This window comes from Apium graveolens, chromosome 2 (genome assembly GCF_009905375.1).
Source record: "Apium graveolens cultivar Ventura chromosome 2, ASM990537v1, whole genome shotgun sequence".
Classification (NCBI taxonomy): Eukaryota; Viridiplantae; Streptophyta; class Magnoliopsida; order Apiales; family Apiaceae; genus Apium; species Apium graveolens.
The window spans coordinates 26,568,876-26,640,964 of NC_133648.1; the positions used below are offsets into that span (position 1 = coordinate 26,568,876).

Consider the following 72,089-nt stretch of genomic DNA (forward strand, 5'->3'; position numbering starts at 1 on the left):
TGGCTAGTTTCGGTTACTGCGCACATTTTTCTCAAACGCCTTGAAGATAACGGACATGCCACATGGATAAAATTTCTGATTTTTTAATTTGTGTCCAAAATCAAACAATAAGCACTAACTTACATGATTTTGGTATATTTTGATTGGTCCTCTAATCATAAATATTGATGGACCCCCTACATTTATAACAACTCCGTCAATAAAAATGCACCAAATTCATAAAATTTAGTGATTATTGTGTGGTCATTGGGCACACATTCGAAAGACAGATAAAACTGATATGACTCCGTTTTTTTAGTTTAGTTATTATAGTTTTACTATGAAATTTCAAAAATGTCATCATTTTGTTATTTAAGCAAAAAAATACACACACACGCACATACTTATGTGTATCTATATATATATCATTTATATATATATATGTGTATATTATTTTTATTTATATATTTGTATATCAATTATTTTGTTAATCGTTATGATTTATATTTTTATAATATTAAATATTTCGTTATAATTTATCAGGATTTATTATCTAAAATCACAATTCAGTTTAATTAAGTTTGACTTAATGAATTTACAGAGTCAGGAGTATTCAGTTTAATCCGGGAGTACTGAAAATTAGTACATGGATCAAAAATCAAATATATCATCAGTTTAATCCGGGAGTACTGAAAATTAGTACATGGATCAAAAATCAAATATATCAAAAAGTTAACTTTTAAAACTAATTTATAAGTACATATATGTATAATATAAAAATTACATGTTACTTTAAAGATGAAACCAACTGGAATAATATAAATTACTCTTATTCTTATAATTGTAGTATATATCTTCTAGATAATATTAAAAAAAATTATTATAATTTACTAGGAGGTGAAAATTATTAGTTTTGTAATATAGATCACACAGTAACGTAAGAGAGTAAATTGTGTAAGGCTATTGAATAATTAAGTAATGATATTGGCTCAATATTTTTGTACCATTTGTTCATTTTTAGACTTTTTAAAGTTTAATCCGAGTAGGACCCAATTTAACTCGAGTTAAACTTAACAGCGGGTTTAATTCGAAGTAATGAAAAATCAGCTTGTGATCGAATAAGTTCGAGTATGTGTACTTGATCGATATCTTGGTTAAAACGATCGAGTTTTAGAATAATGATTTGGATTAGTCTATCAATGATACGGAAAAATAAAATATTAAAATTTGATCTAATATAAATAATATATTAAATGTATTGCATTTCATTATTTATTATTAAGTACATTTCTGAAATAAGAAAATTATTGCTAAAAGATTTATTAGACAATAATTTACACCCTCATTTTGCCCAAAATTAATTTTTATTATGATACTTTTCTTAGTGTACTTCGTTTGTTATTATGTTTTAAGGGAACATCTCATTTTACATTAGTTTTATTATGTCTTATACTCTTATTAATTTACTCATTATGCGCGTGTGTGTATATAATATGATTTTAAATATTGTCATATTTTTAAAATAATATATAATTGCGTTGATCATTTTTTTTACAATTTAATATATTAAATATTTTTAATTTATCGTTTCTCTATATTATAAATCAATTTTAATATTATTTAATATTAAACAATGAGATATTATTAATGTTTTTATATAATGCGAATTAGTAGATTGTTTATATCAAAAAAAATATTAAAAATATAAAATTATTATTTGGAATTATTTCTCGAATCCTCGCGAGAATTCCCGTTCGGGGGGGTCAAAGAGGAAAAGAATCTCTGTTGGGGTTTCGGGTGAGTTCGTGGATCTGGGGCGGGGATAACATTTCCCGAACCCGAAGTGAGCCGATACATATCTCTATAAATAAGCTTCAAATATTTTATTCTAATAATATAATTTTGATTTTTTTATTAATTAGGCTTATATACTATACAAAAAGTATCTAATTTCAAAATTTTCTGGATGAGCGAGAATTGAATTCCGCGACAAAAAGTAAGTAAGCTCTCACCACTTAAGTTGTCTAATCTGACTTTAATGGTATGTATGAAAAGAAAAAAAGAAGTACGACAATCGAGTAATAAACTTTATATCATCACATTTTCATTTATTTAAATTTTACGAGACGTAATTAAATTTATATAATATATTATCATTGTTACATAATTGTTATACGAATATAAGATAAAATAAAAATAAACATTTTTAGTATTAAAAAATCATTTTTATATTGGTGCAAGTTGGTTCGAGATAATATTTCGATAAATATACAGGCCCACGGGCTTTAACGCTACCTATATAGAGTGCTATTATACTAGAAATATCCTTATAATAAAAATTAGAAATTAAAATATTTTTAAATCACGGCGAAATATAACACATATGCAAATCGATCATTAGAAGATGGAGAAAAATACAGTGAAGTCGGATTTAAAAAAATTATCGTTTGACTAAAAAAATCAAATTAAGAATGGAGGAAAAAAACCGAGATTATGTGTGAGAGGGTATAGTTTAATTATGTGTGTTATCTGTAAGGGGCCATTAGATTAGATTGATGTAAGGGTATAGATTAATTTATAGTCTTCATTTTAAACTTTATTTTTATTTGAACAAATATATATATATATATATATATACTATATTATTATAAGCGAAACATGATTTCGTTTGGTCGATTGGTTAACACCTTTCTAAAATATTTGTTTTCACCTTCCAAAATAAAGTTAAAACAAAAATAATTTATTTAAATATATTAAATCAGGTATATAATATAATTACAAACTCTTTGAAGTACAATTCACCTTAACTTCTAATTGCGCTCAACTTCATTCTTATCTTTTACACGGGAAACCAAATACTTTCAAACTTAATTTTAATAATTCATATTTTAATATTTGAAAATAATTCATATTTTTAATTCATTTTTTAAATCCATCAGTATCATCACATATACAAAAAATTAACTTTTTTAATTTCAATAATACCTAATTATTATCTTTTATAATTTATTTTTTATATAATAAACAAATTACAAATATTATAATAGACCGTGCATCGTACGGATTATAAGTTAGTATATATATATATATCCCAACCATGGAGGTTTAAGTGATAAACTTGTAATTTCATTATTAAAAATAAAAACCCTAGAACTGTGGTCTGCGGGAGTAATTTTAACTTCCCGATTCGGAAGGCGGTTCTGAGCTGCAGGTCAAGCTGTCAACTTCTTTAAATATATAAATTTGGTGTGTGCTCTTTTTTTTCTATTTTATTATTTATTTCAGTATCAAATAAAAACATGCACCCATATTTGAACGTTTTTTTTTTAAAAAAAAACAACCAAAAAATGCTTTCATTTCTCATTTAACTTATCTTACAAGTCAAATTAACATACAACTAGGCTTATGGGTTAAGGCCCAACAACTACTTCAAGAATTATGAATATTTTGTGATGATGTGTTTGGTGTTTCTTAATACTAATTTTATTACTCGTGCAAGACACGTGATAACTTTATTTATAAAAAATATTGCTATATTTTAATATATTTTTACGATATTTGTATTATTTCATACAATATTGTGTGGTTCATGTTATAAGGACTAATGTAACGACGAATATCCCTAAATTTATATTATGCCACAGATATAAAGTTTAGAATGCACTCTTACCATTGAAAATGGTTTTCCATCAAATTTCAATAATTTTTTCAATTGAAGATACCAAAAATATTATAATGTTTATGTATCACATTTATCAAAATATGGGGGCAAAATAGTAAATTTTTTTACATGGTCGAGCTCGAACTTCAAATTATTCGGCTCGTAAGGCTCACGAGTCTTATCGAACCGATATTTTTTTTAAATATAAATATATTTGTATGTATATATTTAATATTTCATTTATAATTTATATATTTAAAAGAAGCGATTTTGAGCATAACCTATCATATTTCGAGTTTTTGTCAATATTTGGGGAAATTGATTCAAGATTTCGAGCCGAACTTGTGGCGAACGGACTATTTACGACCCAAGTTTCAAACTTGATTTAAGATTCGGTTGAAACCGAGTTCGAGCCCGAATAATTTTAATCGAATTCGAGCCTAAAAGTTTTCGGCTCGGCTCGGCTTGATTATAGCCTTAATTGTTGTACACAACTATAAAGTTAGTATTTTGAAATGAGTTAATTACACAAGTCTCGATAATTAATAAATTATTATTATATGATAATATATTATCAACAAGTTAATATGGTAACATTATATTAACAAGTTATTTATTTAGTGGTTGTAAATTTTTTATAAATAAAAAAATTATAATCTCGTTGTTATACATGAGTATAAAGTTAGTATATTGTAGTGAGCTAATTACGCAAGTCTTAGAATAATTTTATTCTATAATAATATTAACTTCTACCTCAATTGATTGAAGGCACATGTTTGGACATATGTGTCACGTGTTCAATTCTACAAGCCAACAATATTTTTTCATATTTATTCAAGTACGAGCGCAAAATAGTAATTTCGAATTATATGCTTCTCCAAAAAAATTTGAGCCTATTGTTGCACATGAGTATAAAGTTATTATATTGTAACCAGCTAATTACCCAAGTCTTATAATAATTTTATTATGTATAAATATTGAATTATATAGGTTTAGTCACCCAAAATAATGAAAAAAGTATGTAACTCAATAGTTGATGTTATCAAAATATAATCAAATGAGCCTCTAGCTCAATTGGTTGAAATCATATGTTTCATATTCATTCAATTACGAGAGCAAAATAATAATTTCGAATTAAATGTTTCCCACGAAAGCAAGAAGTTATTTATTTAATGTATCATTTAAAAAAAAATTCATTTAAGGTATCAATCTAAAAAAATTATAAATAATTATAATCTCGATGTTACACATGAATATAAAATTATTATATTGTAATCAACTAATTATCCAGTCTTAACTCAATAGTTAATGTTATCAAAATATAAACAAATTAGTCTCTAGCTCAACTGGTTGAAGTCACATGCTTGTTATAAGTATGTCATGGGTTCAATTCTCCATTTTAACAATATTCTTCCATATTTATTCAAGTACGAGGGCAAATTAGTAATTTCGAATTAAATGTTTCCCCAAAAAGTAATGTTGCAGTATTATATATACTATATTATAATAGACGGGGGCAAATTAGTAATTTCGAATTAAATGTTTCCCAAAAAAGTAATATTGCAGTATTATCTATACTATATTATAATAGACAAAATATTAAAAGTTTGGTAGTCGGTCGGTACTTCCTGAAATTACTTAATTACCCTTAATTAATTATTCAAATTCTAATTATTAGGTTGATCAATTCTAATTTTAATTGATATTGTAGTCAACTTCCTCTATTACTTTACCAATTTCAATTCTGCTTTATATCAAACTCTATATCATTATAATTTATATTAAATTCAACTTCTTCTACCAATTTATATTTTAATTAATATCGAGTTCTATATTATTCTAATTTGTTACTTCGGACTAAATTAAATTTAAGCAAACTAAATATAGTTATTAAAGTTTAGTTGATATATCATGTGAATCAGGTTAAGATAAAATAATAATACTATCAATTCTCCTAAAAAAAATTATATAATGAATTTGGATAAACAAAATAATATATTTTATTTATTCTGGATAAAAAAATACATTATACAATTGATGCTAACTAACACAAAACTAAAATAAAAATACAATTCGACTAACAAAAATAAAATCATATATACTAATTATTCAGTCTAAAATAAAATTATCTTATTGGTCTAGACTTTAAAAAAAAATAAAATTAAACTAAAAATAATTATTTTGATTTGTTTGGTGTATTGTGCATCGGCCTAAAATAAAATAATGTAAACCACTGATCCGGGATAAATCAAATTAATATTAGAATAAATATAATTCGTATCTTATTGATGTGAAAAAAAATTAAATTTTAATTAAAACATGATTTTTTTTGAAATACACATTAAATTATCAATAAAATTATATCGTTCAATCAATAATATTATCTTTTTCAAATATCTTTTATAGAATTGTAGTTAATCGATTAAGTAATCAACATGCTAAAATAATATTTTTTTTAAGGTCATGACATAATGGAGACATTATATTTTTACCCTCAATAAAATAATAATTTCGTTATAATAACATTTCACCCAATCAATACTATCACTTTAAATAAGTTTAAATGTTCTAAAAAGTTATGAACATATATGTCTACCAATATAATTATTATGAAGTCATATTATTTAAAGTTTTAAATGAACAAAATTAAGAATTGAATTAAAAAAAAATTAAAAAAATATATATAATATTAAAAAAAATATGGGTGATTCGTGCATAGCAGGGGTTTTAAATTAGTATATATAATAGATAGATGAGAAATATGTAATTAATTTTTGAAAATAAAAATATTATATGAACTAAAAGATTATAGAGAACAGTGCTAAAATTATAAATTAGTAACAAATAATTTACATTGTTTACAATGATAAGTTGAATTAAGATGTTCGTGCAACAAGAAGGCTTGCACATCGCCATTTTATGTTTTATATTATGTATGTATGTATATTTACTTTTATGTACCTAAATGTGAAAGTTGGGCTTTTATTTTGGTACATTATTTCTAGTAGTTTTAAAATCGAAATATTATTAGCAAAAGAATTCGTGTATTGCCATTTTAAAATCGAGTGATAATTCGCCTTCTACGTTGGCATTCTTTCTTGTCGTTTTCGTGCAAAATTGTGTTGTCGCCTTGGCAACATCTCTAGTTTAACATCTCTAGTACTCACCTTTCATTCCGGCTTGTACAGCACAAGAACTCCAGTTAGTCAGATTTGCTTTTCTAAGAAATCAATATCTAGATTTTTAAAATGCAGTGCAATCAGATGATTTGGTAAATTTGTGTGTCCACTGAATGCAATATGCAATGCACACCCATTCCAGTTAATCAGCATAAACAGCTACACTAGTTTGGAAAAGAAAATCTAAATAATCAGGACAATATATATATAGGCTATCGAACTTCTATTATTGCATTAATACAAAATCAAATAAGCCAAATTTCATCTCAATCAGCAATGAAGTTATGAGGACACTGAATTTTCAGGCTTACAATTATAAATTGTTTGTTTATATAGATTAAAAATACAACATATCTTCACTGTAGGAAAAAGAATTAGAATAAATCACTATCTGTTCTTTTGGATTTGGCGTCAAATAAACAAAACATATTTAGGAATAAAATGACAATATATTATCATTGCTGCAAATTTGTAAAACTGCTTATTACTATATGTATCTTGGTATATAGCAGACGGTCGAAGTGATGAATCGGAATCCTCTATTCTATCAGTTTACCATAACCATGTCATCTCGCCCAGCCTGTGCAGCAACCCTTTCCAATCTCTGCCATATCAACTTCCGCTTCTCCTCCAATTCAGCTGCTCTGGATTCCTTCTCGTAATACTCCTTCTGGCATTCTTCAAATAGCTCAGAATCCATCTCGTGGAACATTCTTTGAACATTTGTAGTCAGCCCATGAATCGCCTGGTTCCAGTGACTACGTACATTCTTCTCTAATGCCTCAAAGATAACTGGCAAGACAACTTGCCGGTTCTGTGACATTAAGCTCACTATGTGATCATTGTTCCACAAAAAGAGTGCTCTTTCAGCAACCTACAATACATTCACATATTAAAACTCCTTAAAAGAAAATTTGACCTACATTTCAGTTTAAATGGTTAAGACTTTACTTTTATAGAATTTCATACATTACTTGCTGAACGTTAGCTCATAAGTTGTCTTGTGTTTACAGGTAAAGGTAAACAGAACCGGAAGAATGAAAGAACGAGCTTATGCAGTGCCTTGGCTGGTGATGTACATGTGGAGATTTCTGACCTTGTGGAATGGCCTAGTCATATGCTTTGGGATTACGCCACGTAGTAGGGTATGTGTTATTCTAGTTGTTACACCTTTTGTACTAGAAGAGTAAAGGTAATCACTTATGAGCGTGTGCGTAAATAGCTTTATGCACATATATGTGTGTCTGCAAGTCATTTATGCCACTACGGGACTTCAATATACAAGCTAAATGCATAGAACTAAGGAAAAATGACAAAGCATTAGCAACACAACAGCAGGCTTTGATAAATTTATAGTTTACTAGTAATAACTGAGAAATATGACTCACATCTTTCACCTCTTTTTAAAGTCTACTTCCTAAATGTCTAGCTAGGCTAATAGTCTTAGTTCCTTTCAATAAAATCAATAAGCTTCCTCTACCAAATTTCTGTCCATGTTTCATGTTTCATTAACAACGTTAATACAGTCAGATTCTAAAAAAATTGGTATGAGAGTAATGATTAATTAACCAAGCTTCCAGCTAAGCAGCTCAACAAGTATTTAACAAGTATCCACCAGAAATTGTTTTCTTCAATTTTAAATGTACATAATATTATTCAAAATAATTTTAGTGTAAATAGTTGATAGCATAGTAAATAGTAATCACTCCATCTCAATACTTCGTCTGTGGGAATTTGTTCTGTACTTTAAGATAGTAGTGAACTATTAACTACTCTTACAGCTTAGTAATTAAAGCTAGCTCAAGTGGTACTGTGAGAGCTATTTATTGTGCTTACTAAGAATTAAATTCACACTGAAAAACGAACTTCTAAGTAATTTAAATTTACAATTTTTATTGAGCATCTGAGCCGTAGAGAGTTTGAAGAACCTTCTTAAGGCAACTCTTAGAAGTAGATACAGCAGGATTTTATTCGCTGCAGTTCTAATGAGATCAAGGAATTAGAATTAAAGTATCAACATTCGTGGAGCAGTTGGCAAGAACAAGGAAGAGGGGAAGTATAATGAGAAATAATCAAATATGTAACAAAAGGAAAGAAGTTCCCATATCCAGAGCATGCGGAATGCATGAGTAGAGATAAACATCCAGTTATACGGGGTAAATTACTCTAGCCGACTAGGACTAACACTGAGTACGAGGAGTCAAGCCACCATGGCAAGAAATCTCAGCATAAGAAACACCTTAAACTTGAGTACTTTTCATCAAGGAGCTGATGCTTTGTACTACTGTACCATCTAATAAGTTCAGGACTTAGGAGCATAAAAAGGCAGCAGTTGCTGCCCATGCACGACTCTTGAGTCTTGTGTTCCCCCTTGTGGGGGAGGGGGAAGACAGACAAGCCACCTGAATAAATTTCATTCATGTCGTCCACACAACTAGTTTTCCAAGTTTTTGGACCAGTGTTTGAGAAGGGGGGGGGGGGAATTAATATAGTTTTCATTCATTACCTCCTTGATGACAAATTCAAACATACTAAACAGACATAGTAGATAACTAAAATGATGATTATGAGAAATGCAAAGGAATATTATTGGAACAATTGTCCAGCATGACAAGAATTTTAAACCAATACTTGGATGATTTTCATAGAGAGTACTGAAAAAAGGGGCGAGTAAATCAGAAAAATTACTTAAACTATGTTTGGATTTTGGAAAACCCTGCAGCTGGCTAGGTCCTGAGACTCTTGAGGTGGCCAGTAATTTAAAATTCAGATTAATATCTGCTATTAATCACATTGGAAATAGAGAGTATAACACATGTTGACCATTTGCTAGGAATTCAGTACTCACACAAGATAATGGATAGGTAATAGGTTGTAGTGCTGGGAATGAAACTCTAACCATTAGGACCTCTAACTTTCGAGAGGTTAGGGTACTGTCCTGATGCTACTAACTAGCCAAATAACATCATAATTCAATTTTCTTTCCTCCTCTCTATGCATTTTCCCCAATACTATTGTAAGGTTCCAGATATTTCCTTCAATTTCAAAGTGACCTAAATACCCTTTTCCATTCCTTGGTTTATGTGGCTTGTTTCCCGAATCTATGGTGTATGAAAATCTAATAGGATGATGGATCTCATTCCTCGCACATTTATGCTTAGAATCTTATGTGGCATTAACAAATATTATTTGACAATCTAGGCGCCTATTAACTACTTAAAATTGACTAATAAGATTTAATAAACACCCGCTAGAAAGTTAGTTGGCACAAAACCTTGAGAGATGTATGAATTGTGTGGAAGTGGAACTATGGATTGCCGAAGGACAACCAACAAGAAAGTCACAGGATGGTGCAGCTAAAACAATGAAGTGGCTGAATATAATCTATATCTGCTTTAGTTCCCTTGTAGGACGAAGAGATCCATGTTAATTATAAAGATCTAGATAGTTCTCAGGTTGTAATGGCCAAAATGAGGCCTAATATAATGATGACCTTTAGCTGGTGCTTATTAGCTACAAGGTGCAATGGATAACAGAATGAACAAGTGACGAGGGCAGCAAATTTTTGGGTTTTACAATAACAGAGTGGTCCAATGTTTGCTTACTTCTCTAGGAAAAAGGTTTCCAATAATTTCACGAGGAAACCTTACTAAGCCGTAAATTAAGTTCCAGCTTACCATATAATACAGGCTCCTGGACATCATTTTAAACAATTTAGTGCAAAGGATGCAGGGAAAAAAGTTGCAATAATAATTTACAGTACGCTAATAACAAATCAATTCAATGCTGAAAGAAGAGAATAAAAGAGGAGCTTCTAACCAAGGCATGCGCCTTCTTAAGAATCCAAATTCAGCCTCATTAATCGCCTAGAATTCATCACATAAAAGCATAGATGCCAAGTATCCCAGACCACCTTTTAGGTTCATCTTACAGTTGAAATGTTTAATGTAGACCACATACTCTGAGTGGAATAAGTCGTGAAGACAAGATGAAGGAGAACAAGTGATGATGTCCATAAGGGCTGATTGATGCTCCGATGCCCTAGTATTTGATGATTAGATATGTAAAACAAAGGGCCCACATTCAAAGCTTGTGCCTTGCGGATAGGCATGCCATTGATGACACTAGGTGGGACAAATTTCAGTTTGAACTTTATGAGGAACTACAGACATAGATGATTTCAGAAAGAAAAGGGGGAAGGACATGTGAAGTGAAGGGAAAAGAACAATGATGCACTCAGCTTAAGCATATTACCATACATGGTGCTAAATTTAACATCTCATTTTTAAAAATATGCTACTACTTTTTCTACGTGGGAGTTTTCTTTCTTTTAGACCTGAGTTCTTAGTTATAGATGAAGCATGACAGTATGGACACCCAAATAAATTATAATTAGTTAGGCAATGGGCATCACCTTTAATGTTAAAACACAAAATGAAATCCTAATTAAAAGATGAAGAGAAACAATAAGATGAAATCCAAAAATGTAGTTCCATGACATTGCAAACGTAAAGATATTCCATACCTGGAAATTTGGGCTAGTGAGGCAACGTGAAATCTGTCTAAAAAGTGGAATCATACAGCGCTGAAACTCAGAAGACTGTGTTACCTCCAAAACTTCTTCCAGTTCACCAAGGAAAAGAAGTTCTTTCCCACAATTAGTGACTGGCCAGTATCTCAATATACCACGAATAACAGTATCAGACAACTTGAAATCTTTCTCAACAAACTGGATGATGCAATAAGACAATTGTTGATGATATGACGAGACTGATTTAGGCTTGTGGAGTGGAATAAGAGCTCGGACAAGGAACAACTTATGTTCTTCTTTCATTGGAAGTGCAAATCCATTTATTATACTACCAAGAATCTCCAACAACTCACCAATCCCGCTGTGCCTCTCTGTTTCAAATATAAATCGATAAAAGATATTATTTATTGCCTTCCTTATACAGGGGCGATGAACCATGAACTTTCCATAAACACGATGGAGTACCGTTTTTAAATACTCGCGTTCTCGTGGATCCTCTGAATCAAATAAATCAAGTAACTTTAAAACAAACGAATGATCTAAATATCGCTTTGCAACTTTAGTATCTGTATCTGATGAAACCACATATCTGAGAAGTAACTCATACACCATCTGCAAATGAGGCCAAGAGGGCTCCAAGTACATATCATCGTCATCCCCGTCTCCAGCCGTACTGCCCGTATTCTCATGTGACGAAGGGGGCAAACACCTGAAAAGATTAACTGAGATCATCTTAATCATTTCCTCCTGTATAATCTCATTCATCTTCCAAGAACCAGATTGCACTAAATCAACAAGCTCGGAAAGTGTTTGCCTCTTAATCTCCTTCTCACGCGCATTCTTCATCGCTTCTGAGAAATCAAAACTGACACAACAAAGCTGAAGCTTCTTAATAAACAAAACATGACGATCTGCTACAGGGACTTCCTTTAACGCGGGTAAAATCTCAACGACACCCGAATTAGGTACAGTTATTTGATGTATGGCAGCTGGCGACCCAATTGAAGCTCGAGAAGCATGGTTCACAGTAACTGATGGCGCAACATCTGGATTTGCATTCGGGGGTTCGATAAGTTCCTGCTTCGAACCCTTCTTCTGTCCCCGTTTTATTATCTTATTAAACATAACTCAAACTTCTAATGTACCCAAATCATCAAACCTAATAATCTTCACCTGTTCATCTCATTTAGCCATTTTCATCGAACATTAGCTAACCCTACAAAACAAAAAAGCCTAATCACTTCACAAATCATCACTAAGCTCTAAAAAACACATCTTTAAGCCAACCACGCCAAAAATGTTGGAATAACTTTAGATTAGCTGATACCCCAAATCGAATCACACCCCGGAAAACATTATACTTAAATCAAGAACTTAATTTAAAACACTTTCCACACACACAACACACATATATACATATGTAAGAAACTCACATAAAGAAATGATACATAAAAATGAAATCTTGCAACCCAGAAATAAACAGTGACTAAATCAAGAACTTAATTTGAAACACTATACCCATAAACACACAAATATACATACATGAAAAACACTAAAATAAAGAGAATGATACAAAAGATGAAATCTTGCAACCAAGAAATGAATAGTGAGTGAATCAAGAACTTGATTTGGAACAGTATAAACACATATACATACAAATAAATTGTGAAATTAAAGGAAAGGTACCTGATTTATTTATATGATGGAAATGAGAGAAGGGCAGAGAGATCCATAGGCCCAAAATATTTGGTGGTTAATACAAGTGAAGAAGAATGATAAATGAAGAGAATAACATGAGAAAAAAGGGGGCTGATGATGAGGATATTTGTGATGCTTTTGTTTTGTGTAACTAATACTACTTTATCCAATCAAAAACAACCAAATGGCATGTGTTTCTTCTCCATATTTAAAGACTTAAAGCTCCACGTGTAATTGATTTTCTAAATTATCCAAAAAAAAACTTATATCATATGATAGATTTCTTTTTCTTTTGTTAAAAATTTTCTTTTCGAGGAAAATTATAAGAAAAAGAAAATTTTCAAACTCGACTAGATTCGGTTACACCATTAGACGAGTATTACGAAAGGTTTAAACAACCAGAATTCATAAAAAATGGTGAACTTGGTAGTTGCCCCGAGGCTGGTAAATTTTATTCATGGAGTATCAACTCCTTTTGATCAGTTTCAAAGCTTTATCTGCAGAACAGTGTCCTGACAAATGTTGAATTATAAGGTTACATCATATATATAATATATACCACATCAAAACATGACCTTGAAACATATTTACAAGAAGCTCAAGAGAGCTCATGACATTACATTATGAAGACATAAACAACACTGTTGTATATACATTGATAATATACAATATACAAGACTGTACATTTAATAAGAATTGCTTCATCAACTAAATATTGAAGAAGTTGGTAATGAACATGTGAAGTTATTCCGGAAGAAGGGGTAGCTGAGGAACCCCAGTTCCAACACCGTTATTAGGGACTGCTTGAATGCTAAAACCTTCTTGTAAACTTGCACTACGTTTAGAGTTATTCGCAGAAGCTTTTTTGTTCAACTTATGAGGAAGAATTTGCATTCTTGGATTCATCTCAGTACCTGTATTCTCCACTGCTAGCTGATAGCTTTCGACAAGCTCAAGTTGGAGCGCAAAAATCTCTGAGCGTCTAGGAAGAAGTTCTACGGGCTCACCTCCAGGAATCACTATATACTCTATCGCAAGACGTACCTCCTGTGCAAACAAGAAGCAAAAAAAATGACCAATCAATCCATTAATACCATTAGGAATAAATTCTTAGATGTGTAAATAATTCAACAGATGTTTGCTGCTAAATATGTCCAAACAGAAAACCATATATGTATGTATGTATCTATGTATGTTCTGGTCATTCAAAATGTTACGAGTTCCCTCTTTGAGGAAATATGACTACCAAATTGCCTCTTTTTTTAAAAAATAATTGAGTAGCTACATCTAATTATTATGGGGCATAGGGAGGTTTTTTTTTGGGGGGGGGGGGGAGGGGGCGCAACCAACTACTTCGGAGCCTTCTGAATAAAATTGTAGTGTCAGGTGTATTTACCTCGCATTTCATATACAACCTTTATGTTTTGTTAAATAGGAATATGGGCTGACTACATCTCATAGCATAGCATAGCAATTGTCGAGTGTCGATGTAAGTCAAGGTGTTTTGTACAATCACTTTATTGAACTATATTTATTTGAAAAAGCAAGTGTCACTTGGTCACTAAATCTAGTCTTGTTGGGAATCTGATATTCAGTAGTACCACTTCTAAAGGAGTAAAGCACTTAGTTATCCGACGATTGAATTATTTGAAGTACAGAGATGATGACACAAAAAATAGAATCAGATATATAACTTCCAACATGTAATAATTAGTGCAACCAAACACAGACTACAAAACATCAGAGTTGACTCCATGAAGTTGCACTGGTTCATGACTGCCTCCAGTTATACTTATTCTATGTTTTGTGTTACCTATACTTATCAAATTCACGCATCACAATGATTATACTAAATATGACGATTTTCAATAATATTACAAGAGAATATGAGCTGACCTCCAAGGCATCAATCTCCTCTAGTGATGGTTTTCTTTTTGGTGCATCGTCTTCAATTTCAATGTCTGATGAACTTTTAATAGGTTGCTTTGATTTGGCAACACAGGAAAACTTATCCAGAATCATGCGGATAGCCTTGACCAATTGTGACATGTTACTTGACTGCATATTTAGACAAACATGGATCAGGTTGAAAGTGAGATAAACAAAGTAATAGTTTGCATGTCAAGAGAATCTTAAATCAAACTGAGAGTGAGATAAACAAAATCATTGTTTAACCAACTAAAAAACTGTTTTGCCACTTGCCAGGATACCTTAATAACAAATACAGGCAACTTTTGAAATTTAGCTACACTGCGGATCCAAGGATTCTGTTTCAGTTCAGAACTAGTTGCTAGAAGGGCATCTGCCAGGCCAATGTCCTCTGTGACATATATTTCATCCTCTAGTCCCATCACTGCTGCTACCTGTTGTAGCTCAGCTTCCAGGATCTAAAAAACAAATACGAAATTTAGTCACTTTTTCATAGGGTTCAAATTTAAGTAAAAAGAAGCAGACTCCAGTATTTGACCTTTAGTCTTACTTATAACAATTGCTAGTTTACAGCCCGCGCAAAGCACGGGTTACTCAATGTTTTATTTTTTTAAAATAATTTTTAATAATTAATGTTTTTTAGTCTTTTATAAATATATAAAATAGAATGTAATAGTTGGTGGTTGATGGGATATTACATTTATTTATTATTTTAAAATTAATACGTTATTCACATTTCATGATTTCAACATCACATAAAATGTAAATAAATGTAAAATGCCATTAACCACCTACTATTACATTCTACATTAAATCTTTAAAAGACTTAAAAAGAAATTAATTATCTAAAATTATTAAAATAATAAAACATTTGAAAGTAACCAGTGTGATTTGTAACGGTTATTATAAGCTAGTATAATATTTGTTTGTGTATATAAAGATGTACGAGTATATAAGCAAACATATCTTTTCATCTGCTTTAAACTCTGAAGTACGAAAACAATAAATGTATTGGTTACTTACCTTATAAGTATACACATACACAGGGGAGCTCCTCTTGCGCACTGCCTTAGAGCTTGGTTCTACAAATCCAGAAAAATCTTCTTCCCCATCGGATTCTGTTTCCTGTCTTTTTACGTTGTTAACAAAGCCAGACTCTAGACGACTGAGTTCTGGTGTTGAAGTAAATTGCAAATACTTATTACTAGCTTCAGCATCCATGTGACGTATCTCAAACAGAGGGGATTTTCCTGGTGATGCACATTACAGTCAATAACTGTACGATAAATCTTCAATTTTAATCAAGTAAAACAAGCGAACAACCAAAATATATATTTTGGTAAATCAAACATACAGAACACCTTTAAGTAAGGCATCTACTGTTTCGTCTAATCTGTGATGAACACGACATTCAGTTCTAGATATCATTTCAACAGCACATGTAAATGTAGGAGGCCCTTTCCTCTCAAGAATTGTTTTCTGCACCTTCCTTTTTCTCGCCTCCTCGTCTCCAAGGGTGACACTCTGTATCCACATGTAATGAAACAGTAATAGCATTAAAAAAACGCAATATCTATCATCCAAGCTGGCTTGATTTAAGAAGGTTGTAGCCACACAAGAGAATGAGGAATAGCTTTCATATCTACTATACCGTTAACCCATGTATCTTTATATCTGCTTCTTCATCTTCAATTTTTTTTTCTTTCTAGTTATTCCTAAACAGACTAATAATAGACTCCAAAGTTTGTCAGAAAGGTATGGACCAACAAGAAGGAGCTACGCTATGCTCACCTCTATGCCTCCTACAAGAATCTGAAGAGAGGGATTTTTCATTATATTATCTATAGTCATTCCATGTGCAGTTCCAACAAGTTGAACTCCTCTCTGCGATATTGTACTAGCTGCCAATGCTTCAAGCTCGGTTCCAATTTCATCAATTATGATGGTTTGAGGGGTATGGTTTTCAACAGCCTCAATCATCACCTGCTCAGTAATTAAACAAGTGAACAGATCAGAATTACAAATCCATATCTCACCCATTGCAAAAATAAATCAAATGAGCTTCAACACTCACATTGTGTTGCATATTGACATTTGGAACTTGCATCCTTCTCGCACGGCCTATTCCAGAATGAGGAACATCTCCATCACCTCCAATCTCATTTGATGTGTCTATTATAACTACTCTTTTCTTCCGCTCATCTGCGAGCATTCTGGCGATTTCTCTGCAGAAACAAAATCTCATCAGATATACACATTGTTTTTTAAGGAAATGTAAATAGACCAAATATCCCCAAAATTACTTGGAAGATAAAAAAATTCACTTGTAGATCTGATTAAGTTCCTACTTCATATTTGAACATAGACACTTTCCAGAAGTCTTAATTTAAAAAAAGGAAAATATGAAAAGTATCTGAGATGATTAGGCATGTTTCTTTATATGCAACGACATAAATGCAAGTAAAAAACAAAATATGTTGAGTACGGAATCAGACCACCAGAAAGAAAAAACAAATATGATATTTTTACAATGTAACATGTACTTGGATTTTGGTAAATCTATATAACTAAAATACTTTTAAATTGTAAAATATTATATATTAAAAACTTTCATGTACACAAAAAGAACAAATTTTTCATTACTTTACAAATTTGCTTATATGTACTATCTATACTATATACTATATGATTAAACCCGAAATATTAAAAGTTTGGTAGTCGGTCGGTTCCGTACCTCTTTTTGGTACTTGTGCTTCAATACTTATTTTACTACCTTGGCAAAATATAATTAAAAAAAAAATCTTTAGGCCCTTGTTTAAACCTATTGCAACAAGTCTAACTCTAATTAAAAACCTACAGTAATTAACTATTTAAACACATCTTTAAGGCTTAATGGGGTTAGTTATTATAGAAAATCCATTATAATTGAAATTATAATATATATATATATATTTGATATAAAGAAATGAAAAAATCAAATATTTACAAAAGTAACAGGTGTATCGCAAGGGATATGAGCTAGTATTATATTGCATGTGTTACTAACTAATCTTTTATGCTTAGGGCTTGAACTTCTTCTTACACCTTCCCAGAATTCGACTTATCTCAAGAACATAAAATTCATTGGGATGGTTTGAAAGGACACAAAGTCAAAATTAAGGACATCTTGGAATCAATTAGATTTAAGCAGGACAATGTTGCTTGGTTTCAAGCAGTTTGGCCTTCATTACGTGTTGAAAGGTATGCTTTCCACATTTAGGTTCTTTGACAGACTGCCCACTTCGGTCAGATTATCTCGCATTGGTATTGCTATGGATATACAGAGTTTTTTTGTATGACAGTCTTAGAGACCACGGATCACTTGTTCCTGAAACTGCACATACTCCAGATTTTTTTTGCAAGTCCTCATGTCGCATATTTATGTTCAACTTTTAGAAACTTCGACTTGGATTGAATTGCTGTCACATCTTTAATATATTTATAGTGATCAGTCTAGAGTGGCAGTTCTGATTGCCCAAGTGTTTGTTATCGTATCTGGAGAGAAAGAAACGCTAGGAAACATAATAAGAAGTATTTCAACCCTCTAAAACTATGTCATGGTATCTAGTATCATCGTGGACATAAAGTCTTTGTTGCATTCTTCTAGGAGGCTCAGTCAAAGAAGATTAACGCCTACTCTATAACCAGTTGGTTTATCTAAATTATTTCCCTTGTATTGCTTAGTTTTATCTAAGTTAGAGTATGCCTTCTAAGTTCAATCTGGCTTTATGATTGATTTTAGATAGTTTTCTCTGTGGCTGCCATAGAGCTCAGGCTAGGCCTCCTTTCTTCTTTGTTTCTTTATACATTCAGTTTAGCGGAAAAAAAAAGAACTAATCTTTCGTGCATATACATACACATAGCTTTAATTCAACTAAACGTGATATAATACATATTATGATTCATCTTGTCATACTCTTATTTCAGAAAAAATATAATGTCAAGTATAAGGCTTCAGAACCTATCCACTCAGTAAAAGTTTAATTAAATTCAAATACGTTCTTGTATCATATAAACTCAGCAGCAAATGGACATAAAGTAATTTGACTAGACATAGTGCAAATTAACTTAAAACTTCATGTTGTACATACCCAAAAACGTGACTCCTCTGTACATTAAAAAAATGAGTTAACGATTTAATATTTAATGTTTGAGAAATTCAATGGGAAACATTAACAAGATGAAAAATGTATTATACCTGATCAAGGTTGTTTTGCCAACTCCAGGAGGTCCTATAACCAAGATGGAACCACCTCCTTCAATCAAGTCTCGTATAATTTCAGCACTTCCAGAAACAGCTCGACCTACTCGGCAGGTGAGGCCTATGATTTGCATTTTACGGTTTCGAATTGCACTTATACGATGTAAAGAATTATTAATTCCAGACCGATTATCATCTGAGAAGTCACCAACCTACATCAAAGGCAAGAAACCTTAAAAAATTATCCACAAACATCTGCTTCACAGTTTACATGACTAATATTAATATAATGATTACATTTTCAAGCTAGAAAAAAGGCTGATAAGCATACAAAATATCTTATCAAATTTGTCTTCACTTTCTAGTTTCTACATTAACCTAGTTTAGTGCATATCAGTGAAGAAGGAGCCAGGATTTACATCAACTGGATACTATGTAAAAATAAATAAAACATAGCTTCATTTTAAGATTTTACTTTTTAGAAAAAAGTACTATATCTTTAGGGATTTTCGAACCAAGATCAAATATACACACATGCTTTTCGATCTGCAGACTTGGGATATACCGTATGAATATGTTAGATATACATTTATCTTTAATGAATTTCAAATTTTCATAAAGGATATAACCTGAAGTCTTTAACAAACTATGTATCTGGATCAACTTCGTGTTACAAAGTTTTTCTTACTGGCTGAGTTTAATATGCAACATATGTATAGGTCAGATATAAGTTAATTAATACAAAATATTTAAATTTTCAGCCGGGCTTTAGCCCCTTTAGTCCTAAACTAGCACCACACTCCTGAATAGTATAGAGTTTAATCAGTAGTGTCAAACACACTATATGTTACATAAGCATTAGTATAATGTCTAAATATATATTGACAATCAAATTGCATATAAAATATTACTAAGCATCCATCAACCCTTTAAGTACACAAATATAAACCATTATCAAAATCATTTTTCAAAACCTTTGAAATCGCATGCTCTAAATCTTCTAGCTTCACAGGCTGTTCCGAAATCACCCAATCACCAGACGGGAACCTAGCAAGCGGAACCCTTCCCAAATCCATCACAATCTCAATCAAATCACCAATTTCTTGATGCCCATAAAGTTCATTTCTCATTCTCAAAGGCACCAATTCAAGAAACAAGTTGAGCTCCGGAACAGACTCTGATCCCGAAGTAGAAACCGAATTAGAAGAAACTGACACCAACCCATTTCCCGGCGCCGACCAATTATCCCTGGGTCGCCGAATTTCTGGCGATCTGATCGACTCTACAGGCGAATTAGCCGATGCTACCCTAACATGCCTACCACCTGTTCGACGATTTGCCGCAGAGAAAGATGAGAATTTCGACACAGCATTAAAGTAAGCTAGAGTTGTAGACGGGATTTGCGTTGCTGAGTGCCATGAATTGTGGAGATCAATGAGTAGAAAATGTGAATTCAAAGCTGACATTTTGTATGAGTGTTTTGTTAGAATGTTAGAATGGTGATGAAATTGAGGGATGGAGAGTTTAATGAAGGAAATGAAAGAAGATTCTTGGGTATCTTTGTTGGTACTAGATGAAGAGAGGGGACCTAGTTGAGTTAAGAAGAGGCCATAGAGACTTGTGCACGTTGGGGAATGCTTATGCACCACACAAATAGTTTGGTCCTCTTGGCGTGTTTGCTAAGAACTGTAAAACAAGTCAGAAGTAGATTACACCTGCTCAGTATTGCCTAGTAACTATTCTTTGCTTCCATTTCCCAGCTACTAGGAAAGTATAATTGCTGACTTGTATAAAGAATATCCCTCATATATTTACAGTTGCCATTGAGATTTTGTCCTGTCGACCAGAGTTGCACAATATGTACGTATACTGCACATGCTTTGTTGACCAAGGATAATTTGATCTCAGATTTTAAAGTTTGCACATATCAGTTTTCCAAAAAATATAGTCAGGATTTATTATGAAAAATGATTCATTTGAAATTAAAGTTCATTTCTAAGCTTATGATTTTAAAATTAACAAATTCCGCATCTTAAATTTTTTAATTCAATTTATATTTAAAATATTATATAATATTAGAAAATTTCTAATATTATTTAATTATGAAAATCTAAACTAGTATAATGAAAACATATTTAGGGTGTTTTGCGGAAAATAAACAATATTTAAAAATAAAAAATAGTTATTTAAATAATTATATAACATTCATTCATGCATTATACAACTACTTCCTTTGCTTCATTTTATTGGCCGAAAGTCAAACCAAAATTAAAAAGAAATAGAGAAGTATAAAATTAGTTTGTATACGTAATAGTGATAGCCATTAGCCAACGTCATTTACGATTAAAACCTACAGAGTGCTGAATAGCCTGAAAAACCCTGATACTTGAGTACAACTTGTTGCGCAAGAATTTGATCATGTATATTCTTGTAATATCCCGTAATTTTTTTTAGAATTCGATTAATAAAAGAATAATAGAATAAAAGGGATTAAAATTATATAAGGACTAGGATTTGAAATTGGGTTAGACTATTGGGCCTAAAATTTGGATCAGATTCTAATATGGATAACTTGTAGGTTAAGAAATAGGGTTTTGTATCGTTATAAATACACCATATTCGTATTCCTTGTTTTCATCATTAAAATTCGTAGGACTTTCTCAGCAAAAATCAGCTGTTTTGTAAAATTCGTAGAAAATTCATCGTAAGTCGGAATTCAGTGATTCTGGACTTTTCGGAGAGGTCTTTTCGTTCTCTACAACTTTCGTGTTTCGTGTTTTTCAAGATAACATCGTTTAGAGGGTCAAAATCGAGTAGTTTCAGATCTGGTCAGGTTTTTAGGTAAGTTTTCGATCGATCTTACTAGTGTTTTCAAAATTATTTATTATGCGTGTATATTTGATTATCAAAATATGGGCTAAGTGATGATATATTTGAAAGTGTTATGTGTTATAGTATACGTATTGTTGTATATATGTTGTGTCGAGACGATAATTTTGGATCTCTGATTTGTGCCATGGTTTGTGAAAATATCGAATAAGAACTTAGGACCGCAGTCACCGGATTGTAGTGACAGTTTTATGAAAATTTAGGACCGTTATCACCGGGTTGTAGTGGTTGTGGCATAAATTATGGGTTTTGAATTATTGTTGTTTATGTGCTATGTGTATCGAATAAGAATAAGAATATGTATCAAAAGTGTTTGTTTCTTATATCGTATCATATTAATTATCGTATTTTTTTAATATGTGTATGTGTTACTTGGCCTACTAGCTGGATCGATTATTTTCTTGCTGGGCTTTGTAGCTCACCCCTTTTATATTTCAGGTTTCGGATAAGATTCGAGTTGAAAATCATTGGAGTTCGAGGACTTAGGATTGGAGTTCTCTGCAAAAATTTTTTTGAGAAAGTGCTTCGTAAATTTAAGATTATGGGGGTGAATGTTGGAATAATCTTAAATTTAGTTATTAATTATTTGTTTATTTAATTATTTGATATTTAGCAATAGATTAATTATTAGAGAAAAATATTATTTTAGAATTGTTTAGTAGTGGGCTAGTGGAGTTATGGAGTAAATTATGGACATGTAATTTACCCATTAATTAGTAGTGGTTAGTTTTAGTAGTGGTTAGTTTTAATATGTTTGTAAAGCCTATATAATGGCTAGTTTACCTTGAGTTTTAAAGGAGGAAAAGAAAACAAGAAATATAGCTGTACAAGTCATCTGCAAAAAAAAATGTAGGTGTCTTTTTGTCTGAAGTTTTTTTTCCAACATTGGCATCAGAGCCATATGATCCAGGGCTTATAAAACTCTTCTAAAAATACACATATACATATATATACATATATATATTATCCTTAATATTTTCCATGGCATCAAACAATTTCTCCGTCTCTATTCCATTATCCAAAGGAGATCAATGAGGGAGGAAGAAATTGGAGGAAAAAATGAGGGACTGCTATTAGCTAAAGCTTCATCCTCAAAAGGTACATGTAACAAAGTTCAATGCAACCATTGTCATAAGATGGGACATGAAGGAAAGACTGCTGGTACTAAGGAAAGCCACAATGCTACAAATGCAAAAAATATGGGCATCTGGCAAAGAATTGTAGATTTCAGAATGATGAAGAAAGGATGGCACAATTGATCGAGGGAGAACCACTCCTTTAGAGTTGTGGAGAGAAAGTGCTCCAAAGTGTTTTTGGAGAGAAAGTGCTCCAAAGTGTTTTTGATGAGATAGTGCATCAAAAATTGATGGTGGTGAGAAGTGCATCACAGGCGAAGAGAAAGTGCTTCGTAAATTTAAGATTATGGGGGTGAATGTTGGAATAATCTTAAATTTAGTTATTAATTATTTGTTTATTTAATTATTTGATATTTAGCAATAGATTAATTATTAGAGAAAAATATTATTTTAGAATTGTTTAGTAGTGGGCTAGTGGAGTTATGGAGTAAATTATGGACATGTAATTTACCCATTAATTAGTAGTGGTTAGTTTTAGTAGTGGTTAGTTTTAATATGTTTGTAAAGCCTATATAATGGCTAGTTTACCTTGAGTTTTAAAGGAGGAAAAGAAAACAAGAAATATAGCTGTACAAGTCATCTGCAAAAAAAAATGTAGGTGTCTTTTTGTCTGAAGTTTTTTTTCCAACATTACTGAACAGCCCGTACTTTCGGAGCACTAAATCTAAATACAATTTACTAATCGAAAATTCAATTACAAAGGAGACTATTACAAAAGCGCAGCTAACGGAAGCCCAAAATTTAATATACTCCAATCCTAAGTCCTCGAACTCCAATGATTTTCAACTCGAATCTTATCCGAAACCTGAAATATAAAAGGGGTGAGCTACAAAGCCCAGCAAGAAAATAATCGATCCAACTAGTAGGCCAAGTAACACATACACATATTAAAAAAATACGATAATTAATATGATACGATATAAGAAACAAACACTTTTGATACATATTCTTATTCTTATTCGATACACATAGCACATAAACAACAATAATTCAAAACCCATAATTTATGCCACAACCACTACAACCCGGTGATAACGGTCCTAAATTTTCATAAAACTGTCACTACAATCCGGTGACTGCGGTCCTAAGTTCTTATTCGATATTTTCACAAACCATGGCACAAATCAGAGATCCAAAATTATCGTCTCGACACAACATATATACAACAATACGTATACTATAACACATAACACTTTCAAATATATCATCACTTAGCCCATATTTTGATAATCAAATATACACGCATAATAAATAATTTTGAAAACACTAGTAAGATCGATCGAAAACTTACCTAAAAACCTGACCAGATCTGAAACTACTCGATTTTGACCCTCTAAACGATGTTATCTTGAAAAACACGAAACACGAAAGTTGTAGAGAACGAAAAGACCTCTCCGAAAAGTCCAGAATCACTGAATTCCGACTTACGATGAATTTTCTACGAATTTTACAAAACAGCTGATTTTTGCTGAGAAAGTCCTACGAATTTTAATGATGAAAACAAGGAATACGAATATGGTGTATTTATAACGATACAAAACCCTATTTCTTAACCTACAAGTTATCCATATTAGAATCTGATCCAAATTTTAGGCCCAATAGTCTAACCCAATTTCAAATCCTAGTCCTTATATAATTTTAATCCCTTTTATTCTATTATTCTTTTATTAATCGAATTCTAAAAAAAATTACGGGATATTACAATTCTGTACTGAGTAAATTCCGATTTACTGTTTACAGATGGAGCATTACCTTATTATCTATGCTCTGATGTTGTTGAGCGTCCATGCCTCTGGAGCAATTAATTTGCCTTTTTTTTAATCAGTATTTGTTAAAATTCACTAAAGATAATAATAAGAACAACAATGTAATGTAGAAAAAACAACACTTCTATTTACAAACTGGAATGTACTTAATGTTTATATTGTATTTTCTCTGGTAAAATTATAAAACTGAACATTTACATGCACTTATATAATGCTAAAGCCCACCCAAGATGGTGGCTAGAAAATAGCAAACTAACCTAGCTAATTTATGTCCACTATTCCTACTAATTCAAACTACCTCCTACAAATACTCAACTAGCTACTTGATCAGATCACACCTATACATATAAAGTATTACACGTTTAAATTATTCTTAACAGTTAAACATAAATATAAACCCAATCTCATCAGCTAAACAAAGTCCATCAACCTAAACAAAGCCCATTAGTTTAGATTAAAATCCCAACAGTATTCACAGTATCTATCTGTTGGCTTCCTCTCGAGTGCAAGGTATGATGATTGCAGCAAAGTGATAAACGAAAAAGCAGTCCCGGTCCTTGTGAAAGTTATTAATATAGAATTCCCTTTATCAAACAGCCAAATTGGTAATCTTCACCATATTAGTTAGTCAGATTCTTATATTGGTCAGTGTGAATGCAAATGTAACTGAAGATTGGTCAATGTGAATGCAAATGTAACTGGAGATACTATTCGTTGTGTAGGTTGTGATCACATTGACGCGTTTAGCTTGTGAGTCCTCAGATCATATATACGGTACACAGGGTACTTTTTATGTTGTCCGCCGCTTGGCCAAGTTATTGGCTGCTATTTGTCACGGGACCAATCTTTCTCTTGACAAGGTTATATGCTAGTCCACATTTCCATTTCTCTTTTTTCCATGTCATTTATAACGTTTTGTTCATATTTAGATGACTCTATATTGTTGGAAGGAAGAGGTAGCTATTACCATTTCGCAAAACCTCTTTCAAAAGGAGTAGTATACTACTTCATCCACTAAACATATAAAGCAAGCATGCCACACACTCTCATATCTTTCTTATGGAAAGCACCTGCAGCAATTACAAAAGAAGTGCGTAAAAGTGTTGTCAAGTTCCTTTGGTAAGTCTCTTTGGTCTATGTTCTCTCATTGCCATGTCTCTTTCTTTTACATTTTTATTTTTTACCTGCTACATTAACCGGTGTTCTGGTCATGATGATGAATTGGTTGTTGCCTCTGCACTTGTAGTAGTTGGAAATATTGTGAGATGGGGACACGGTTATCAGATTCTAGTATGATCAGGTTACCATATTATGCAATACATTCTTATAAAACCCTTCAAACCTTTTGAAAAACAACAAAAACCTTGGAGCTTTTAAGATTAAATATACAAGGCTCTTGCTGATTTTTACCCACTCTGGTGTATGTGACTAGTTCTTCTTTTAGATTTGTTATAACCCCAATTTTTTACTTAGACTCTTTAATTATGACATAGGTGATCTGATGCTTTATGCTCAAACCAGCTACTTAACCCTTCTGCATTAATGTCCAGAGGCTACTTGTTTATAAGTCATCCTTTTAATTGCATCTCATAATATATCGTTAAGCCCATCTAGCTTGCTGGTAGTTAATTTTCCTTTTCTTTTTTCAAGTTAAAAAAATTGGAAGATATAAAATTTTATGGATGGCACTTGCATTTTTAGTACCAACATCCATGTCCAGTTTGAGATCCAGATTTGATATTACTAAATTCTTTTTCTTTTCGTTTTCGTAACATGGCCAGAAAGTTTGATGCTGTGCTGTAATAACTGAAACATCTAGGATAGTGTTCCGGGTAATAGGAGACAGTAGTAAGGTTCAGGTTTATAAAATCCTATGCTTCAAATAGAAGCATTAGAATTAAAACAGGAAATTTAATGTGTTGAACTTTTACGAGATGATGAGTCTGGTATGTTTAGTGCTATAATTAAAGTTGGTTTATTTTTGTACTGGATTATGTGGTACTTACGTATAAATGTACATTTTACTGAATTTGATTAATTGCACCTATCTAATATTGTTATTGTAATAACAGAATGCAGCTGAAAGATAATAGTAACATGTAGATATATATCTTTACCCTAATTTAATGTATAAAAATAATGTACTAGAAGCTTCGATCCGATTGATGTTATCTTCAGGAATCACACAACCGCATAATGAAGCGTTTGATGGGTCTTGCATGTTGCATATCGGCAAACAAGGTGCAGTCGAAAGCAATCGTGGAGTTCAACATCTACCAAGAATATGCTCCTAGTAAATATTCTTATTGGTATAACAATTAATTTATAATTTCGTATCATTTGGAGTTATATTCAGGCCTGTTGCTTGTCTTAGTTATTATTTTTAAGAGCAGTTTTTAGTTTCGGAAAAAATTGTCAACCGATTATAAAGAATTATTTTGTGAAATAAACTCTAGTATTTTTTGAAATATTTTGTTGATATGTAATTTTAGAACGAATGTAATGTGTCAACATGGTAGAATTCCCCTTTTAACAATTTTTAACTTCATTGTTAACCTTAATATAGCCCCATGGTTTTTTTGGCTCCGATACTATGATTTCGAACTAATTTTCCTGTTTAACACATATTAATGAAACAATAGATTTTTACATTTATTCCTCCGTCTTAGTTAGGTCAAAGCATATGTTTTTTTCTATTCTTACTGCATGAGGAAACACGATTAAATAAATGAAAAGCAATTTTTTCATATACCTTAAAAATTTATAATTGATAAAAAGCATGTGAACTATTTTATTGTTTCTAAATGATGAGTCATCGTGTATATTGATCATCGGACTTTTTTGCTTGACAGTAAATAGAGATGTCACAGAAGAGAAACATTCATAATTATATTTGATGTTGTCGGCTTGGATTGTCGTCCCGCTTTTTCTAGTACCACTAAAATGAAGATGAATGAGTTAACCAGCCTGGAAGAGGTTTGTATGTACGTGTATATATGATTGTGCATTAGTGTTGGCTTTGTTGGTTAAAAGTTGAGATCTATGGTATGTTTGTTATAAAACATATATATAGATGTATTTTTTGTTGTCCTGAATGTCTATTCTATTGGGTGTGTTATATTCCAAGTCCATCTATCGGACCATAGTTTTTCGTTACGGAGTGTAACTTGGGTCAGATACTAACAAACTGAGATTTATTGGTTGATTACTTCTGACATTCTATAGTGATTCTTGAGTAAAGAAAAATTGATTGATAGGCGCTTTTACATATGTTGATACTAAACTTCAGAACCTAGAAACTGCCGATGTTAAAGTGTTCATGGAATCCAGCAAGTTCCTAGTGTGTGATACGATGTACATGGATTTTAAGAAGCTAAACATGGCCACCGAGAAATTATATAATTTAATTTGTAAAGGTAACAAGTTTTCCGACCTTTTAGTTCATTTTAGAGTAATTGGCAGTTTGTAACTCACTTTTATTTTTATTTTTGCGATTTGGGTCTATATTATTTTCTCTGTCAACTTACACCCCATAAAATTGATTTCGCTTTTATTTTCACCCCATTGACGACTTTCCATCCAAGATGACCATTAATTTTAACCGAAGCGGGGGAATTTCAGTAAATTACTAATTAAAACAGAAGAAAATAAGAGTAATTGGCACTTTGTAACCCATTTCTTTGGGTATTTTTTTCAATTCGGGTCTATATTATGTTTCTTTCCAAGTTGCACCTTCAAATTTGAATTTCGCTTTGTTTTGTTCCCCTAGACCATTTTTAACTTTTATATCAAGGTACAATCGGAAATTTCTGGTCTCCAAGAACAAATCGTCGGATCCTTAGATTTCCCAGTCCAAACCAACAAATAAATACATGAATCGCCGGATCCTTAGATTCGTTAGAGTGTATAATGTATTCCCTATGGTTCAATGTGAAGGATTTTTAATCATTTCAGGTTTAAAGTACTAGGCTACAAAGTTAATATTATTCCCTGTGATGATTTTGTATAGTTTCAGCAAATTTTAGCTGTGCATATTTAGAGAAATAATTTCTATTAATTAATACGACTTTGAATTATTTTATTTTTTAAATTAGAAAAAACATGTATATGTGTGTGGGTTTGTATAATGTATTCATTCAGGTATATTTACCTTAGTGGGTGTATAATTTTTTTATAATAATAAAATACTATGAATTGCATATCATCTCACTAGTTCTAGGATTTCTCACAGTTATAGTTGATTTCATGTATTATATCTTGGCCAAAATGTTCTTGCAGTTCAAGACCTTGAAAATGCAGGTACTGATTTAGTACTACGATTGAAATATATCTTTAATTGGTGAGTGATAAGTGGCATTTTATACCACTTAAAACGTCTCATAACAGTTTGAATTGGTATCTTGGACTCAAATATATTTATAAAATCCAATTCTTCAAATAGAAGCATTAGAATTAAAACAGGGAATTCAATGTGTTGAACTTTTACGAGATGATGGGTCTGGTGTGTTTAGTGCACTAGTTCTTCCTCGTCTTTCAGTTCCTCTTTCTTCGTGTCCCCCGACCCCCTTCTTTTAGTATATAATTAAGTCAGTGCCATAAATTTCAATATGCGTGCACATGGTGCCCCATTCCTCGAGTCTTAGTCGAGGAGGAAGGAGACCAGCTGGACCAAAACCCTTTGGTTCTTAATTGTATTAGACTAATAGTATAATAATAATTTTAGAGTCACTGCACAAACTGTGGAGTTCATAAAAAATGGTGTCCAACTATGAAGAAATGCCCAAATAAGCACAAATGAGATTCAAATGCCCAGAGCACAATATATATAACTGTTGACAGGGTTCTGACGGGGGTTTTCATGGTTCATGCGTGTATTCTTCTATATGGAGTGGTCTGCATGTCTTAATAAATATCTGTTCTTTCAGTGTTTGACTGAACAATTAATGTCGTCTTCTGCAATGCCTTGGGGAGAGCATGTCATGTTCTATATTGAAGAAGTTTCAGAAGAAAGATTGCCAAATTATTTCAAACTTAGCCATTCAAAGAAAAACTATAATTAAAGTTGGTTTATTTTTGTACCGGATTATGTGGTACTTACGTATAAATGTACATTTTACTGAATTTGATTAGTTGCAGCTATCTAATATTGTTACTGTAATAACAGAATGCAGCTGAAAGATAATAGTAACATGTAGATGTATATCTTTACCCTAATTTAATGTATAAAAGTAATGTACTAGAAGCTTCGATGCGATTGATGTTATCTTCAGGAATCACATAACCGCAGGATGAAGCGTCTGATGGGTCTTGCATGTTGCATATTGACAAACAAGGTGCAGTCAAAAGCAATTGTGGAGTTCAACATCTACCAAGAATATGCTCCTAGTAAATGTTCTTATTGGTATAACAATTAATTTATAATTTCGCATCATTTGGAGTTATATTCAGATCTGTTGCTTGTCTTAGTTATTATTTTTAAGAGCAGTTTCTAGTTTCGGAAAAAGTTGTCAACCGATTATAAAGAATTATTTTGTGAAATAAACTCTAGTATTTTTTGAAATATTTTGTTGATATGTAATTTTAGAACGAATGTAATGTGTAAAGATCTCAACATGGTAGAATTCCACTTTAAACAATTTTAACTTCATTTTTAACCTTAATTTAGCCCCATGGTTTTTTTGGCTCCGATACTATGATGTCGAACTAATTTTCCTCTTTTAACACGTATTAATGAAGCAATAGATTTTTACATTTATTCCTCCGTGTTAGTTAGGTCAAAGCATATGTTTATATCTAATTCTTACGACATGAGGAAACTCGATTACATTTGTGGTTACAAAAATATTAAATAAATGAAAAGCAATTTTTTCATATACCTTATAAATTTATGAGTAGTGCTAGGTGTACAGAATTTTGTAAAAAAAATTATACAGAATGACATGACACTGGATGTGTAGTGTTTTAATTAGTGTTATTTATGTAAATGCATGGACCCTTTCCAATTAAAATTCACCACATGTCATTATATACAAAATATTGTACACAATTCTGTACACCAAAGATTTTTCAAAATTTATAATTGATAAAAGCATGTGAACTATTTCATTGTTTCTAAATGATGAGTTATCGTGTATATTGACCATCAGACTTTTTTTCTTTACAGTAGATTGAGAGGTCACAGAAGAGAAACATTCATAATTATATTTGATGTTGTCGGCTTGAATTGTCGTCCCGCTCTTTCTAGTACCACTAAAATAAAGATGAATGAGTTAACCAGCCTGGAAGAGGTTTGTATGTATGTGTATATATGACCGTGCATTAGTGTTGGCTTTGTTGGTTAAAAGTTGAGATCTATGGTATATTTGTTATAAAACACATATATAGTTGTATTCTTTTGTTGTCCTTAATGTTTATTCTATTCCAAGTCCATCTATCGGACCATAGTTTTTCGTTAAAGAGTGTAACTTGGGTCAGATACTAACAAACTGGGATTTATTGGTTGATTACTTCTGACATTCTATAGTGATTTTTGAGTGAAGGAAAATTGATTGATAGGCTCTTTTACAAATGTTGATACTAAACTTCAGAACCTAGAAACTGTCGATGTTAAAGAGTTCATGGAATTCAGCAAATTTCTAGTGTGTGATACGATGTATATGGATTTTAAGAAGCTAAACATGCCTACCGAGCAATTACATAAATTAATTTGTATAGTTAACAGGTTTTCCGACCTTTTAGTTCATTTTAGAGTAATTGGCCGTTTGTAACCCACTTTTATTTTTTATTTTTGCGATTTGGATCTACATTATTTTCTCTGTCAACTTACACCCCATAAAATTAATTTCGCTTTTATTTGCACCCCATTGACGACTTTCCATCCAAGATGACCGTTAATTTTAACGGAAGCGGGGGCATTTCAGTATATTACTAATTAAAACAACGGAAAATAAGAGTAATTGACACTTTGTAACCCATTTCTTTGGGTATTTTTTTCAATTCGGGTCTATATTATGTTTCTTTACAAGTTGCACCTTCAATTTTGAATTTCACTTTGTTTTGTTCCTCGTTTTTTACTTTTATATCAGTGGTAAAATCAGAAATTTCTGGTCTTCAAGAACAAATCGCCGGATCCTTAAATTTACCAGTCCAAACCAATAAATAAATACATGAATCGATTTGTATGTTTGGATTGAGAAATCGAAGGATCAGCCAATTTGTTCTTGGAGACCAGAAATTTCCGATTTTACCAGTGATATAAAAGTTAAAAACGGTCCAGGGGTGTAAAACAAAGCGAAATTCAAAGTTTAAGATGTAACTTGCAAGAAAATATAATATAAACCGAATTGAAAAAACACCCAAAGTAATGAGTTACAAAGTACCAATTACTCTTATTTTCTTCCGTTTTAATTAGTAATTTACTGAAATTCCCCCGCTTCCTTTAAAGTTAACGGTCTATCTTGGATGGAAAGTCGTCAGTGGGGTGCAAATAGAAGCGAAATTAATTTTATGGGGTGCATGTTGACAGAGAAAATAATGTAGACCCAAATCGCAAAAATGAAAAATAAAAGTGGGTTGCAGACTACAAATTATTCTTCATTTTATATGCTCGAAAGATAAGAATTACTGTATGCTTCACCAACAGAATTTCTATGAACAGATGCAAAAGTTGCTCATGTGCTAAGCTATGATGTTGTTGAGCGCCTTATTCGGATTTTTGACATGGGAGACTTAGAGGTTTGTTGTGTTGATGCATTGTGTGCATTTTGAATTTTATTACAAAGACATTTTTAACAATTTTGTATTTTAATTAGTCGTCACAGTAAGTGGCTGTTGACATCCTCTTGAGTGCAAAGTATCACGAATGCAGCAATTTGATGAAGGAACAAGCAATTCCATCCCTTGTGAAGCTTATATAAGAATAATCGTTTCTATCAATTAGTCGAAAAGGTAATCGTCATTATATTAGTTGGTTAGTTCTCCCATATTGGTCAATGTGACATAACAAGGGATACCCGCAATTGTGTAGGTTGTGATCGCATTGACGTGCTTAGCTTGTGCATCATCCGACTATCGTGCTTTGGAATTTGCTCAGGAAATTGTTGCAAAATCTGATATTGAAATTGATACTGTAAACAACTTGGCCCTGCTCCTGGCAGTTGTTCACATCACAGTGTGTTGATGTGTTAATTAGTGTTTGTATTTGTGTGAGTGTTCATATTTAACTCAAATTATCGCGTTTGTTCTCCATCTCAGGTTGTTCAGTTAGTAGATTGGGTTTTAATAAATTTATTAGAGTGAATGATTTTGTGAAGAAATGTGCCGATGTTTGACAGTGTTCGTTATGATACATGCTTGTATATTGTATTATAGAAGGGCCACACTGTCTAAACAAACTTTCCATTGTTTCAGTATATGACCGAAGATTTTCAGCTTGTGGGATGCCTTGAGAAGAGCATGTTACATTCTAAATTTAAGAAGCTTGCCAGATAATTTTAAACCTAGCTGTTCGAAGCAGAACATCGATAAAAGTTGGTTTCATATTTTTATGACTTTAGCTGATTAAGTGAAGACACTTATCTACATGAGTACCATTTGACTTGAATTTGATGAGCTACGCCTACCTAATCTTGTTAATCTACAGGGATGAAGCTGGCTTGATAGAGTCTCTCTGCAAATTGCTTGAACAAGATGAGTCTGATGTAAAGATGGAGGCAGCGTGGGCAATTTCTAATGGCATTCGTGTTTTATAACTATCAACAGATGTAATAATAGTATATACTATATAGGCTTGTTTTCATTTCAAAGAAGTTACAACTCAATTTTTCTGATGATGTGTTAGCAACACGTAGGTTCGCAGCTGCTGTGTACGTGTTGAGAGCTGAAGATACTTGTGTCCACGTGTTGCATGTCTGTTACTTGTAGGTTGCATGTAAGCTTAAGTAATAAATATAAATAATAGAAAATCGCAGCCCAGCCTTTATAATTTTTACTGCACACAGATAGTTTTTTATTCACACATGTAAACGAGGTCATTACTCATTACAAAACACAGACCCTCATCCCAAAACAGAGAAAAAATGATGAAACTCCTGCTAACTTACTCACTGTTCATCGTCCTGCTAACCTACGCCCCCACCATCTCTACCACCACCAACATCCGCCAAGTCACCGACCGTTACTTCAGCGAAAAACACAGTAACCTGATCGGCACCGCCACGGAGCGGCGCTTCATATCGTTCATGAACAAGTACGGGAAAGAGTACAGTTCAAGAGAAGAGTACATGCACCGCCTGGGGATATTCGCCAAGAATATGATGAGGGCAGCTGAGCATCAGGCGCTTGATCCAACGGCTGTGCATGGGGTGACTCAGTTTTCTGATTTGTCTGAAGAGGAGTTTGAGACTAGGTTTTTGGGTGTTAAGGGTGGTAAGAGTGGGGCCCTCTTAGGTGGTGGTGGGGAAGCTCCGGTGTTGGATGTTAAGGGCTTGCCGGAGAGTTTTGATTGGAGAGAGAAAGGTGCTGTTACTCCCGTCAAGATGCAGGTCAGTCCAATATTTGTATATATGTTTGGTTAATTGGTTTCAACTTCTTAAATATTACTGTAAATTATTAATTTTATTTCTGAAAAATTAAAGTAAATCCATGGTTTTGTCCTAATTGATTTGTATCATGAAGTTGATGTTTAGTTGAGAACTTAAGAACCGGGCTTGTTCCTATAGAAATATACATCTTATAAGATTTCTTATGCGGGCTTGTATTTATTTTCTCTAATCGTAGAGTATATATCTTCACTTAATTGCTAGTCAGGATTACTATGTATATATGATCACTACTTTGTAAGTACAGAAACGGTGTTTCGGTTCTTGTTGACCCCTCAAGTGAGTCTCAATATATGTTTTCAATGTTAGAATACTAAGATAAGATCAAAATCAAGATCCTAGAAAGGGCATTTCCCTTTTTATGTATTTAATTACCGTGTTCATCATTTTCTGGCTGCCCTCACAATATTTGTATGCGTAATATGTAATAACTTTGGTGAAATCCACGTGTATATAGATTTGAGATAGGATATGAAAATGATATTTACTAGCTAGGATCAGGCACTAGCTTTGTATAATGCTATGTATAGTGACGGAGGTGGGAGCAAAATTTGAGGGGCCCCTGAGTTTATGTTATATATTTTTAAAATAAGAAATAGCTAATAAACACTGCAAGAATTGTACAAAAAGAAAAAAAAGTAACCAAGAAAGATAGACCTAAGATTCGAACAATGGTGATTGGGGAAGAAAACATGGTTTCAAACAAGCTGGCCTTTAAGGGCCTTCCCCCTGCCTCCGTCTCTGGCTATGTACAACATTGATCATTTTACAAGTTGTTTCTGTGCAGGGTTCATGTGGATCATGCTGGGCTTTTAGCACCACGGGTTCTATTGAGGGAGCCAACTTCATTGCAACTGGAAAGCTTTCCAGTTTAAGTGAACAGCAACTTGTAGATTGTGATCACACGGTTAGCCTTCCTACAGAGACTCTTAATTTTTTACATAATAAGCAGTATTCGTTAAATTTATTTGAACTCGTCTCTTTAAAGTAGATCATTAATCTGGATATGCTATTAAGTTTTTCTTTGTGGTTGGTGAAGTGTGATGCAAAGGACAAGAGCTCTTGTAATGATGGATGCTCAGGAGGTCTTATGACGAATGCTTATGAATATTTAATTAAAGCCGGAGGTATTCAGGAAGAAGATGCCTACCCTTATACAGGGAAGCGAGGTGATTGCAAATTTGACCCCAATAAAATAGCAGTCCGTGTCACCAATTTCACCAATATCCCTAGCGACGAGGAGCAAATTGCTGCTCATCTAGTCCAGCACGGCCCCCTTGCAGGTAATTTTGATTACCATTGAAAAATAGTTTTCTAAAATAATGAACTTTCCCCAACCGAGCTTAAGCAAGCAAGTTGTCAACTACTATCCATCCATCAAACTGCGGTATTTGCAGTTATTATGTAGTAAAAATGGAATTGAAGGAGAACTGCGAGTTAACTAAAGTTGATCGTTTGTGCAGTGGGGTTGAATGCTGTGTTCATGCAAACATACATAGGCGGTGTTTCATGTCCGCTGATATGTGGTAAAAAATTCCTCAACCATGGGGTTCTACTTGTGGGATATGGCGCAAAAGGTTTCTCCATTCTAAGGCTCGGTAACACACCGTATTGGATCATCAAGAACTCATGGGGAGAGAATTGGGGTGAGCAGGGGTACTATCGTGTCTGTCGTGGCCGGAACATGTGTGGGATGAGCTCTATGGTCTCTGCTGTGATGACCAAAATTTCCTGAGTATTATGTTGCTTTAAGTTTCTGTCATGGCTGGTAATTCCGGCGTGATTAATTCAAATGATGGAGTATCTCTAGGTGTAAATTATGTAAGAAATGTGTTGTAACCTTCTGAACACTTTGTGGTGTAAGCATGGTCGATATATAGGACCATTGAACTTGGCTGAAAAATAAGACAGAACAAGTGATTTATGGAAGTGTTACACTGCTATGAATCTATACTCATTAATATAATTTTGTGCGAAAAGTATTAAAGTATCAAATTTTGGTATGACATAATTTGACTTCTATTCTTCATAATTTTGGTATGAAAAAGTGATTTATAAAAGTATCACACTGCTATGAATATATATAAATGTGAGAACCTCTTAAAAAGAAAATTAATTTTTTTTTTCTGTTCTTACTTCTTAATACTATTTTCTCTCGAGAAAATGTTCTCAATACTATGTCAAGAGCTCAAATGTCAATGACAAGAATGTGTTTGTAAAGATTTTTCAACTAATGTTATTTACAGATGTTTCTATAAGATACTGTATATTGAAAATACCAGACGAGTAGTTATAAATCCAACTTGTCATATTCTTATTTGCTCACTACTTACACCAATTAAAATTAGGGCTAATTAAATTATTTTATACTGTTACATCAGCTGTTGCACGTCATTTTTTTAACATTTATTTGTATTTTTTTTTATGTTTAGCATTGCTCCTCTATATTACCGGGGGTTCTCTTGTCCGATCTTCTTACAACATCTTCACTATTTATAAGGGGGAAATTGTCAACTTTGCCGCTCATTTGTTATCGTTTGTAAGAGAAGTTTGTAAGAGAGTGTTCGACACGCATTTTAATATGAATAAATAATATAATTTTATAATTTTTTTTTAAAAAAATTATGAATAAAAATTTAAACATTCTTCTTTTATTCAAAAAAATAAAATTTTTGAAAAAAGTTATAGAACTATTCATTATATTCATTTTAAAATGCGTGCTAAACACTCTTTTATATAAGATAACAATTGGGTTGGATTGAGGGAGTATATTTTATATTTTTATTTTGTATCATTTTTAGCTTTTTTCTTTCAAAAAATACTCCAATGATTGGTAATCTAGGATGTCAACTTTACTAATTGCATAAAAAAATGATATTTTATGTACCATTGAGACTAGACCTGACAAATCGATAACCAGATCGATTTCGGCTCGGATCAATTCCGGATCAGTTTTCACTTTCGGATTATGATATAATTGGAGGTCATTCAGATCAGTTCGGATGTAATTTGATTCGGGTCTAATTCGGATTAAAAGTGGATGAAATGTAGATAAAGATTGGACAAAATTTGGTTCCGATATTTTCAGATCATAACTTATTTATTTTTTTTAATTTTGTGAGACTTAAAAAAGTATCATATTATTAAATCTAGTACTTTTTATATAATATAATTTACTTTTACAAAATATTATATGATTAAATAATTATACTATCACGAACATAAAATACATTCAAGTATGAATCTTGTTTATTTGAGATCATATTCGATTCAAATAATATACGACTTGATTTTATTCAGTTCCAATTTATAATCAGATCTAGTATTTTGAATCATTTCCGGTTAATTTTTCGCTACGGGTATTTTTTAGATCTATTTAATTTATTATTCGGATTATTATCGAATTATATGATTTGGATTTAGGTTCAGATCTCGATTTCATGAATTTCGGTTCAGTTATTCGAATTCAAACCTGTTTTACCAGGTCAGGTCTAATTAGGATCCCAGATGAAATTGATACCGATGTCAACTTCTGGTGGCATTGAGTTGCTCTACAGTTTTGTTTTGTTTTGTTTTGTTTTGGTAACTATTTTGGGCTGGGCTTATTTTGCCAAACAAAACTGCAAATTAGGCTTTTATCACATCAGGATTCAGGCCCAGTACTAAGAAAAAACTAGGAAAACATTATTTAAGCCTAACACTCCCCAACCACGGCCATTAACAACTTTAAAAATGCGTTTCTTTTAAAAAACAACCCTCAACATATTTTGAACAGAATATTTGACAATCACATAAATAAAAGAAAAATATATTCATGAATAGTTAAGTATCATTGTAAATATTTCATACATTTTTTTTTAATATTGTATGTAAATTACGAGAACCAGTAGAATGTAAGAGTAATGATTAAATTTTTCGAAGCGGTTGATGTCACTAAGATTTTGTGATTAATGAAATAAAAAATAAAAAGTCTTCTAACATAAAGTAAAATGAAATTATTAGAATATAAAATTTTAAAAAATATCTGCACTGAATTGATAAACAGCATCTCTACCACTTAATATTACTACCCCCGAAAGATGTCTTGTTTTGGCACATTTTAAAAGTAATTGCATACATTTTACAAGCAGAACATTGCAAAAATATATATTCTACAAAACATGTTTAGTTTGCAGAACATAAATGTTCATGTTACAGAACATATTACACAACATACATATTGTACCGTAAATATATGAGATTTGCATGATTTTGTTGAAGTTATGCTATTTGTGTAACATGTTTCGCAAAATAACACGTTTTACAATATATTTTATTTGCAGAACGTAGATGGACTCCGAAGACTCCGATAAAAAGGTGGACTCCATAGAACTCACCCCTAATATAATATATATTTAGTCCAAAATATATGCCTCATAAAAAACGTGTATTCAGAAAATCTAAGATTCTTGAATTAGGTGGGGGCTATTCTTATCTTATTGTGGGCGTGTAACACACTTCTAGCATACACATCAAAACAAAACTTATCCGCTTTACACCTTTCTTTTCCACCTCACTTAATATTCCATCAAAATGTAAAATAATTCAATTAAACAAAATTACAAGATTCACTGTCTTTTAATAACATTTTATTACAAATACATAAAAAGATTCACCTCTTTTAATATTATCTTAATTTTATCCACCTCACCCACCCCATCAAAAAAAGAAAATATAAATAATAAATTAAACAAAAAGATTCATTACTTTTTACTCCCTCCTTCCAACCCAAATGTAAAAAAAATGATTAAGTAGTGAAGGAAAGTTAAAAAAGTGAGTAAAGTAGTGGTACCGATTAATATTATATGTATAAAGTGGGTATAATGGAGATAAGTAGTGAATATAGTTATTTTAAATATTATAAAATTTTTACTATTTTTGAAAAGTTTTGAAATGTAAACGGAAGAGACATCCAAAAAACAAAAATGTAAACAAATGGTAGGGACGATACATAATATTAATTAAACAATAAGAGGTACTGTTTATAATATTATTTTATTACAACACTGTGGGCCCAACAAAAGCTAGTTTTGGGAACACACGAGAGGAAGCCAACCGAACCAAGAAAGTGACACTTTACATACATACATACATACATTTGTGTGTATATGTAATACCGACAAAAGGTAAGCTGCTATATATACTCTCTTTCTCCCTTCTTTAAATCCTTCTTTCTGCTTTTACTCTCTCTTTCCTTCAAAGAACCTCCTCTCCATTAAGGTATGTCCTTTTCTCTTTTATTTTTCTTGTTTTTTATTTTTTATTTTTTATTTTATTTTTTATATGTTGTAGAAGTTCTTGAATGTTAATGCATTGTCACTTTTGGGTCAATAAATTCTTGGGTTTTGATAGGTTTAGTCAGTTTTTGAGAATTTGTCAAGAACATGTTTTTTTTTTAAAAAAAAATTTGAATGTAGGTGTTTATTTTATTGAATGTACTTTGTTGCAGAACAATTGTTTGAGTTGAGTTGATTTATTGTTGTGTTAATGTACTGAAGTTGACTAATTTAACATCTAATTTAAGCAAATCTTGAGTTTTTATAATTCTGAATGCTAGATTGATGTTGATGTAGTGATAAATATTGTGTACATGTGAATCTTGAATTGTTGTTAGATTTGAATGTATGAGGAGGCTGGATGTTGTGCAGATAATATAAGGTGTAATGTTTTTGAATGAATTATTGGGATCTAACTGCGAAAAGTGTAATCTTTTGTTCCAATTTTATTTTTAAGTAATAGAACTATTTTCGGAGTTTAATGTTGGGTATTACTGATGGAAAAATTGATCTTCACTCTGTTATTAATTGTTTCTGTGCTAGGCATTTAAATTACTGACCTGCAATTTAGCTACTCTCGTGTCAAAAAGTAATTAATCCATTTTAACGGCTTCTACTAATTTGGATAGAGTTGGTAACTAAGCCCAGAGGTCTAGAGTTCGTACTCTTCTATAAGGTCTATCTCTAAAAGTGTCATATTAGGGACACCTTAATATTACCGTTTATTTGTGTTATTCAGTGAGAATGTGTCTTAGTGGATTTTTTTTTCTGGTCTACCTTTGTGAGTGAAGGGTAGTGTTTAAAGTATAAGATTTGCATAGTCATATAAAAAATTTAACTATTCTCCTTTTGGAGAAGGTTTTCTTATTTATATAAGTATGAAGAAGGGTGAACTATCAAAAGTATTATCTAGTCAAATATTACTGCATTTGGAAATCATGTGGCTTACTTTAAATTGTTCAGATTTTTTTAATAAATAAAAATATAAATTGTGAACTAAGCACGATAAATATATCTTGAACACAAATTTGGAGGATAATGCTTTAATTTGTATTATTTGTTTGTAAGTTCCTGTACTGATTGTATCTAGAGAATCTATCTAGTCAGAGCTAATCTTTTGTACAAGATCAATGACCTGTTGAGTATATTTGATAAATACAGCTGAAAGATCTTCTAAGAAGAAATTATGTGTGTATAGGTACTTTGTTACATTGAAGGGGAATGATTGTCAGTCTAAAGTTGATGGAAGTCGATACACGAAGTTCCTGTAAAAATGAGAAGCAACCTTTGATATGTTCCGTATCAAGAAATGATGGAAAAATGCCAGAGGAAGGTGGAGAGAAAGGCGGAAACAGTCCTGTGTTTGTTAATCACGGTAATATTAATTAGGGGAAATTATAGCATAACATTGATAGATTTTCGTTTTTTAAATGCTTAAATTGAGCAAGTATAATTGTTCTTACATGTGGAAGAATTATAAGTTATAATGGAATTTGCTTAGGCATTTCAGTTATTAACTGGACTTTCAAGATCTTTATATATCCTCTTATTTATGTTTCTGTCCTTAAAAGCAGCAAAATAAGTTATAAAAAAACAGTGCATTTTCCACATTGCTAACAGATGCATCTTCTTCTCGCCCATTTACTCTGTAGGAAAGCAGCATTAGAAAATTTTGTAAGGTGGTTCCAACATTGCCCTGTGTTTTAAGTTTCTTCTTTCACTAGCTTAAGGGAGTTTCTTGTGTGCATTTTCATGCTAAATATGAATGTTTTCTGCTTGAATATTTTGATAGATGGATTGGGCAATTGAGTATAGTTAGGTCGATAGTGCAACACTTTATTTCTGTATAAGATGAAAATTACTATATCAATCAATGAGAACATCATCCTAGTCATCATAGGCAGTATTTAGTTGTAGTATCATGCACCAAAGGATCAATAATATAAATCTGAAATCAAACATGGAGTTTACTATGTAAATCGCTATCTTATTTGTGTGATACTGCCTACAGAATGATATTACTATATTTTAGGGTGAGATAAATGTAGAATTGAATAAATTAATAAATATTTAGGCTTTGGTGTGGACACTGTACTGTAGAATATTTATTTGAAATGGTTGTCTTTAAATTCCTAGCCTCCACCCATAAGTGTCCCCTACTTATTTCAACAGATCATTTTACACTATAAGATGCCACCACCTATGCATTCCTATGATGTTCTCGAGATTAAATGTTGCAAAATTATAAAAGCTTTATAAAAGTGTCTCTATACATATAATTATGACCAAGTTATTTATTTCTTTGTCGATATAAGTGAAAAAATTGTAATTTGTGAAATCTGTTTTGTAGGCGAAATTGCTTGGCATGAGATTAGAAGAGAATGGATTGGAGATACATCTAAAAGGCCACAGAGAACGCCAAAAGATCCAGTAATAAGGTAGGCCTTTTTGAAACATTGCTATCTTTTAGTGCAATAACTACCTTTGTCTTACTGCTATTCTATCATTTAAAATAACCTAAAGACGCCAGTTGCGAAAGTAAGGAAGCAGTCTACTTGCTCTAAGGGGTCGTCTCACTCCCTTCCCTGGGCATGCTTTCCTGTTTTTGTAATGTGGCATAACTAGTAACACTTATATAGTTTTATCGGTAAATGTACATTAGAACCTGAAACTATAGGGTTTGTTACTGAAATATTCATTGTCTTAAAGAGCTAAAGTGGATATGATCGGACTAATAGTATTTGTAATAATTATGAACTAACATAATTTATCATCATGACAAGCATCTGCATCCCAAATATTTAAGATTTATCAATAAACACTAGATAATTGAATACTACTGTTGCTATATCATGGGAGGTAGATATCACAAGGTTGTCCTTGTCGTCGGTTGGTTGCAGCTCCAATTCCACAAATTGTTTGTTGCATCTAATTCTTTTACTGGAGAAAAACTCTAGTTAGATTTCTCCACTGGTAAGAAGTCTATTGATGTTCACTGCTTTTTAGAGATAAGATTGAGGGTACAGAGTAGTCAGCTGCAATGTATACTTTTCCCCTTCAATATTTCATATATATCAACATGCTTTGAATTGACAACTCACCCACACTGTAGCGAAGTATTCCTTGTGAGTGAGTTATATCAATCATTCTTCTCGTGGTTTCATCTTCCTTTAGATGAATTACATCAACCAGAGCACTACGCAATATAAGTCTCTAATACCCATTCTAATACTAATCAATATGAGGCGTCTGTACCTTTTGCACAGTTATCGGTATTGTTAAAAGACGTTTTATAGTGACATTTGTATAATCTGTATATTCCTTCAAAATCTGAGTAGATGTGGGATCTTGAGTACAATGATAGCTGCTGGATCTAAAACTTAAGTAGATCAATTCCGCAGTAAATTTTGTAATTTTTTAATATAATACCAACAAGATATATGTTAAAATTAAAGAAAGTAACAGAATATCTAGCCTTGAATTTATAAATGTTGGACAGCCTACTGATAAAGAGAGTATAAATAAATTCATCTACCTATGGAACTGATAGAAACCCATGGACTATCTCCAGATGATATCTTGTACCACATGATATGTGTTACTATCGATATCTTCGACCTAATGATATTCAACCACACATAATTAAATAAATGAGCAACTCCTCGCATGACGATTTCCATGATAAGTGATAGCAGACATTCTTGACTTGCCTAATACAATTGAACCACCTAATCCATTACGGACAGTTCTGTATACTTTACTCTGCATGCTGATATTTTTTATATTGACTTATACAGGCTATTTCCTAGTCTTAGATTTTTTGGGCAACACATTATTGTATATAAGTTTATTTTTATAATAATACCTTGCAGCTGGACAACAACTTATGAAGACTTGCTCTCAACTACTGAACCTTTCACTGAGCCAATCTCTTTGACGGTAAGAATCTTGTACAGTAGATAGTACATAATATTCCACTTTTAAATGTGTTCAGTAAGTTCTATTAATAGTATTCATATATCTGTTGGTAAGTGAATAGCCTTTAGTTTTTAACATATCTGAGAACTTATATAGTATTAATGACACTTGTTGCCGCAACGTCACATTTGGGATATAGGTGTTGTACTAGGTACAACCTTCACTAATAGTCCAATATTGAACCAAAGTTCGAAAGCAAGCTAGAGATTACGAATTCTGTAAGATAGAACATGGAAAGTGAAAAACCTTTTGTTTTGACATAACTGAGAACATAAAAAATATGGCAATTGATGCCACTGTTTATGTTGGGGACAAAGGACCTGTGTTCCGTAATTATTTCGACATTTATATCAAAGTTCATAATCAAGCTAGAGTTGATCAATTTATCGTTTTTGTAAAATTACCTGGGCTTTTTGTCAATGAGGTACATAAAACGAGGCATATGCATTTCATATGTACAGGAAAATATATGATTATGGAATTTTGTGTGCTAATAGGAATTTAACTGTGCATCCTTTGAGGCAGCAGGATGACATTTGGCCTACATTTTAACTAGCGTGGAATTACTAATAAAGAAGTAATTATTCATGAGAAATTTGTTTTTAAGAAGAAAAAGAAAACATACTATGTGTATCGATAATTATTAAATCTTTTCAAATAAAAACAAATTGATATTTGATACATAAAAAAATGGAGTTTGATATTTGACACCCAATTATGGAAGTTTGATCATGTGTATTATGAGAAATATTAAGGGATTTTGTTGGGATTAGTACACCCATTAGATTCTCCGTGCTTCCCCTTGTAATTTGTTTTCATTATACGAGGGAAAGTTCTCTAACGTATACCGGGCTCATACTTCGCAGGAGATGGTAGATTTTTTAGTCGATACCTGGCACGATGATGGGCATTTTGACTAGATAGTCTATTACATCTTGCAATTTGGGTAGCACCTGGAGATCGTGAATGGAAAGGCAGATGTACACTTTCATTTGGCTTGTACAAGTAGGATAATTTAGCACATGATTTTGTACATCTGGGTAGCTTCTGAATGAACTTGTCAAACCTCAAGGGATAGGTATACAGGTTATTGATATTATATAGTAGTGTTTAGAGCTATTCACAAGTAGACATAGTTTGTTGTAAAACTATGATGCATGTGTCATTTCACTTTTAATATCTATCTATTGTTAAAGTATACAGGTTGTAGAACTATGGATTGTCTCTTTTTCATAGTTTCATGAATTTCTAAGCTTGATAATCCTCTCTCACAAGGGAACAATGAGTGGGTTGGCATATCCTGGATAACAGGCACAGAGCAGAGCTCAGTTTATTACTAGTAAGTGGAGCAAAGTTATCCATTTTGCTGCATCAAAGATGATAGTTAATGTGTTTAGCTGATCTAAATTACTGACAGTGTGTTGATATAATTGCTGTCGCCAATGCTTATGCAAAGATGTCTTGTTGGCCGCGTTTAGCGATCCTTGAGGGAGGCCATGTTGCTTAGTGTTTATAGGAGTCCACTTACTGGCTGACAAAGTCAAGTGATTCAAGGTGCCAAAGTTACAAGAGATTAACTAGCAAGGTCGCGATATTGGTACGAGTTTGAAGCATACTTTCTGTAATAAGCTACATGTCCAGGTCCGATAGCTTTCACTCTTTTGGTTTAGTGTTTTGCGTTGTCTAGGTAACGGGTAACTCATGGCATCATAAGGATGTTCTTCAACACCTTCCCATGAGTGTCCTTGTTCACAAACGAGTACTTGACTGGAGAATGGGCCAATTGATCTAAGTCCTAGAAAGCTCAATTCTTTGCAACTAATCAGGGCGTGGTCCTCCTCGGAATAGCTACATTGATAACAAAGAAAACACCATATAATCAAAGATAAAAAGTGAAAAGAAACAAAATGACAAATCGAGTTTTACATAAAATTATACCCTTGATGTACTATGTCCCTAGTTCTGTTCTGCTAAAAACTAGTTATATTTAAATCTTCCTATGTCTATACTTTGCATTTCAAGTATATGTTTGTAGATGTTCCAGAACAACCCCACTTCAGCAAGAGAACACAATCGAGTTCTCTACTCAATATGAAATGAAAAGTTGTGGACAATGTGGGTGCAGCTGGAAGTCAAGCAAAAAAGGTGCAAGTAATCATATTACTTGTTAGGGGAGCTCTTTGCATTCTCCTTGCTTCAAGTTGAGTTTAATATTAAGGTTGAAGGGCCTGGTAGGGGAGCTAGCGGTAAGAGTGGGAGTAAGGCTCTAGTAGCATGTTCTCATGATAAAGTGGTGGAGTTGGGAACCATCTGCATCTATATTAGCAGTAGTAGTATAGACACATGAATGTCAGTACATGACTAATAGAACAGAAGCATAACATAACAACATATACAACATATAGATAACCACAGTAATATATAATTTTCATTTGTTACCCACAGCTATGCTTTGCTGCTGACTGGGGCTACAGGAGACTATGAGGAGGGGCCAGCGGCACCACCACCACCACTACTGCATTAGTACCATCACCTCCACCTCCACCACTCCCAACACCTGCCAATATTTGTAATTTAATGCTGGTTTAATTTTAAAAAGTAAGTTAAAACTTATATAAACTGAATAATTAAATAAAGATCCATTTTAGAGCAATACATGTATGGGTATTATAAAAAGGGATTTGTATCAAAACCTTTTTTTAACATAACTTTTTTAATTTATAAGTTATATATATTAAAATAAACTAGCAATGTTTTTAAAAATTAACAATGTAAAGATCAAGTATATTATATATATATATATATATATATATATTACAAATATATAAATTTGATTTAGTAACCAACAATAAAATAAATAAAAAAACAAAATAATTATCTAATAACACAATTAAGAGAAATATAATTTTGGTCAACACACAATAGCTTCATTCCATTGCTTTTCAAATAATCTCCAAAAAAGACTAAGATTATATTAAAACTAAGATTATAAAATCACATCAAAACAAATAATAACAAGAACAATTCAAAACTTTTTTTGCAAGTACATAAAACATAAAAAAATTCTGAATTCAATTGAGACATGTTTGACTCTGACACTAAAAGAATAATTTATTTATTCAATACTTGGATCATCCCAATGTGTAAATGTAATTATAAATACGTTATATTGTATCATTACAATTCACATATATTTTTATAAATAATAATGTAATTTGGATATGTCATAGTGCCATTTAGATATATGTGACATGAGAGTCAAAGCTAAACAAAAAAACATGATATCTATTTATTTTTAAGTAGGGTGAGTGAAATAAAAATAATAAAATTGTGTAGTCTTGAAATAAATTGAGAATAATACTAGGTGAACGGGTAATTCTTAATGAACGGCAGGGAAGGAGATAAAATGAAAGCTCACTAAAATCTATTATATATATAATAGAGTAAATAGGGGATTGAGTGAGACAATTTATTCAAAATTACTAATTTACCCCTCAATAATAAATACAAATAATTGTCAAATTTAATACCATGTATAAATTACACTTAAGTCATTATTAGTCCTTATTAATAAAAATAAATAATTTCCATATTTAATAACATATATTAATTACACCTAACTCATTAGTATTAATAATTTTATATATATTACCATTAATCATTGAATATTAACAACCTATAATTAGATATATAAAATTTAATAATATTTGCCTGTATATATACTAAATTCTAATTTTTTTGAAGACTTTATATAAAATAAATTTATTTTCAGCAAATAAATTTAATATGTTAGCTAATCAGAAAATGACAATGTTAGTGTATCAAGTATTAAATTCAAGAAATATAATAGAAATTCTCTTTGTATATGAATAAAAGAGTGGGTTATGAAGGGGGTTTATAATAAAGTTGAGATTCTTATTATATGACCAAATCGAATATAAACTAAGACTGGTTTGAATATTTTGAATATATATAATAAAATATTAAAATATCAAGTTCATTACAGTTACATTAATATTTTACAATAGTAAGGTGAATCATTTTTCTTATATTAACCAATTTAAATTTTTTTCAGAGGTATCAGTAAAAGAGTTATAAGATTACTGCAGTGGTATGAAAATCAAAAATTTCGCCGATAAATTGCTACAAGACAACCAAACAATCTATTTAGCAAAATTGGAGCATACAATATTTTTGCCATTTTTGATCAAAATCGGCAATTTTTCGGTCAAAATTTGACGAATCAAACACACGATTTGAGGCTATGAAGAGAAGAAAAGGAAGAAATATACTCAGCATCGAGTTGGTGAAGAATGACGATTTTAAATGAAGAAATCAGACAGTTGCCGAATAGAAACTGAAAAGATAAGGGAAGAAGAAGAGGGATGCGTAAAGATGATTAAGAGTCTTATTATTTTAATAAATAATGCACACAAAATAATGTTATAACTTAGTACGGGTGTACAAATGCAATTTTACACATCTCAAATATAATTATTTTACTTAAATATTTTAAAAAGAATATAAAAATATGTTCAATATTATTTCGATTTAGCATTTCGATAAAGTCTCGATTTTTGATAAACCGTAAATCAGTAGTTCAACCAATTTAGTTTATTTTTTAATTTTCATTACCATTGATTACTGACCTATCTATTAATATATTTATCATAAAAAATGATGTATATTGACAAAAGTATTTATATTGTCAATTGTACAATATTATATTTAATGTGTCGGCTTTCATATCCAATCATTACATTTTTTAATATGAAAAGTAAGATTACCTCAGATTCATTATATTTTGTATCACTAATTGTGCCATGTAAACAACTATAATAACTCTTTAATTAACTCCGCAATATTTCATTCTTATGAGTTGTAATTATATTCATGAGATATGTGTGCTTTCATTTGTATTATATTTTGATCGTATATTTCAATTTCATTTCCGCATATTCAATTTATTTTGAGAAAAAACACGTTAAGTAAGACATCGATCTCAATTTCATAAAGAGAGATATTTAGTTAATCGATCCATCCTGAAACAACATGAATATATTGTCGATAATTACAATCAAAATAACATCAATTCACTATGCACGAGCTATAGAGCTAGTGTATATGAAACGATAAAGAAAGATAAGTTTTAGTGAATAAGATTTGAATTAAATGACAAAGAAAGATATGTAAAAATTAGGTGGGCAGAGTGCCAAAGAAAGACAGGATGTAATAAGATTAGAGTAAAAAAGAAAGATTTATAAGCAACAAAGGAAGATTGGAAGATTGGGATACTAATGTTTTTTTTTTTATGGAAAACACACTTCTCATTAAAATAATTGTTCACTACAGAGAATCTCCAACAATAAACTCGGAGGAGATAAGAAAATATTGTAGCTATTCGACAAACATGGTACCCTAGCCAAGAGGTGAGCAACACAATTTGCCTGCTTCTTCACATGGTTTAACAACAGGTCTTGCCGCTGTTGTAACTTCACCCGACATAATTCAATAATATGGCCAACTTCATTATAATACTGCATTGTTTTAGACATTGCTTTCACAGTGGTTTCCGAATCACTCTCAATCTCCACGTTATGCAACCCCAGCTCCTCAATCCACCTTATACTCTCCTCCACCCCACGAGCTTCAACTTCCAATACTGTTACCTGCCCCTGAAACCTCATGTTTTTGCCTTGAATAAATTGCCCAACCTCATTCCGTAGAATCATCCCCACACTGTATGAGAGCTCTCCTGTAAATAGAGAAGTGTCTACAATCAGTTTATGCCACCCTTCCCTCGGAGGTTTCCATTTAGTGTCCTTTACGTCCTCTGCTGGTCTCGTATGCAATACTGCTATCTGTGACTGTTTAACATTCAGAGCTTCCTGCCATTCATGCTTTTATTCATGCTGATCTCCATTGTTGATGATGGACTAATCACTTTACCTTCCCAAACTTTCTGATTTCTTGCAAATCAAATACCCCATAATGTCATAGCCACAGTTTCCTTCTCCTCGATCAATCCTGTAGCCATCTTTTCGAGTAACCAGACAGGAGCAGATTCCACCTCTTGCATTGCATAGCGAAGATTAGCTTTCTGCCAACAATCTTTAGCATAAGGACAGTCAAAGAAGATATGTAATAGGTGTTCAACATCGTTAGAACACATTGGGCAGATAATAGGGATATCTATCCCTCGACTTCGTAGGTTATTCCTTACAGGTATACTATTATTGCAGAATCTCCAGATGAAAGTTCTAACCTTATACGGCACCTGTAACTTCCATATTGAGTTCCAACTCTTTGCATTCAAAGTGGGTGATTCGACATTGTTTTGCGATAGCCAAAATTGGTAGCCAGTTTTTACAGTATACATACCTGTATTCGAGCTATGCCAAGCGATTCTGTCTTTAACCGTTGCCGGATGAATTCTTGTTTGTAGGACATGTTGAACATCATCAGTATGAAAGGCTTGCACCACCTTATGCACGTCCCATTCTTTTGTACCAGGACGAAAGTAGTTATCCACACTCTCATTTTTGATTCCGTTCAAAGGGCCATCTTCTACACAGAAATCCGGTTTATCTTTTAACCAAGGATCCCTAAACGCTTTAATGTTCTTTCCATCTCCCATGATCCATCTAAACCCCTTCTTCAGATTCTCCTTTGCTTCCCAAATACCAATCCAAATAAAATTGGAACCAGTACCTTTTCCGGCCTGTAAAATATGTTTATCTTGAAAACATCTTGCTCGAAATAGTCGAGCCACCAGAGAATTAGGGTGTTGACAGAAGTTCCAGACATGTTTGCCTAGTAAAACTACATTGAACCCGTGCAGATCACAAAATCCAAGGCCTCCACTACACTTAGCAGTCGCCATTTTGCTCCATGAATGCCATCTCAAACCTTTATTATTATTGCTACTTGACCCCCACCAATAACTATTCATCATCTTCTCCATTTCTGAGCACAAAGATTTTGGTAACATGAAGCATGACATGCTGAAAGCTGGGATAGATTGAGCAACATTCTTTACCATGACCGTTTTACCGGCCTTTGACATGTTTTTGTGTTGCCAATCCTGAACTTTACGCCATACTCGCTCCTTAACAAAGTTAAACGCACCTTTTTTAGATCTTCCGATGAGGGATGGCAGTCCCAAGTATTTCCCTCCTGAAATAGTATTAGTAACCCCCAAAATAGACAGAATTTCCACCTGCTTATCCCTCCTCACATTTGCTGAGAAAAAAATCCCAGATTTCTGATAATTAACTGCTTGACCAGACTCCAGCTTATATCTCTTCAATATGTCTTTCACTGATGCTGCTTCCTGGACTGAAGCTTTGAAAAATAAGAAACTGTCGTCTGCGAAAAGTAAGTGAGTGATGCTGGGAGCAACTGAGTTTACTTGACATCCTGTGATTTGTCCCTCACCTTCTGCTACGGTCGGCTTATAAGATAAATCCTCCACACAAAACAAAAAAAGGTAAGGAGAAAGAGGGTCTCCTTGCCTTAGACCTCGTTTTGGAAAAATTGGACCTACTTATTTCCCATTAAAATTAATCATGTAGCTCACTATTGAAACACATAACATGATCCAATTTACCCACTGCTCGTTGAAGCCCATGGTTGTCATACGTTTCTTAAGAAATTTCCAGTAAACTCTATCATATGCTTTGGAAATATCTAGCTTCAAAGCCACCTCACCTTCATGCCCTCTATTCTTCCTTTTCATGAAATGTAAGAGCTCAAAAGCCACCAGAATATTGTCTGATATACTTCATCCTGGAACAAAAGCAGATTGGTGATTTGATATAATTCCTGGGAGGATCTCCTTGAGTCTGTTATCCAGTACTTTGGCTAAAATCTTGTAAAGAACGTTGCATAGAGCTATCGGACGTAAATCTGACATACGCTCCATATTTTCTTTCTTTGGAATAAGGACTAAGATAGTATCATTCAGTAAAGAAGGAAATTTCCCTTCCCGCAACCATTCATTACAGCTGCTAAAAATTTCTTTACCCAACAGATTCCAAAAATGTTGAAAGAAGGCCGGACTAAACCCATCTAGTCCAGCTGATTTATCAGGGTGCATTTGCTTTACTGCTTTCGTAAATTCATCAAACGTTAAGCTAGCTGTAAGCCTTTGATTTTGAGTGTCTGTAATCACTCTCCTTCTGTGATCATCTTCCTGCACCGCTGTATTTGGACTTCCAGCAAAAATGTTTTGAAAATACTCAACTGCTAATTGGCTCATCTCTTCATGGTTGTCCACTGTTTCCCCTCTATCATTTATTAAATGATGGACATGGTTTATTTTCTTCCTTTTCGATGATCTGCATGAAAAAATTTGGAGTTTGTATCACCCTCAGTCAACCAGTGAGCCTTGGCTCGTTGTTTCTAGTAGATTTCCTCATGAAGCAAAAGCTCTTCCAACTTATTTTTTTCCACAAAGTATTGCTGAATTCCAATGTCATCACTTATGTCCTTAAGTGTATCAAGAACCTCCTTCTGTTTTTTTATTTTATCTCTAAATTTATGGAAGAAATTCCTTCCCCATTTCGCCATAAAAGAAGCTACTGACAAAAGCTTGGGAAGAACATGAATTGCAGGAATAGCACTCCAGAAATCTGCTACTTCTTTTTTGAAATCAGGTTCATTTAGCCATGTATTTTCGAAACAAAATCTGAAATTCTTCCTAGAAAACCCAGCACAAACTGTATCAAGGATGATCGGATCATGATCTGATTTGGTAGTGTGTTTGACTGCAAGATTACACAACGGAAATTTCCTCCACCATAGATTATTTGCGAATACCCTATCCAATCTCTCTCTCACCCAGTTCGAAGTGCCTTTACTTTTCTCCCAAGTAAACTCGCCACCAGTGAGCTCTAACTCGTCTAGACCACAATCCTCAATTGCACTTCTGAAGCCATCTAAGAGATTTTGAGGATGTGGGTGAGTTCCAGCTTTGTCTGATGTGTATAACATGTCATTAAAATCTCCACAAATGCACCATGGAATATTAACACCATGAGCTAGATTTCTTAGCATGCTTCATGCTTCTTGACGACGAGATCTCTCTGGAAAACCGTAATAGCATGTTAACCTCCATGCTACAGTCGAGTTATCCATCACCTGAACATTGATGAAGTTATTAGTCGCCTCAATAACTTGACATTCTACAGTACGTTTCCACATTATTGTTAAGCCTCCTCATCTACCAACTCGATTTACTGCATAAGAATTCTCAAAACCAAGTTTGCTCGCAATCTCAAGCATATCTTTTACATCAACCAATGTCTCAAAAAGGAACACAAAATTAGGGTTCTGGGACTGTATCAAGTCCCTTAAAATGCGAATTACACGAGGTGACCCCAATCCTCGGCAATTCCAGCTTAAGAGATTCATAATGGCTGGCTAGCTTGCACTGCAAGCGTAGCCAAATTAGCTTAAGAAATTCATAATGGCTGGCTAGATTCATAATGTTATTATGTTATGTTTGAGTGACAAAGGAAGACACTAAGGTGAGATTTGAGTGACCGAGGAAGATTGGGATGACAGACACCAATATCTAGAAAATAGGTTTTGAGTGAATAAGAAGGTTATTGCTCATATATATATATATATATGTGTGTGTGTGTGTGTATGTATATATAGCCCAGATATCTAGAAGGAGGCTATTACTCAAATATATAGCCCATATGGTAGGTAGCCCATATGACCTCAGACGTGAAATGGTGTAAAATTTTCTAGATTGAAGAAAGTACGTGAAAATAATATAAAATAAAATTTTAAACTTTATAAAATTATGTTAGAAAATTATTTTAAAATATTAAAAATTGAACTAGAATATAAATACATTTTTTTTATGTTTTGTTACTATTTGTTACTCTCGATTTTATCATTCATCTATTAAAAAAATTAACACGAATTATTAGTAAAATATACTTCTACTTTATAAAAAAAACAATATATCTTTTCTTTAAAATAATTTTCTTAAAAAAATATGGAAAATTGATTACATGTGTGTGTGTATATATATATATATAATGCTCATAAAATATTAAGTGACAAATAATTGAAATTTAGGAAATATTTGATAAGTTTTGTTCATTATTAATTATTAAAAAAGTACACTTTGGTATTTTAGATTTTATAATGATCACAAATATAATTATTAGTTATATATTTGATTGTATGTATTATATTTAAAATTTTTAAATGAAATAAAATAGCTTGACACATGCATTGTTTCTAGAAATTTCAATTTAAAATATATATACAACTTAATTAGAATTATTTCGTAAAAAAAACTTAATTCGATTTACATGTTCTTAAATAAAGATTTTAATATTTCATTCCTCGTAAAATGCATTTTAATTAAAAATTGGAAAATAAAACTAAATTTGTTTTCAAATGAGTCAAACAAATTATTTTACCAAATTCAAATATTCCATAAAATTTCAAAAATAAGAACGAACTTTTGAGGAGAATTTTATCATTACGCATATTTGATAGTTCATATAATTATGCAAGGATCAATATTTTCAACAAATCACTATGAGAAGCAAGTGAAAGCCGATGTGGAATCTGTAAAATTTGCAACCAATGAAGCTGAATAACAAAGACAAAAATCATCAAAAGGAAAAGTTAAAGGTGTCGAAACTGAGAGTGACTCTTCTTCAATAAATGTGCTAGAAAAGCTGGATGAACATATGGCTTTTCTGTCAAAAAAAATTTCTAACTTGAAATTCAAAAGAAAATCTTTCTCCACCATTCAACAAAGAGGTCATCACTAATAGGAATTTGGTTGATAAATCCAAATTCAAATGCTACAATTGTGAAACAGCTGGACACTCTGCAAATGAATGTAGAAAGTCAAAAAATCCTACAGATGGTGAAGTTGTTGATTACAAGAAGAAATATATTGATCTCTTGATACAAAAAGAGAAAACTTTCATTACTAAGAAAAATGATTGGGCTGATGGAGATGACTCTAATGAAGAAGCTGAATATGTGAATCTGGCACTAGTGACTAATGATGATGGTCTTGGAGCTAGCCTATCAAGAAATCAGGTAATCACTGCTTATCTATCTAATTTGAGTAAAAGTGAATGCAAAGAAACCATTAATAACATGTCTTCTTAACTATATAACTTGCATGTTACTCTAAAATCGCTCAAAAAGGAAAATGGTAAAGTTAAAGAATCTAATGCTTTGCTTTTTGAGAAAATTCTCTGTCATAAACTCATCAGATGCATGACTTTATAATGTCATGTCTATCTGCAAGAAGAAATATTATCTTGTGATTATTGATAATTTTTCTAAATTCTCTTGGACATTCTTCCTCCATTAAAAGAATGAGGCCAGTGAAATCATTATTAGTCACATCAAGATAGTCAATAATAATGTGACAATGAAATTGAGTTCAAGAATTCATTTATGAAAGAATTCTGTGAAATGATTGGCATCCATCATGAGTTTTCTCCACCAAGAACTCCCCTAACAAAATGGAGTTGTTGAAAGGAAAAACGAAACTCTCATTGAAGATGTAAGGACAATGCTTGAGGAATCTAAATTACCCACCTACTTCTTGGCTGAAGCCATTAACAGTGCATGTTATACTCAGAATATCTCATTGATAAATCAAGCTCATGGTATGCCTCCATATCCACCATTTAAAGGGAAGATACCAACCTTGGATTTTCTGCATATGTTTGGATGTAAATGTTTTGTTCTGAGAAATCAAGGAGAAAATATTGGTAAGTTTGAGGCCAAGACAGATGAAGGAATTTTTATTAGGCATGCAGCTGACAAGGCATACAGAGTCTATAAAATGAGAATCAACATTGTTATGGAATCAGTTCATGTTGTTTTTAATGACAAAAAGATTCAGGGATTGATATACAATGACTATAATAATGCTCTTTTATTTGATGATGAATCGGATGACTGGAAAGATGAAGCTGATGATGTTCCTAGAAGAATCAACATAGATTCTGCTAATCTAAATAATATGAAAATAGAAGTTGATCAACAAAATGAAGTAGCCATTGATCAACTCAATTAGGCATCTATTGATCGAAATGAGCCAGCCATCGTTGCTCAAAATGATCCATCAGTTAATAGAAATCCTAGAACTCCATCAACTGCTAATGAAGCCCCAAACTGAGGAGGAGCTTCAAGGAACTTAAATTTAAATTCTGTCCAGCAGAATGAAGATAATGAAGTCACATCATCAAGGTTGAATATGCCTTCACAAAGAAAATGGACAAGAATTCATCCATTTGAATTAATTTTAGGAGATGCATCTACTAGAGTTAAAACTAGAAGAGCAACTCAAGAAGAATGTATGTACACCAACTTTCTCTCATAAGAAGAGTCCAAACGAGTTGAGGAAGCTCTACTAGATTCAGATTGGATTGTAGCTATTCAGGAAGAGCTAAACTAGTTTGAGAGAAATAAAGTACGAAAGCTGATACAACCAAAGTCGGGTTGATGTTTGCTTTGCTATTCTTTTTTGGACTTAGAAAATATTCTAAATGTTTGGCTCCAACCCGGTTATACGATAATAGTCGGGTTGATGTTTGCTTTTTTATGCTTTTTTGGGCTTAGAAATTATTCTAAGTTTAAATATTTGGCTCCAACCCAGTTATACAACCATAGTCGGGTTGATGTTTGCTTTTTTATGCTTTTTTGGGCTTAGAAAATATTCTAAGTGTAAACGTTTGGCTCCAACCCAGTTATACAACCATAGCCGGGTTGATGTTTGCTTTTCTATTCTATTTTGAACTTTGAAAATATTCTAAAAGTTTGGCTCCAACCCGGTTATACAACCATAGTCGGGTTGATGTTTGTTTTATTATGCTTTTTGGGCTTAGAAAATATTCTAAAATTGTTGCTTCTTGTTTTGCTTTTAGCCTTAAAAAATATTCTAAGTATAATTTTTTGTGTTTGCCCAGGTAAATTCGCACCGGGATTTGTAGACATGATTTAAAATAATTGCTATATAAAAATGAAAAATGCTTCTTATTCATTTAAATTTTCTTCATACCAAATATGGGATCATAAAGTGGTTGCTTGCCATAGGCTAGAAGTTTTTGGTTGCTTTGCTTTTTACTAGTAGAAGTTTTGAAGCCTGAGTCCATGCTAGGTGTTGGGGACCTCGGATTCATCCATATTCATTAGATTGTAGGTCCTTGGTCTCAATACTTCTTTCACCTTGTATGGCCCCTCCCATTTAGTCATCCTCTTTCCAGTGTTGGTAGGATCCGAGGACTCTATGTCTCGAAGTACCAAGTCTCCAACTTGAAATTTTGACCCTGAACCTCTTGTTGAAGTGCTCCTTGAAGGAATTTACGGATGAGCGGAAGCGTGAAATAACAATTATTCCGTAAAAACCATATACCGCACATATAGAAAAAACATATAAAAGGGAAAAAGTGAGGAATCGAAACCATACCTCGTGAATCGAAGCTTTATAAAATTGGAGTGCTAGCAGTTGCTCCTTAGTGTGTGAAGCACTCTACCGGTATCCACCAAGAACGATCCTCTTCGATGAACCTTTTTATAAAACTAAGCTTTTATAAAAATGGAGTTTTGGGAGAGAGAGAGAGAGGAAGAAGATGGAGGCTAGGGTTTTCACAAAACCAAAATTGTGTATCTTGTCCAAATGAGCCATCCATCTCATTCTATTTATAGGACTCTCTTAGGGTTTTATAATATATCTTTATATATTTTAACCCCCACATTTTATCTTCATAAAATGCTTTAATAATAATTAAAACTATTTTAATCATTATTTCGTTTCTCAACTATTTAGAAAATAACTCTCTCTCATTATTTCATCAAAGAAAATATTCTTTTATGGTGTGACCCTGTAGGTTCAATATTATGCCGGTAGTAGAAATAAATAATAATAAACCTTTTATTAATTATTTATATGAATATTAAAATTCACTAAATATAATTAACTGATTAATTATATTTATTCTACATCGTGAGTGATGCTTCTCAACATATCGCGACTATCCGGATAATATGAATTCACTGCTTAGAATATCAAGAACCTGTCAGTGACTAGTTACCGTACAATGAATTCCTTCTACCCTTATAATATCCCGATTAAATACAAGGCATGGATCTTGTGTCAAGCCTATCAAATTTAATCATATGATTTCTTATTCATAATGCAAAGTTCATATTAATGCAAATTAGAAACTCCTTTCTAATTTCATACACTCTGCCCAGAGATTCCAGAACTCGCATACTAAGAATAACATAGGATATTCTCTTCCTATACTGAAAGGGGTAGATCCTCTATTGACGTTAACTATCTCTATACACAAATCCCTATGCCCAGAATAGACCTAATGGATGTCCTTGAGACTAAGGACTAAACTAAAGCACAGTTCATTATATATAAGATACCTTTAACGATCTCAAGTCTAAGGACACTTGTACAACTATCACTCAGTGAATAACTATTGACACGTGAGTAATCTCCATTAGTTGTTCAACTTATCAAGTCATGTTCAGTGAACTTATTCCCTAATAAGCACCTACATACCAGCTATAGTGTCACCACACAAATGCCTATGAGAACAGACATCCTCCTGAAGGGAGCAAGCATAGTATGTACCAATCTTTGCGGATCCACTAACATCCGATTAGTTATCCTATGATCAGGAACTGTTTAAGTCCAGAGTTGTCATCTTCTAGATCCCATTATTATAATCTCATTATAATTCTAGAAGCTTTACTCTAAACTATGGAACATCTTATTTAATACACTTTTAAAAAAGATAAAGCTCATAAAAATATAACAAGTCTTTTATTAATTCAAAATAAAATCAAATAGGAATACAAGAAAGTTCTTCTTAACTCATCATACATGATTGGATTTAGGACAAACACTTTCAATTTCCCACTTGAACTAAAGCCAATCACCCTGGTATCTAATACCCATCTTGTCTTTATGACGATCAAAGTGACTTTCAGAAAGTGGTTTGTGAGTGGGTCTGCTATGTTGTTATGTGTGTCAACTCTCTTTCAATACAATACAAGAAATATTACCGCACTCCCACTAACCCTTTTGTAGACACATGGTTCATCTACGTTTTTGATAAAACCAAACTCTTTGATTGTCTCATCAAAACGGATGTTCCATCTACGAGAAGCTTGCTTTAAACCACATATGGTTTGCAGCAGCTTACACACTAGGTTTTCATTTCCCTTGGAAAGAAAACCATATGGCCATTCGCCAAATCTCATAGTCGTAGTAAGCAGCAATCGCAAGCAAAATCCGAATTGATTTTAACAGGGCTACAGGTAAAAGGTTTCATCAAAGTCAATCCATTGCCTTTGTTTGAATCCTTTTACCACGAGCCTGGCCTTATAGGTCTCTACCTGGCCATCTGCTCCAATCTTTCTTTTGTATACCCATTTGCACTCAATATGCTTCACACCCTCAGGTGATTCAACCAAAGTCCATACTTGGTTGATATACATAGATTCCATTTCGGATTTCATGGCACTTTGCCATTTCTCTGAGTCAACACTACTCATAGCCTCATTATAGGTCATAGGGTCGTCATCATCAATGATTGACAGCTCATTGTCATTCTCAATGACAAGGCCATAATACCTCTCAGGTTGGCGAGACACTCTCCCTGACCTATGAATGGGCTGTTCCACAGAAGGTTGTTCAGTCTGAACAGGTGTTTCCATTTGATCCGTAGTAGTTTGTGCTTCTTGAACTTCATCAAGTTCAATTTTGCTCCCACTGTTTCCTTCAAGGATAAACTGCTTTTCCAAGAAGGTAGCATATCTGGAGACAAACACCCGATGATCGGTGTAAAAGTAATACCCTAAAATATCTTTAGGATATCCCACAAAACTACATTTTACGGATCGAGATTCCAGCTTATCTGGGTCAACTTTCTTGACATAAGCTGGACATCCCCAAATCTTAACATGTTTAAGACTCGGTTTCCTTTCTTTCCATATCTCATATGGAGTTTTAGGGACAGATTTGGAAGGCACCTTATTCAGTAAATATGCTAAGGTTTCCAATACATAACCCCACAGGAATACTGGAAGATTCGCATAGCTCATCATGGACCGAACCATGTCTAACAAAGTTCGATTTCTCCTTTCAGATACCCCATTCAACTGTGGAGTATATGGAGGAGTCCACTGGGAGACTATACCATTTTCTTTGAGATAATCTAGAAACTTTCCATTCAAGTATTCACCGCCTCGATCTGATCGAAGAGTTATAATACTATGTTTGGTTTGTTTCTCCACTTCATACTTATATTCTTTGAACTTTTCAAAGGCTTCAGACTTGTGTTTCATCAAATACACATATCTGAATCTAGATCGATCATCTATGAAAGTAATGAAGTATGAAAATCCACCCATGGCTTGCGTAGACATTGGTCCACATACATCTGTGTGTACCAATCCTAGCAAATCTGCAGCCCTCTCTCCATGTCCACTAAATGGAGACTGCAGTGCCATAATGAAGTGAGACCTTCATCATCCCTTTTCTTTTATTAGTTTGTTCAATCTGAAGTAAATTATGTCACATTTATACAGACCATTATTTAAAGTACCACGTCCATAAAAAATATTATCTCTAAGAATAGAACATTCATTATTCTCAATAATAAATGAAAATCCAGCCAAGTCTAACATGGGAATAGAAATAATATTCCTCACAATTGAGGGAACAAAATAACAATTATTTAAAACAATAGTCTTGCCTGTAGGCATATGTAAATGAAATGATTCTACATCTTTAGCAGCAACTCTTGCTCCATTTCCCATCAGTAGAATCACCTCCTCTTCCTCAAGAGTCCTACTTCTCCTTAGTCCCTGCAACAAATTGCAGATATGAGAACCACAGGCGGTATCTAATACCCAAGTAGAAATTTGATTTAATGACATATTCACTTCTATCATGAACATACCTGAATCAGAAGTGGTAGTCTCACTCCCCTTCTTCTTCTTCAACTCTGCAAGGTAAACCTTGCAGTTCCTCTTCCAGTGCCCCACCTTGTTACAGTGAAAGCAAACAACTTTGCTCTTGGGGTCTTCAGCTTTTGGTGGAACAGGCCTTTTCTCACCCACTTTCTTCTTCTTGGAAGGGTTCTTCTTCCTTTTCTTAGGATTGGAACCTTCACCAATTAGAAGAACAGAGCCCTTCTTAGGGGGAAAATTTGATTCCGCAGTCTTCAACATGTTGTGGAGTTCAGCCAGGCTGACATCCAACTTATTCATGTGAAAGTTCACAACAAACTGCGAAAACAAACCCGGAAGTGATTGCAAGACCAAGTCTTGGCTCAGCTCCCCATCCATGGCAAAACCAAGTTGTCTAAGACGTTCAATCAAATTGATCATCTTAAGTACATGGTCATTCACGGATGATCCCTCAGACATCCTACAACCGAACAGCTCCTTCGATATCTCATATCGAGCTGTCCTCCCTGCCACATCATACAACTCTTGTAGATGCATAAGGATAGTGTGAGCATCCATATGCTCATGTTGCTTCTGTAGCTCAATGTTCATGGAAGCTAGCATGATGCATTGAGCAACATTTGCATCATCTATCCACTTACGATACACAACATGTTCATCATTATGTGCATCGTTAGCAGGTTCAGTAGGCTTAGGTGAGTCAAGCACATATTCCAGCTTCTCCACCCTGAGAACAATTCTCAAGTTTCGAAGCCAGTCAGCAAAATTAGGACCAGTCAACTTGTGAGCATCTAGTATACTCCGGAGTGATAGTGCAGAAGACATAACGAATATAGTAAATATGTAAATGATAAACACATAACAACACTTAGCAAATATTCAATTTTATTTCAAAACACTATATGAATTGGGTCTTTATTCATAAGTGGCTCCCACTAGTTTATCTAATTTATACACCCCTAAGTGAAAATTAGGCATTCATAATGCTAGTGGGAATAGGGATCCTACATTCCATTACACAACCTCGGTTGTAGCACGAAACGTCATGTGATGTTCAATAGGCAGACAACTCTTGTCAATTACATCTTATGTTATTCCCTAATATAATTTTAGCCTCTTGAATAATTGAGTCACGGCTGTGGCACGACAAACTCAATATTCTAAGTCAAGTCTAATTCAACATTCCGTACAATTGAATCAGTCTCCAACGGCCCACGGCTGTGGCACGTAACGACCTTTAAATTCTAATTCAATGTACACATCTCTATGTAATAGACAAGTATTCCTTATTTCGAAATCAAAGTCCTCGGCTGTAGCACGAAACGACAATGATTTAAAAAATAAGAACCACTTTCTATCATGTTGGAAGGCTATGACCGACACAAGCCCGTTGTGTCATTGGCCAATTACTACTTGATATTATTTAATTTTAGAGGGATTATATTACGTTACAATCATAATCATATTATAAAAAGATTCTTCCTTTTAAATTAAATATTTCAAATCAATAATCGATAATCAGATGATTCCCAGATCGGGTGGAGCATTGTCAAGAGGCGTCACTTAATAACCCTTTCTTACAGATAGAAATTTGTTATTGACAGAATCATCCTTTCTCTCAAAATTGAAAATTCATATTTAATTACGTGTTTCATAAATACAAGAATCTCATGATTGTATTCATAATATTATTGTTAAGGCAAGAAACGATTCCTATTCTAGATTTTCTAGAGCACGCCTTATATTGATTTAAGTTCACCTAAATCTATCATCGCATGGTAAACACAGGCATATATCTCATATATAAAAATAAATAAACAAGTAAGCATACAATTAATATCATGTCACACATTGATATAATGATGTATGGATTTATTATAGCATTTAAAAGCAATTAAAACAATTAAAACATGCTTTAAAACACTTTCGGGAATATAAACAGTTCAAAACTTTTATATAAAAAATATTTGACCACTCCATTAGATCCGTCTCGGAAAAACGAATCCAACGATATATTGCACGCCCAAAACGGAGTTACGAAACTCCCAAAAAATCAAATTTAATGTGGACATACGGCTGTAACGCATGTACGTAATGCGTTACAACACTGTTGAGCCATTTACGCGTGTAACGCATTCCGTAAATGCGCAACAGTGTGTAACGCATTCACGGAATGCGCAACACACCCCCCCGCCCCGCGTGCGCTGCACGCGCCTGCAGCAGCCGATAGCAGGTTTTCAATTTATTTTTTTTCGTCCCTGCTAACAGTCCTGCCGTGTCTTTTCCTTTTCTGCTGCTGGTTTAGGAGTAGTAACCCCCTTTTTCCTTTACTCCCTTATTAATAACTCTTTATTAATATGTTGTTATTTTAATTTTATTATTAATAAATTAATTAACATTTAATTAATAAATTAATAAAAATCAAAATAATATGATTTCTTAAATCAGGGAGTAGCAGAAAAATACCAAATCAGCCATGAGTCCTTGTGCAAATTTTAATCATAATTATTCACATGCATAAGTATTTTATGAATTTTAATTAAAACAATTTTTAAAAATTCATAACAAATAATCTACACATCACAAAATTATGAAAAAAATACCTAGATGATCTACAACACTTGTAGAACCCAGATCAGTAGTCAAAATCTCATGCAAAAATTATTTCAAATTAATTCATAATTAAATCCAAATAAACTTGCAAAAATTATAATAAATCCATACATGCATTAAAAAATCTGAAATTTTTTATATGAATCTCTATATGCAGAACCTAGCTCTGATGCCAATGAAGGAATTTACGGATGAGTGGAAGCGTAAAATACCAATTATTCCGTAAAAACCATATACCGCACATATAGAAAAAACATATAAAAGGGAAAAAGTGAGGAATCGAAACCATACCTCGTGAATCGAAGCTTTATAAAATTGGAGTGCTAGCAGTTGCTCCTCAGTGTGTGAAACACTCTACCGGTATCCACCAAAAACGATCATCTTCGATGAACCTTTTTATAAACCTAAGCTTTTATAAAAATGGAGTTTTGGGAGAGAGAGAGAGAGGAAGAAGATGGAGGCTAGGGTTTTCACAAAACCAAAATTGTGTATCTTGTCCAAATGAGCCATCCATCTCATTCTATTTATAGGACTCTCCTAGGGTTTTATAATATATCTTTATATATTTTAACCCCCACATTTTATCTTCATAAAATGCTTTAATAATAATTAAAACTATTTTAATCATTATTTCTTTTCTTAACTATTTAGAAAATAATTCTCTCTCTCATTATTTCATCAAAGAAAATATTCTTTTATGGTGTGACCCTGTAGGTTCAATATTATGCCGGTAGTAGAAATAAATAATAATAAACCTTTTATTAATTATTTATATGAATATTAAAATTCACTAAATATAATTAACTGATTAATTATATTTATTCTACATCGTGAGTGATGCTTCTCAACATATCGCGACTATCCGGATAATATGAATTCACTGCTTAGAATATCAAGAACCTGTCAGTGACTAGTTACCGTACAATGAATTCCTTCTACCCTTATAATATCCCGATTAAATACAAGGCATGGATCTTGTGTCAAGCCTATCAAATTTAATCATATGATTTCTTATTCATAATGCAAAGTTCATATTAATGCAAATTAGAAACTCCTTTCTAATTTCATACACTCTGCCCAGAGATTCCAGAACTCGCATACTAAGAATAACATAGGATATTCTCTTCCTATACTGGAAGGGGTAGATCCTCTATTGACGTTAACTATCTCTATACACAAATCCCTATACCCAGAATAGACCTAATGGATGTCCTTGAGACTAAGGACTAAACTAAAGCACAGTTCATTATATATAAGATACCTTTAACGATCTCAAGTCTAAGGACACTTGTACAACTATCACTCAGTGAATAACTATTGACACGTGAGTAATCTCCATTAGTTGTTCAACTTATCAAGTCATGTTCAGTGAACTTATTCCCTAATAAGCACCTACATACCAGCTATAGTGTCACCACACAAATGCCTATGAGAACAGACATCCTCCTGAAGGGAGCAAGCATAGTATGTACCAATCTTTGCGGATCCACTAACATCCGATTAGTTATCCTATGATCAGGAACTGTTTAAGTCCAGAGTTGTCATCTTCTAGATCCCATTATTATAATCTCATTATAATTCTAGAAGCTTTACTCTAAACTATGGAACATCTTATTTAATACACTTTTAAAAAAAAGATAAAGCCTGTAAAAATATAACAAGTCTTTTATTAATTCAAAATGAAATCAAATAGGAATACAAGAAAGTTCTTCCTAACTCATCATACATGATTGGATTTAGGACAAACACTTTCATTCCTTCATCTTTTCCTTGTATTTTTCCATCCTTGCTATAGCTTGGTCCCAAACTTCTTCAATAAGCTCCATGTTGTCCCGAACCCCTCCTCGTTAGCTATTTCCTCAAAATTTATTACTCGGTGAGAAGGGGATCCCACTTCGATTGGCAGCATTGCTTCTGTTCTGTAAGCTATCTTGAAAGGGGGTTTTCCTGTGCTTGTCCGGGGGATGGTCCTGTAGGCCCATCGTACGTTAAACAACTCTTCTGGACATTTGCTCTTACTTTCTCGAAGTCTCTTCTCGATGCCCTGAAGGAGAATTCTGTTTGTGATTTCTTCTTGTCCATTCCCATGAGGGTTTGCTACCAATGACTTTTTGTGTTTGATTCCTCGCTCTTGGAGATAGGATTTGAATTCTTTGAATTCTGATCCGACGAACTGTGGTCCATTGTCCAATACCAGGACCCTCGAGATCCCAAATCTCATCAAAATATTATTCATGAATTTTATACAGTCTTGTTGATTGATGGTCCTCATTGCCTTCGCTTCCACCCATTTAGTCATGTAATCGATTGTAACTAAGAGGTATCTCAGGTCTCCTCTAGCCTAGGGAAAAGACCCCATGATATCTATCCTTCAAACAGCGAATGGGATTGGAGATAGGACGAAGGAGGGTAGGACTGGGCTGAGCCAGGATAAATTGCTAAAGAGTTGGCATTGCTTGCATTTTTCACGAACCCAACAACATCCTGGTGAATGGTGGGCCAGTAATAACCTTGCCTTATGATTTTGTGAGCCAAGGCCTTTACAGACATACGGTCTCCGCATATTCCTTAATGAACTTACGTTAAACAATAATTATCCTCCGCTGGGAGAACACATTTCAAATTGGGGAGGAGAAGGTCCGGCGATAGAGTAGTCCTTCTTCAAGAAAGAACTTAGCTACCTTAGCCTTTAACCTTTAAGCTTTTCCTTTATCTTATGGAAGCTCTCCCTTGTCCAAGTAGTTGATGAAATGAGTCATCTAGTTCAGATTGTTGTCTATCTTCAGGTGTTCTTCAGTTTCTATTGTTGGCGTTTGCAATTATTTGAAATAAACAGAGCAGTCCAGGTCTGATGAGTTCTGGACCAGCTTGGATAACCAGCTTCTAGATTCTCTTCTCACAGATTTATAGGACCTTGTGCCAGGATATCATGGTAAGATAGCTCTTTACCAAAGCTTTGTACTTGGCTAATATGGGATCCTTCTCCATATATTTTCCCTTTATTTATTTGACTACGATCTGGGAGTCACTATAGATGTTTAGGTCCTGCACCCTTAGGGTCTTGGAAAGTTTCGATCAGGGCTTCATACTCCGTTTGGTTGTTTGTTGCTGGAATTCAAAGGATATTATAGTTTGGATCATGAATCCATCACGACTCTTCAAGATGATTCCAGCTACTGACCTTTCATTTGTTGAAGATCCATCGACCTTCAGAGTCCAGGCTCCCGGGTTAAGATTTTGGTTGCTACGTGGGTCAATGTTCATAGGTGCTGGTTCAGCTTCTGGAAAGTTGCATTTAATGATGAAATCAACAAGTGCCTGAGCCTTAATAGCAGTCCTGAGAATAAAGTTTAGGTTTAATTGACTTAGTTTCACTGCCCAATTCACAAGCCTTCCCGAGACATCTGGTTTATGTATTATCTTTCTCAAGTGCTGATTAACCCAGATCTCCCTTCCTATAAAGTAATGTCTAAGCTTTCTCGATGTCGTAACCAATACAAAGGAATTTTTTTCTAAACTTGGGTATCTGGTATCGGCATCCTTCAGTACTTGGATTACATAATACACTGGTTGTTGTTTGCCATTCTCTTCCCGAATTAGTGCTGCTCCTACTCCCAGGTACCTAGCTGGCAATAGCGGTATAAGGGTTCCCCGGGTTGGGCTTTAGTTTGAATTGGTGTCTGGGAGAGGTACTCCTTGATTTCTTCAAATGCTCTTTGGCAGTCTGGGCTCCAATTCACTTCTTTCTTGTTGTTGGCTCCTTTCAGTAAATCAAAGAAAGGCAAGCATCTTTCTGCTAGTTATGATACAAACCTCCTGAGCGCTGCCAGTCACCCTGTTAGCTTCCGTAAATCCTTCTAGGTTCGGGGTGCTTTCATTTCTTGTATTGCCTTTATTTTTTCAGGATTGGCTTCAATCCCTCGGTTGCTTATCATGAATCCTAGAAATTTTCCTGCTCCCACTCCAAATGTGCATTTTTATGGATTCAGCTTAAGTGATTAATTTCTTAAATTATCGAAGAATTCCTTAAGATCCCCAATGTGAACCGGGATGGTTGTGAATTTTGCAATCATATCATCAATATAGGATTCCAAGTTTCTTCCCAGATGGGACGTAAAAATTTTATTCACTTCCCTGTGGTAGGTGGAGGCTACATTTGTCAAGCCAAAGGATAGTGTGATATAGACTGCTCTGTGGGTGATGTATGTTGTCTTTGAAATATTCTTTGGATTCATCTTGATTTGGTTGTACCCGGAGAAGGCGTCCATGAAGCTTAACATGAGGTGGCCGGAGGTGGCATCTATTAGTTAATATAAGTTTAGGAGATGATAAGGATCCTTTGGACATGCGTCATTCAGGTCGGTGTAGTCTACACACATTCTCCACTTTCTATTGGTCTTCTTTACCATGACTACATTAGCCAGCCACTCCGGGTATTTGATTTCACATATAATATCTACTTTGAGTAATTTCTCCACTTCTTCATCTATCACTCTCTGCCTCTCTGGGGCAAAATTCATTTTTTCCTGCTTAAGTGGCTTTCTGTCCGGGTTCACATCCAGACTATGCATCTTTATTGATTCATGCAACCTTGGTATATCTTTGGGACTCCAGACAAATACATCAGCATACTTCCAGAGTAATGATATCAATTCTTCTTTGAAAATTGTTTCGAGCCCGGACCCTATCTTTACTTTCTTGGAAGTTTTGGTTTCATTGATCGGGATTGTTTTTGTCTCTACTGCAACCTCGAACTTTGCTTGGTCTAAGGTTGAGACCATGTGCTGTATCCGAGCTTCAACATTCCTTTTCATATAAACTTGAGCCTGGGCTGATGCTCTTTCTTAGTTTCTTTCTTTTAGTTCATTGGTTGCTGGCATGGCAGGATTGCTCTGGTCTAGAGCCGGTTCTGCCTCAATCACTATAATGACTTGGTTGCTTTTTGGCTCTACTGAACCTGGCTTGGTTGCTTTTGGATCTGGGTCGGATTTAATGATTTGAACTCTTTCCCTGACCCTTCCCTCGAGCGAGGATGGTGTTTCTTATGTTTTTGTTACTTTCGAAGGACTGTGGCTTTCCTTTTATTGTCTTGGTGAGTTTCTACCATGACCTTTTCATGTTTGTAGCATCTTTCTACGACTTCATAATCTCCTTTGACTTCTCCAACTCCAGTTAGGGTTGGGAACTTGATTTTCAGGTGGGAGATGGAGGTTATTGCTTGCATCCTAGTTAGAGTCGGGCGCCCAATTATGCCATTGTATGATGAAGGAGTTTTGATCACAGAGAATCATATGACATAAGGGAATTGGTTGGGAGTATTTCCAAATAGAACGGGAAGGTATATGATTCCCGAGATCGGGACCAAGTTATTCCCGAATCCATAGAGCGGGTCCTCCCGACACTCATTTGAGCGAACACTCCCGTGCTGCATTCGATCCACAATATGCTTAAGGGTTAATTATCAACTAGGTCACTTACTCTGTTCAAATGTATCAAGTGAGTCATCGATAAAAAAACGGACTCAAATGAGTCACTCATTTAAAAATTTGTATCAAAATTATCACTCTATCGTTAATCAAAATTCATAAAAGTATTATATATTGAGTTTCACACATTTTTTGTGAATGATATTACATCCAAATGAAAGGTTCCGATTTCTACTATTTTAGAGAATATTGTTAGATTTTTAAAATTTTATCAACTACTTTTTTTTAATTTTTGATTGTTTTATTTAATTTAAATAAAAATAAATAGTAGACAAATTTTTAAAAAACTAAAAATATTATTTAAAATACTAGAACTCAGAATCTTTCATTTGGATGTAATATCATTCACAAAAAATGTGCGAAACTCAATATATAATACTTTTATGAATTTTGATTAACGATATAGTGATAATTTTGATACAAATTTTTAAATGAGTGACTCATTTGAGTCCGTTTTTTTATCGGTGACTCACTTGATACATTTGGACAGAGTAAGTGACCTAGTTGATAATTAACCCATATGCTTAAAGAGAATATTAACTGAGGAGCCGTTTTCTATCTGCATTCTCTAGACTTCATTGTCGAAAATATCCAGAGTTACTACCAAAGCCTCATTGTGATTAGGATTGACCCCTGCATAATCTTTATTGCCGAAAGAGATGATCATCTTCGGGAATGACTGAATATAGAATATTTCATCCCTTGGGTCCAGGCTGGGGGGGGTGAGCGGGAGCCTCCCAGGACTACATTCACCATATCCTTCTCCTTTCTTGATCCTTCTCCTTTCTTGATCCTTATCCTTTCTGATTATTATCCCGGGATATGTATTGGCTTAGGTTCCCTTTCTTGATTTGCTCCTGATGAACTACTTAAAAGATAGGCAATTTTCCATCTTGTGGCCATGAGTTTTATGATAATCACATTGTCGATTGTAGGACTGGCTCTCCGGGGGAGTCTGCATTGGCTTTGGCGGATAGTAGAATGGCTTATATTTGATCTTCTTTAAAATTTTCCCCGGGTCCGATTTAGTGGAGTCCAATCCGTCTCTTGTCTGGCCTCCCTGGCTTGCCTAGTTGGTCTTGGGTCACTTTTGGATTCCTTTTTGGGACCAAGTCTCTGGAATATAGGAGTACTCCATACCACATGAGTCTGTTGGCTTTGTTGGCTTTGTTTGAACTTTTTGTCCTCATGATAACCCCCTTTCGGTCAGTCATCAGAGTTCTTGCTCCTGGATCCCCCATTCCGGGTCATCCTCATAGATTGAAGGACGTATGTCTCTTTGATGAACCTGGCGACCGTGGAATAGGCAGCAGTCAGGCTCTGAGGTTCCTTGATGATCAATTCTACAATGTACCTTTTGCTATGTTCCGGGTCCAAGTTCCTCCGGAAAATGCTTAGGGCTTCCCGTTCATCCAAGTTGGAGATCTTGTTGATTGTTTCTTGGAAACGCCTCATGTAGGCTGAGAAAGATTCATTGTCATATTGGCGAATAGTTTCTAGATGACACATGTGCAGCTCATGTGTTTTGTTGGCTCGGAACCTTCGGGGGAAGGCTCCGTGGAAGTCTTTCCAGTTGTGGATGTTTCGGGAGAGGATCCGGATGAACCACCTCTGAGGCTTCCCTTGAGAGTCGATTCGAAAAATCTGGACTTGGTCAAGTCGTTATAGTAGTATATTTGGGCTATCTGTTCGGAATAATTCCAGTGTTCTTCCGGATCCCCTAATCCGTTAAATGAATCAAAGTTATAGTGCTTGAGGCTTCATTGCCAGGGAATTACCTCTAAGGTATGGCTGAAGGGTGTTAGAGTTTCCCCAACCTCCATTCCAGAGTCCTTCTCTATCTTTCTCTGAAGTTCATATATCACGTCTTTGAGGTCCTTCTGCCCCTCCTCATCATTATCAGAAATGACCTCGGGGGTGGGGTCCCTCCGGGTCCTCTTGGTCCTGGACTTGGCCAGTAGTTTCTCTTTTTCTAGCTGCATTCTTTTCTGAATCTTGAGCTCAAGCTTTGCTTCATCCTCTATTTTGATCCACTCTCTCATTTCTTCCAGTCGCTTCTGTATGGTTGCTTTTGTCTCTTTTTATTACTTTGGGCTTTTTGATTCTTTTTCCTTTTGGCCTCGATTTTCTCAAAGACGGAGGGGCGGTATTGTTGAGAGTCCATGGACTCTTTCGGGTCATCTTCCTGTCCAGCTTCTCCCTGAGCCCAAGTTTCCTCTTCCCTGTAGAACCGGATTGCTTCAACCAATTCATCACGGGTTAGGTTGGCCATGTGCTCCTCTACCACCGGAACATTGGTGTACTTGTACTGATTTAGCTTGATCAAATTTCTGGCATCCCGGGGTTGTACTACCCTCTTTATGACCAAGGTATGGGTTAATGGTTGCTCCTGGAGGGTGTCTCGGTGGCCCTCGGGTCCTGTGCATGTGAATGGTCCTGGTCCTGGATCTGGGTGCTCGAAGAGGTTCTTCCAGCTGTACTATTTCCCGCTCTTACCATTATCTCAAGTGTACAAACAACAACTAACTAAGATTTCAAACTAACAATGTAGATCTAAGGTTGCTTTTTGACAATAGCGGAAATTATCCAGAACATTCACATACAAACTATCTGGGTTTGGTTAACAATATTGCAGAATAACTATAACTGGGTTTAAACCACCAAGGTAATATGAAAAAATGAAGCAGATCTGGGTTCTTAACAAACAAGACTATCTATATCACACACAAATGTTGCTTAAATAAAAAAAGTAAGGCTCACACAAACGTAGCTTAAATAAAAAATATTCATAGTTATGACAGAGCTAGATTGCTTGGGTTCTTACAAATTAAAGAAATGTACTCTTTTAAGAGTTTGCTAATGAAGTTGAGTCCAGGAGCACCGAGACCCAAGGACAGAGAGCCCATCCTTCTAGCGCCAAATGATAACTCCGGTGTGCGGGGCTGTTCCTTCCGACGCTACTCCTGGCTCTTCTTGCGGTTACGGTGTAACTGTTGTGGGGTGTCTACAAAACAACACCGGAGGGGGGTTTGTGCCCCACGGCGCCTCCGGTATGCGAGTAAGAACCCGCTTTGCGAAAATGAAGATAGATAAGAAAG

The 72,089-nt window shown here is 33.5% G+C and overlaps 7 protein-coding genes and 1 long non-coding RNA gene across 8 annotated transcripts; 3 read left to right on the plus strand and 5 right to left on the minus strand.

The window, feature by feature from the left end:
• Window positions 1–7,108: 7,108 nt before the first annotated feature.
• Window positions 7,109–13,192, minus strand: LOC141707172 (serine/threonine protein phosphatase 2A 57 kDa regulatory subunit B' beta isoform-like). Its single transcript, XM_074510205.1, has 3 exons — window positions 13,037–13,192; window positions 11,345–12,566; window positions 7,109–7,693 (listed from the first exon to the last, which is right to left on the minus strand). The coding sequence occupies exons 2-3, from the start codon at window positions 12,473–12,475 to the stop codon at window positions 7,367–7,369; spliced, it is 1,458 nt and encodes a 485-aa protein (XP_074366306.1). The 5' UTR covers window positions 12,476–12,566; window positions 13,037–13,192; the 3' UTR covers window positions 7,109–7,366.
• Window positions 13,193–13,570: 378 nt separating this feature from the next.
• Window positions 13,571–20,934, minus strand: LOC141707171 (protein SEEDLING PLASTID DEVELOPMENT 1). The gene is made up of 9 exons (XM_074510204.1): window positions 20,192–20,934; window positions 19,215–19,429; window positions 17,052–17,202; window positions 16,769–16,960; window positions 16,339–16,501; window positions 16,001–16,227; window positions 15,259–15,435; window positions 14,945–15,106; window positions 13,571–14,095 (listed from the first exon to the last, which is right to left on the minus strand). Exons 1-9 carry the CDS (start codon window positions 20,681–20,683, stop codon window positions 13,793–13,795), a joined length of 2,082 nt encoding a protein of 693 aa, XP_074366305.1. The 5' UTR covers window positions 20,684–20,934; the 3' UTR covers window positions 13,571–13,792.
• An 11,713-nt stretch (window positions 20,935–32,647) lies between these two features.
• On the plus strand, window positions 32,648–33,873 carry LOC141707174 (uncharacterized). Its single transcript, XR_012569007.1, has 3 exons — window positions 32,648–32,742; window positions 32,820–32,955; window positions 33,035–33,873. It is a non-coding gene; the product is annotated as an uncharacterized LOC141707174 (long non-coding RNA).
• A 107-nt stretch (window positions 33,874–33,980) lies between these two features.
• On the plus strand, window positions 33,981–36,536 carry LOC141707173 (putative cysteine protease RD19D). Its single transcript, XM_074510206.1, has 4 exons — window positions 33,981–34,550; window positions 35,395–35,514; window positions 35,647–35,890; window positions 36,071–36,536. The coding sequence occupies exons 1-4, from the start codon at window positions 34,086–34,088 to the stop codon at window positions 36,340–36,342; spliced, it is 1,101 nt and encodes a 366-aa protein (XP_074366307.1). The 5' UTR covers window positions 33,981–34,085; the 3' UTR covers window positions 36,343–36,536.
• Window positions 36,537–39,728: 3,192 nt separating this feature from the next.
• On the plus strand, window positions 39,729–45,115 carry LOC141707175 (uncharacterized). The gene is made up of 5 exons (XM_074510207.1): window positions 39,729–39,866; window positions 41,121–41,297; window positions 42,273–42,360; window positions 43,795–43,861; window positions 44,767–45,115. The coding sequence occupies exons 2-5, from the start codon at window positions 41,144–41,146 to the stop codon at window positions 44,818–44,820; spliced, it is 363 nt and encodes a 120-aa protein (XP_074366308.1). The 5' UTR covers window positions 39,729–39,866; window positions 41,121–41,143; the 3' UTR covers window positions 44,821–45,115.
• A 1,253-nt stretch (window positions 45,116–46,368) lies between these two features.
• On the minus strand, window positions 46,369–51,638 carry LOC141687107 (uncharacterized). The gene is made up of 4 exons (XM_074492272.1): window positions 51,542–51,638; window positions 49,886–51,442; window positions 49,311–49,655; window positions 46,369–46,457 (listed from the first exon to the last, which is right to left on the minus strand). Exons 1-4 carry the CDS (start codon window positions 51,636–51,638, stop codon window positions 46,369–46,371), a joined length of 2,088 nt encoding a protein of 695 aa, XP_074348373.1.
• A 665-nt stretch (window positions 51,639–52,303) lies between these two features.
• LOC141687114 (uncharacterized) lies at window positions 52,304–52,957 on the minus strand. The gene has a single exon (XM_074492282.1). It carries the CDS (start codon window positions 52,955–52,957, stop codon window positions 52,304–52,306), a length of 654 nt encoding a protein of 217 aa, XP_074348383.1.
• A 12,337-nt stretch (window positions 52,958–65,294) lies between these two features.
• Window positions 65,295–65,804, minus strand: LOC141687122 (uncharacterized). The gene has a single exon (XM_074492290.1). It carries the CDS (start codon window positions 65,802–65,804, stop codon window positions 65,295–65,297), a length of 510 nt encoding a protein of 169 aa, XP_074348391.1.
• Window positions 65,805–72,089: the final 6,285 nt, after the last annotated feature.

Coding starts and splice junctions, on each gene's coding strand:
- LOC141707171 (XM_074510204.1), bottom strand. CDS start 20,683: ATGTCAGCTTTGAATTCACATTTTCTACTCATTGATCTCCACAATTCA. Junction 19,430..20,191: donor TAGAGCATGCGATTTCAAAG/GTTTTGAAAAAT, acceptor CCTTTGATGTAG/GTTGGTGACTTCTCAGATGA. Junction 16,961..17,051: donor ATGTCAATATGCAACACAAT/GTGAGTGTTGAA, acceptor ATTACTGAGCAG/GTGATGATTGAGGCTGTTGA.
- LOC141687122 (XM_074492290.1), bottom strand. CDS start 65,804: ATGACTAAATGGGTGGAAGCGAAGGCAATGAGGACCATCAATCAACAA.
- LOC141707172 (XM_074510205.1), bottom strand. CDS start 12,475: ATGTTTAATAAGATAATAAAACGGGGACAGAAGAAGGGTTCGAAGCAG. Junction 7,694..11,344: donor TCACTAGCCCAAATTTCCAG/GTATGGAATATC, acceptor AATGTATTGTAG/GTTGCTGAAAGAGCACTCTT.
- LOC141707175 (XM_074510207.1), top strand. CDS start 41,144: ATGATTGTCAGTCTAAAGTTGATGGAAGTCGATACACGAAGTTCCTGT. Junction 41,298..42,272: donor TCCTGTGTTTGTTAATCACG/GTAATATTAATT, acceptor TCTGTTTTGTAG/GCGAAATTGCTTGGCATGAG. Junction 43,862..44,766: donor CTGAGCCAATCTCTTTGACG/GTAAGAATCTTG, acceptor CATACTTCGCAG/GAGATGGTAGATTTTTTAGT.
- LOC141687114 (XM_074492282.1), bottom strand. CDS start 52,957: ATGCTAAGAAATCTAGCTCATGGTGTTAATATTCCATGGTGCATTTGT.
- LOC141687107 (XM_074492272.1), bottom strand. CDS start 51,638: ATGAAAAGGAAGAATAGAGGGCATGAAGGTGAGGTGGCTTTGAAGCTA. Junction 51,443..51,541: donor CTGGAAATTTCTTAAGAAAC/GTATGACAACCA, acceptor GGAAATAAGTAG/GTCCAATTTTTCCAAAACGA. Junction 49,656..49,885: donor TGTGGCTATGACATTATGGG/GTATTTGATTTG, acceptor CTCTATTTACAG/GAGAGCTCTCATACAGTGTG.
- LOC141707173 (XM_074510206.1), top strand. CDS start 34,086: ATGATGAAACTCCTGCTAACTTACTCACTGTTCATCGTCCTGCTAACC. Junction 34,551..35,394: donor TTACTCCCGTCAAGATGCAG/GTCAGTCCAATA, acceptor GTTTCTGTGCAG/GGTTCATGTGGATCATGCTG. Junction 35,515..35,646: donor TTGTAGATTGTGATCACACG/GTTAGCCTTCCT, acceptor TGGTTGGTGAAG/TGTGATGCAAAGGACAAGAG.